The sequence below is a fragment of the Xenopus laevis genome, chromosome 2L, assembly GCF_017654675.1.
Source record: "Xenopus laevis strain J_2021 chromosome 2L, Xenopus_laevis_v10.1, whole genome shotgun sequence".
Classification (NCBI taxonomy): domain Eukaryota; kingdom Metazoa; phylum Chordata; class Amphibia; order Anura; family Pipidae; genus Xenopus; species Xenopus laevis.
This window is the reverse complement of record NC_054373.1, coordinates 157,733,341-157,805,429: the sequence shown is the minus strand read 5'-3', so window position 1 is coordinate 157,805,429 and position 72,089 is coordinate 157,733,341. Positions and strand designations below refer to the sequence as shown.

General features: G+C 39.0%; 3 protein-coding genes across 8 annotated transcripts in view; 1 reads left to right on the top strand and 2 right to left on the bottom strand.

Moving 5' to 3' along the window:
• Positions 1 to 2,491, bottom strand: part of arl11.L (ADP ribosylation factor like GTPase 11 L homeolog) — a 7,231-nt gene extending 4,740 nt beyond the window's left edge. Inside the window, exon 1 of one of the 2 annotated variants that reach the window (XM_018247604.2) lies at positions 2,352 to 2,491. The gene's annotated coding sequence lies outside the window, so the exon portion shown is untranslated. Of the gene's footprint in view, positions 1 to 2,335 lie in introns of both variants that reach the window. The other variant, XM_018247602.2, reaches the window with a different exon arrangement.
• Positions 2,492 to 17,184: 14,693 nt separating this feature from the next.
• Positions 17,185 to 33,769, top strand: rcbtb1.L (regulator of chromosome condensation (RCC1) and BTB (POZ) domain containing protein 1 L homeolog). 2 transcript variants are annotated; one of them, NM_001088969.1, is given in 12 exon segments: positions 17,185 to 17,411; positions 20,900 to 21,067; positions 21,720 to 21,870; positions 22,134 to 22,300; positions 23,917 to 24,075; positions 25,517 to 25,624; positions 25,956 to 26,095; positions 27,846 to 28,036; positions 29,804 to 29,930; positions 30,495 to 30,646; positions 32,065 to 32,195; positions 32,637 to 33,769. In NM_001088969.1, coding segments are annotated over 12 exon segments (1,803 nt in total). In that variant the 5' UTR covers positions 17,185 to 17,243; the 3' UTR covers positions 32,778 to 33,769.
• Positions 33,770 to 36,589: 2,820 nt separating this feature from the next.
• LOC108707562 lies at positions 36,590 to 71,801 on the bottom strand. Of its 4 annotated transcripts, XM_041582609.1 has the most exons (23): positions 71,316 to 71,800; positions 70,024 to 70,119; positions 68,236 to 68,369; positions 67,023 to 67,048; positions 64,922 to 65,037; positions 61,830 to 61,861; positions 60,934 to 60,968; positions 60,241 to 60,338; positions 59,329 to 59,360; positions 58,660 to 58,724; positions 55,989 to 56,074; positions 55,452 to 55,480; positions 53,560 to 53,627; positions 52,831 to 52,883; positions 47,436 to 47,493; positions 46,669 to 46,715; positions 45,179 to 45,533; positions 44,198 to 44,962; positions 42,017 to 42,060; positions 40,778 to 40,841; positions 38,779 to 38,904; positions 37,927 to 37,998; positions 36,590 to 37,513 (listed from the first exon to the last, which is right to left on the bottom strand). In XM_041582609.1, exons 1-23 carry the CDS (start codon positions 71,433 to 71,435, stop codon positions 37,419 to 37,421), a joined length of 2,616 nt encoding a protein of 871 aa, XP_041438543.1. In that variant the 5' UTR covers positions 71,436 to 71,800; the 3' UTR covers positions 36,590 to 37,418. The 4 variants fall into 4 exon arrangements, with proteins under 4 accessions (XP_041438543.1, XP_041438542.1, XP_018101047.1 ...); XM_041582608.1 differs by having other exon boundaries at positions 44,198 to 45,533; positions 71,316 to 71,801; XM_018245558.2 differs by having other exon boundaries at positions 44,198 to 45,533; positions 55,989 to 56,071; positions 71,316 to 71,801.
• Between the last annotated feature and the right edge of the window lie 288 nt (positions 71,802 to 72,089).

Here is a 72,089-nt window from a genome sequence, read left to right as displayed (position 1 = left end):
TATAGCCACCCACGCCCTAACTGTAGTAAAATGACAACATCCAGCATTCTTGTCACATGAGCTGGTGTGTGTATATATATATATCTATGAGAGTGGGTGTGGGTATGGTCTACGTTCTGCACAAGCTGGACTATAAATTTTTCTGTTGGCAGTTTTATTCCTAAGCCAGGGATCCATTTGCACTGATCATTTACTTTTGCTGTATTTGTTTGCCTGGGTTTCTATAAGTAACATGAAAAGCTTGGAGCATTAGTGCACTAATCATACAGCTAGTGCTACTGCTCAAAGGAGCCCTGTAACCAAGGACAGCTTAAAGGCACAAAACTGTTCCTACAGGGTTCCTGGGTCCCAACTCACTCATGGTTATTATAAGTCACAGCGCAAAGGTATTGGATGCCCCTTATCTACCATTAAACTTCCACTAACAACTGTGTACTTAGCAGAAATGTTCTCTCTAAACTGTATGCACAGGCCCCACAACTAAGGGTTAGTCTACACGAGGAGATTTGGGGAGATTTTGTCGCCTGGCGACTAATCGCGACTATAGAAAACGCATCGCCGCATGTGCATTAGCGCAGGCGACTTTTCATTGTAGCCTATGGGAAAACACGCTGAGGCAATTTGGGAAGATTGTCGCTCAGAAGACGAGGCGATTAATCGCCAGGCGACAAAATCTCCCCGAATCTCCTTGTGTGGACTAACCCTAATGAGATGTGCACATACAAACAACTGTAGTGCATATAATTGTAATGCACACAATAATTGAGGATTTGATTGGACCTGGACTTACTTCTTGCTCTGTGCCCAGGATTTTTAATGGATGCTTATAAAACACATATTTATATGCGTGAATCACAGAAATACAAGGAACGTTGCTTAACAGTTGCTTCAGCACAGCTATAAAATGACAGATATACATGCACAATATTGAAAAAAATGTATTAATTGAGCAGGTCAATTTTCCTATCTTAAAAAGGTTCTTTGGTTGGCTTTTGTAATGAAGTTCTGTATATTAAATGCTGTCTAGCTACAGTAAGTGATGTACATGCAAGTTAACATGCAGAGGTCAATAATCCTGTAAGGTTAAAAAAAAACTCAGTTACTCAACAAACCGTGGTGATGTTGCAAACCAAATGTTTTTGGAGAAGTTATTATGAAATGATAGAGTGCTGTTCATAGTAACTATTCGCACAGGAAGTGGCAAGACTTGTAAATTTAGTATTTTAATAAAGCATCGTTAATCATGCTAGTCAATGTACAGGTATGGGATCTGTTATCCAGAATGCTTAGAACCTGGGGTCTTTCAGATATGGGATCTTTCCGTAATTTGGATCTCTATACCTTGTCTTCTAAAAATTATTTAAATGTTAATTAAACCCCAATAGGATTGTTTTGCCTCCAAAAAGTATTAATTATATCTTAGTTGGGATCAAGTACAATATACTGTCGTACTGGCCCACCGGGAGACCAGGAAAACTCCCGGTGGGCCAAGGTGTCAGTGGGCCCTCATGCTGCTAAACATTTGGCCTATTTCATGGACATTCCCTATTTCTATGAGAGCAAAGAGGCCAAATAGATGGAATAATTGATTATAGTATGTAAAAAAAAGAGACTAGGAGAATAGAGGTTGAGTGAGGAGATGAAGAATAATAGTACTGAGAGTGGGCCCCTGGTCTAATGTTTTTGGGTGGGCCCCTGATCTAAGGTTTGTTGGTGGGCCCCTGGTGTCCCACTCCGACATGGATACTGTTTCATTGTTACAGAGAAAAAGGAAATCATTTTTTAAAAAATTATTTAATTATAATGGAGTCTGTGGGAGATGGTGGTTTCGTAATTCTGAGCTTTCTGAATAAGGGGTTTCTGGATAAAAATTCCTATACCTGTATTTTGAAGAACAGCTATGAGATGCATAATCCAGAAACTTGTTATCCAGAAAGCTCCGAATTACGGAAAGGCAGTCTCCCATAGTCTTAATTTTGTACAAATAATCCACATTTTTAAAAAGAATTTCTTTTTTTCTCTGTAATAATAAAACAGTAGCTTGTACTTGATCCAAACTAAGATATAATTCATCCTTATTGGAAGCAAAACAAGCCTGTTGGTTTTTTTTTAATGTTTACATGATTTCCTAGTAGACTTAAGGTATGAAGATCCAAAGACCCATTATTCAGAAAACCCCAAGTTCCAAGCTTCTGGATAATAGGTCTTACACCTGTAATAATTATAATAATATCACAAAATCTGTGTATGTAATATGGAAAAATGCTGTCATCAGGACTGCTTCATATGGATGAAGCATGATATTTCTACATTCTAACACTAAAACCTCACTTACCTTTATTTCTACAGACCTTCAAATCTGACTGTGACAGGAGTATTCCTAATTTCAGCTGCTCTTCATTCCGCCCGTAAAACAGCTCAGTGCGGTTGCATTCTGGCACAAAGCAGAAGTAACTACAGGATCAGCCGTGTCACCTCCTTCGGAAAGTGCTTGGCCTTCCTCATCCAATGAATGTATCCCTCGCACTTCCATATTTGCATATTGTAGCAATGCAACATTTTTGAACACTGGTGTCAGACTATTCCAAACAGGTTTTTCACATAGAACAATGACTAGGAAAGTCAAACAATACCTGGGATATGGGTGAGACTTGTGTTTGGTTTGTTAGTTTGTAGCTAAGCAGGTAGGACTGTGATACAGTATGTTTGACCCACTGGATATTTCAGCTGGGTTGCCAACAAAACTTATTGGCATTCATTTCAGACATGCTATTCCATTATTGTAGCTCTGTATCCTAAACAGTACAAGTTTTTCAGCATTGGCTGTCCAGTCTCTAAAGCTGGCCATAAACGCAACGATCCTATCGTTCGAATCGTGGATTCGTATGATTGTCGGACCGTGTGTGGAGAGTCCCGACATTTTTCTTCCGACGGAGATCGGTCGTTTGGTCGATCGGACAGGTTAGAAAATTTCTGTCGGCTACCGATAATATCTCTGCGTGTATTGCCGATCGTACGGTCCCTAGTCTATCGTACGATTGCTGTCAGGGGCAGAACATTGGCTGATCTGTTCTTTAACTACTTAATTTGGTTGGAATGGTAAGACTTTGATCTGAATGGTTAGTGTCGGGTCGGGAGATGGAAAAGTCTGATCGTATGTTAATTCGTACTATCGGATCTTTGCATCTATGGCCAGCTTAACACCTGATATAATAGAGGGGGGCAGGATACAATGCAGGTACTTAGCTATGTTTCAGGAAAAATCTGTACCAAAAACTTAAAATCTATAAGGGCAATTGTAGACAAAGAAATTAGTTGCAGGCGACAAATCTCCTCTTCTGCCGGGAACAAATCTTCTCCAAATGCTTTTCCGCCTCAGATAAAATGAATTGCTGGTGGTCAAACATATGTGATCCTTTGTTTCGGGGAAACTTCAGAAAGCCAAATTGTTGAATCCACATCCACTGCCACCTCTCATCTCAAACCCTTCTATCTTGCTGCTCCTTACCTCTGGAATTCCATCCCTGAATTCCTCCGTAAGGAATCCTCTCTCAATCTCTTCAAGAAAAAAAACCTACCTTTTGGCGCACTAGAACATTAGCGTAGTCTTGTGCCAACTGACTATGCCTTACCTTGGGCACTTTTGATCTCCAATTGGGCCTGTATGTTAGCCTCTGATCCACTTAGATTGTAAGCTCTATGGGGCAGGGACCTCCTTCCCACTATGGGGCAAATTTACTTACCTTCAAAGTTGCCGCAAAGTTTCACCAGGGCACCGCTAATTCACTAAAATCCAAAGTTGCGCCCAGGGCATACGGTGCCAAGTTAAAGTACAATGGACGTATATGTAGCAGCAAATACATTACACTACATAAGCCTGGGAAAGCTTCATAAAATAAAATAGAGTTTTCTCTATGTGCCCACTGTATAGTTTAGGTGCCATATGTTAGGAAATGTAGGAAGGAAAGAGGGTGCCCCCAAAAAAATGTACAATCTTTTTCAGCCTATCACCCTTAAAAATAAAAGATGCCAGCGTTTTTTTGGGACTTAGAAAAAATGTAAACTTTTTTTAAGCAAGCCCTATCTACTCTATTGCCCTTCGCCTGGTCTGAGGTGGCGACGGCAAGTCTGGCGCAAGAGGTAACGTTCAGTAACATCCGCAAGTTCACAAATTAGCGTAGTTACGTCCCTTCGCCTGCCGTAAGGGTGCGAAGTAGAGCTAGAGTAGGTCCACTTCACTAGTGAATTTACGCCAGCACCCGTTAGTAAATCGACGAAGTAACGAAATGACGTCACGCTGGCGAATTTTCACTAGCATTAGCCACCTCACCCTTTAGTAAATTTACCCCCATGTCTCTTACAACATAGCACTTAAACTCTTTGTTCTGATATGAGCTCTGTATATATTCATTGTGTGATTTGTCTTTCCCGTGTGTACGTTTATATATATTGTACTTTTATGCATTGTACAGGGCTGCGGATCCTTACCAGCGCTTTACAAGTAAAGTTATAAATACATACTGTATGTTTTACCACCAGTGATTCACTTTATCGCTCGTAGGAAAACGTTTGGAGGAAATTAGTCACCTGGAGAAGAAAAGGTAACTCGCCAAATGAGAAACATGGTCCAGGTGCACAAGCCACAGACCCTCAGCAAGAGGAGTGGAAAACTGTATACATTAAATAATTGGTAGGCACTCAAGAAAACGATATAGGTCACCAAAAGTATCTTAAAAACAAAACTTATATAGAATACATGAAATCCAAATTCTTTTTTTTTATTGAAGCGTTCATAGCTGTAAATATAGGCTGCTCCTCCTCTAAGCCTCAGGCATAGAGGTGGGGCAAGCAATTACTTTCACTTTCCATTCAGCGCTTCCTAGATGTCACTGCTCTCCACACATTCCCCGTTCTCTTCAACGTTTTATTGTGTAGCCAGGGCATGGGGATGGACATCAGGTCCAACATTCTGGTGCACAAACAAGATTCTGAGATGATACAAGGCTTGTCTTAATAACAGTGTCCACAATATGGCTCCCAGACTGATGGAAACAAGATTCAAATAATTTATACAATGTAATTAAAGTTAATTTTGCTTGACTAACATAATAAAATAGGATTTGGAATTTTTTTTTTTGGGTGACGGGTCCCCTCTTTAAGTAATAGAATGATGCCTAAATATGAAGAAATATGGGGCAACTGGTTTTATTGTTTCCCCTCTGGATGATAGGACCAGCAATTGCCTAAGAAACAAAATATGGTTTAACCTAAACCTTGATTAGATTTTGATCTGTATTTTTATGTTCCTATGTTCTTTTTCTTTTCATTTAATTTTCTTATGTTAACTATTAAGCTCAGCAGTAATGCTTTATGACAGCTGTTTGCAACAAGAAATGTGTAAATAGGCTGTTGAATACTACAGTTTCATCTATACTAATTGTAATAAAAAAATCTATGAAAACTTGAAAAAATAAAGTTTATAAAAAAACAAAACAAAACTCATTATTACTAACACAACTCAACTGATTTCTGCCTTTAATGCTTCAAGAGCACTGGCCTATGAAATACGAAAATCCAGAACACTGGAGCACGAAATTATATGTTGTATTAAGATAATAATAAAGATGTAACTTTTTTTTGTCCTGTATGGTTTTCTTCGGTGCCTACCCCTTTTTTCTTAATGTGGGTCAGTGATGATAGGAGATAATTAAATGGGTAATCATGTAAGTCAGTTTTTCAAACCAAATAAACTATGTATTTATGTAAAACATATTGATTAGCAGCTGGGAAGTGGCAAATCCTTAACCCTATAGGTTGGGAGAATGCAGCCATGCTTGAAGCCTATCACCAGCCTTACCACCTTCTTGCTCTTGTGTTTGGCTGACACTATAGACTGGCAATATTAGTGCTTTCCTAGCAATGAACATTCTTAACGACGCCTGTGCTAACACTTGTTTGTATGGTTTCTCTTTTCAGGAAATGTTTGACTAGATGATGTAACACCCTGTGAATGCTGGTCTAGTACTAGTATTTCTAAAGCATTGCAACTGTCAGGCTTACCAGCGGTTCCAGCGAGGCCCGGACTGGCAATTGTGGGGGCTGGTAAATGCCAGAGGGGCTGCCATAAGATGCCATTGAAAGTCACTATTTAGTGGGCTGGTGGGGAGCTGATTGGGTCTCTCTATTTTTGGAATGCCAGGGCCTATTTTGACTCCCAGTCCAGACCTGCGAAGACTGACCTTGTAGAACTGAGAAATGACCCAAAAGCGGCTCACACAACACAAATCCCACTTTAGGGTTGAACAGGGGGACTGTGAGTGGAGAGAAGCCAGCGAGGCTAATAAGTGAGGTACTGAGGAGTACTTGGTCGATAATTCCTGGTAAGAGGCAGGCAGCGTAGCTTCACAGTTGGTTAACAGGCATAAGGTCAGGATTGACAGCAAAGGTTAGTGAAGAAACCTGTAAGAAACAGACAGGGTCAGCAAAGGCAAAAATCTGTCAGGAGAAACATAGACTAGGCTCCAGGAATACCAAATTCACACTGTGGACATGCACTTTACAGAACTTCTGGATGCGTATCCAGGAGGCATGTGAAGTGAGCATCCACAGTGTGATTTTGGTGGACTTTCTCCCCACTACGGGTTCAGGGCACAGCAACCGGACCACCATTGGAGAGTGGTAAATGACTTTGAAACTTTGAAACTGTATCATACTTCCCAACATTTGGAAAATAGAAAGAGAAAAAAAGATTTGCAGCGTGGAGCGTGGTGCATTTTTTGGCCATGCCCATTTTATGGTCACGCCCTCTAAATACCACATCCATTTTGCAAAATTTGGCAAGCTATGGAAAGTTTGAACACATTTCTGGGGGTTTTAGGGTCAAGTTTTATGTGTTATTACAGTTTTGCTAATGAAGGTGAAATGAACTTTAAGATGCAAGTCACAGTTCCCCCAAGAGACCTGCTAATCTTAAATACATCAATACATTATCATTTATATTTGTATATCCAGCCACACCTGATGACCTTGCTCAGAAGTTTTTTTTGGTAATGAAACTTTATTAGCAAATATGTGTAATCCTACTCACTCCTACATGTATTTCCACTCACTCATATGTTAAATGACATAGGGACCACTGGTCAATGGTTGTTATTTTAGTTCCTTCCTGGTTAGAAGAGTATTTTCAGTCTGGTAGTTGCAATGGCAAATGGTAGTGGTGGTGTGCTGCAATTTTATAATGGAGAAACTGCCCTGTGTGACAAACTTATTGAATAACAAGCATTACAAACTCTAGTCTGCCTGTGATGTTTTAACTTGCAAAATATAAAATTTATATGCAAAAAAAAAGTTTTATAAAAGGTTTTGTTTTCTTACATTCCCCTACAAAATATTTGCTTTGAAATATGAGTTGAAAGGTTGAACTTAATGGACGTGTGTTGTACTATGTTACATAACTAGATATAGGTATGGGATCTGTTATCTGGAAACTCCATAAAACTCCATAAAAGGCCGTCTCCCATAGACTCCATTACAATCAAATAATTTACATTTTTCAAAATGATTTCCTTTTTCTCTGTAATAATTATTTTGTATTGATACAAACGAAGAAATAATTAATCCTTATTGGAAGCAAAACCAGCATATTGGGTTTATTTAATGTTTACATGATTTTTTAGTAGACTTAAGGTATGAAGATCCAAATTATGGAAAGATCCATTATCCGAAAAACCCCAGGTCCTGAGCATTCTGGATAACAGGTCCCATACCTGTATTTCATAATTAAAATGTGTTTATGTATTATGGTTGAAACACCAGAGATTCCTATTACACTTAACTTAAAACAGGCTTTGCTAAGGATCTGTACATATTCCATGTTAGAAAAAGGTGTTATTACTAACAGGTTAAATTTCTGGGTGGAGTTGTAACAAGCCATATTTCCAAACACGCCCTCTGATACATTCAAGTGCAAACTGCTTGCAAATGGCCCTGAGCACACAGTAGAACCAGAAGAGCTGGACAAATCTGTTTTAAAGAATGTGTGCATATTTCTTTGTCAAATATTTGTGATCACTGGAAACGTGATCTGGATTATTATTCAAAATATATAATATGGGATCTGTTATCCGAAAATCCATTTTCCAGTAAACCCAATTACGGAAAGACTGTCTCATATAGACATAGTTCCATGACCTGTATAAAAGCATGAGGCCTTTGATCATGGAACTCTTCATGCATAATCCCACTCACTCCCACTCACTCATGCATAATCCCACTCACTCCCACTCACTCATGCATAATCCCACTCACTCATTCATAATCCCACTCACTCATGCATAATACCACTCACTCATGCATAATCCTGCTCACTCACACTCACTCATGCATAATCTTGCATAATCCCGCTCACTCATGCATAATGCCACTCACTCATGCATTATCCTTCTCACTCATGCATAATCCCACTCACTCTTGCATAATCCTGCTCACTCATTCATAATCACACTCACTCATGCATACTCATACACACTCATCTATAATCCCGCTCATTTATGCATAATCCCACTCTCTCATGCATAATCCCGCTGACTCGTGCATAATCCCGCTCACTCGTCACTAATCCTTCTCATTCATGCATAATCCCGTTCACTCATGCATAATCCTGCTCATTCGTGCATAATCCTGCTCACTCATGCATAATCCCACTCACTCATGCATAATCCTTCTCACTCATGCATAATCCCACTCACTCATGCATAATCCCACTCACTCATGCATAATCCCGATCACTCATATGCATAATCCTGCTCACTCGTGCATAATCCTGCTCACTCGTGACTAATCTTTCTCACTCATGCATAATCCCACTCACTCATGCATAATCCCGCTCACTTATGCATAATCCCACTCTCTCATGTATAATCAATCATAATACAGCTCACTCATGCATAATCCCACTCACTCATGCATAATCCCGATCACTAATATGCATAATCCCGCTCACTCGTGCATAATCCTGCTCACTCGTGACTAATCTTTCTCATTCATACATAATACCACTCACTCATGCATAATACCACTCACTCATGCATAACCCCACTCACTCCCACTCACTCATTCACAATCCCACTCACTCTTGCATAATCCTGCTCACTCATGCATAATCCCACTCACTCATGCATAATCCTGTTCACTCATGCATAATCCCACTCACTCTTGCATAATCCTGCTCACTCATATGCATAATCCCATACTTGTAATCCCACTCATGTGTACATGTAATCCCACTCACTCATATGCATAATCCCACTCATACTCATAAGTATGCATAATCATGCATTAAATACCTAATGAACAATATTACATTACGACATGCATTTTTTTTATTCCTATTTGTGCGCAAATTTGTTCTCTTTGTGAATTTTATTACATTTCCCCGTAAAAATCAATATTAGTATATATGAGGGCAGGAGACCGTAATAAACAACACTCACCCTGGTGGTCCAGTAGTGCAATGGGGACGCCCGCCACGCCGCTCCTCTTCGGCCGCCATATTGGATACTTAGGGCGCGCACGCGTCTCGTTCCTTATATTGATGCGGACGTGCTGGCGTAATGACACCGGCGCGCAATGGCACGAAAATCAAGCGCTATATAAGGCGCTATAAAAACAATATATAGCTTACAGATGTAGCCAATTAAAAAATGTCAGTCTCTTAGATTATTTCTTGCCGACCCCTTCACAGTCTCTCAACTGTATATAAGTCCAAAATCAAGCATATATATACTCCCAAAGGGGGTATGTATAGGAAGAGATCAGCGCCTGTGGCAACAGAAATTAAAAACAAGCATAGCGTAATACGTTCATCGCAATATGTGAAAAGAAAGAAAATCCAGGATTATGTGCGCCAAAGAGGAAGTGAGCGCGTTGGAACGCATCAAGTGGAACGCACAAACCGGAAATGAAGGCGGAAGTCGACCGGACGCATCGAAAAGAGCTTTAAAAAGAAGGACAGAAACCAGTATGGAAACTACGCCTCTGAGGAAGCTGATAACACACAGCGAAACGCGTTAGGCACAGTTTGGGGGACACAACAGCCCAGAAGCAAGGCACCACAAGGGAGTCTGGAGTGAGCTGACAGGACCATCCCTGTGAACCCCATACAAACTTTTTATTGGACTCAATGCGCAAAACCCGCCAGGGTAAATGTGAGTGTAAATTTTTTAATTGATTTTAATTATTTTTTAATAATAAATGGTATTACACTATTACTGGTTTTATTACTGATTTGGGACCTGGAAGGAGCGGCGAACCTTGAAGGAGGGACCAGAAAGGGCGCCTTGTTATATGCATAATACCACAGTAGTGGTCTGTAAGTAGGCATTTTGTATAGAAGGTGGAGGTGCTTCACCGCTGGAATATATTTTATTTTACAAGAAAGGCACCATCCTTCCTTTACCTCTATCGCTAATCTATACCCCTATCACTAGCCACTTGAAGGAAAAGGAGAATACACCTATTCAACATCTAGTGTATGCACGGGGTGATTTTTTACACTATGAACGTATTACGCTATGCTTGTTTTTAATTTCTGTTGCCACAGGCGCTGATCTCTTCCTATACATACCCCCTTTGGGAGTATATATACGCTTGATTTTGGGCTATATAAGGCGCGTTCGGGCTTTCAGACCTTGCCCGTTATAGGTTTATCCTGGTGGTGTTTAAGCTTTGAGCTATTTGATTCTGATCTGATTCCTGTTTTGACCCCTGCCTGGCTTTTGACGATTCTACCTTCTGTATCCTGACCCTTGCCTGATAACCGACTACCTCTTCTGCCTAATCCTTCTGATTGACTTCCTGTTTTGACCCTTGCCTGACTTTGTTTGTACTCTGCCTGCCCCGACCCGGCCTGATCTGACTACGATTCTGTTTTAACACATTGTACTTCGACCTTCTGCCCAAAGACTTTGCTTTATAGTTGTGCCCCTCTGCTTGTCCAGAACTCCTCACCTTGCACCTCTTGTTTTAAGACCTGGCGGCATCTGAGTAGCTAAGGGCTCCTCCCGAGGCCAAAGGCGGCTGCTACAGGCAGAAGTACGAGCCGAAACCAGGGTGCTTGGCATCGGTTCTAGATTTAGGGTGCCAACGGTTACAGAGACATTTACTGCAAGTTACAGAAGAAACTAAAAACACTGGGCAAATGTAAACCTGGGCAATAACTCATAGTTGTCAATCAGTTATTATCTTTTATTTCAGCTTTATTTGATTGGTTGCCATGGGTTACCGTCCAGATAAAAGATGTACCCAGTGTTGGGGTAACATCTTCCAAAATACTGGTTATATCTGATACATTTTGTACACATGGGGGAATGTAATAAAATTCGGTAACGGAAAAACTATTCGCAATGCTAAAAATAATGCCTTTGCGCAAACAGATTTTGCTTTGTGCGAATTTAATATAGCTTTTGTGAACCCAGAAACTGTTCCGCTTCCGACAGTGGAAGAACATTTGCGAATTTTATAGTTTGCACCAATGCACAGTAAATGTAAAAAAAAGTCGTTAAATCCAAAAGATTACGACACCTTTAAGCACTTCTTAAGAGTGCGCAATTAAAATTCGCATTGCAATAACAGTTTAAGGAACAATATTACATTGCAAGATGTGGATTTTTATTCTTATTGTTGCTTGTTTTTCTCTTTGCGACTTTAATTACATTCCCCCAATAGTACTTAATCAGAGGCAATGATGGTGCATAACAACCACATGAAATTTATAGGTACACTCTAAATATACCTGATTCAAAAGACAAAGTTTGGTGGTTAAAAAAAAATTATATTAATATTCTATATAAACTAATAACCAAAGTTTGAATTATTAATTCAATATTTTGGGTGTTAGGAATTACCTGGAATCAAACTCTGAACTATATACTAAAAAGCTCCTGCATTACCTCACTTAGCCACTTGAGACCTTTGGGATTTGATTGTACGCAAATGATTATAGACTCTGTGGTTTCCTTATGTGTTTGCTCACCTCCACCTCCTTCATCAAACACAGGTGTGTGTATAGATTTCCAATTAAGGGGCTTACTAAGCCTGTTGCAAACCATTCCCAAGTGCTTGATCATTAAGCATCACAGCCAGATCTAGCTCCTGTTTGTACAGACCTGAGATTACCTTGCCTGGTTCCCTATTCCTGCCTTTGTTCCTGAGTCCCTGTCTGGTTCCCTGTTCCTGCTCAATGCCTGTGATCTCTGCTCCAGTTCCCATTACCTGCTCGCTGTTGGATCTCCTGGTAATTGACCTTGGCTTGTTTACTGGACTATACTCTGCCATCAGTCTGCCTCCGACCTCGGCCTGCCATACAGACTTGTTATTGTCTTCGGCCTGTCCCTGACCTCGGCCTGGTGTAAGAACTTATATTATTTTTTATCTTTTGTTCATCTTTTATATTGCCATCATTTCATTATTAAAATATTCTTCTGCATAACAAATACCCACTGTACCCGTGTTATACAGCACCAAGGCTCCTACCTGCTAGCAACTCACCTGTGGTCAGTCCTGATAGAAGGATCAAGCCACATAAAATGGAGCCTGCTGGTAACAACCCTGCAGTTCATGGTAATGTTGAACTACAATACTCTGAAAAATGTCTTTCTTCCATAAAAAGGTATTAAGGTGAAAAAGATTCATTCAATGATTAACTGGACTTGTGTAAAAAGTTCATCACTGTTCCATTTGTCAAAGAAACACCTGACAATATGAAAAGCAGGCTAATTATACTGTTCCTTTTGGGAGGTAAGGCCTCAGAGTCTCTATGAGAACCAGCAATGCTATCTCTTCATTGGCTGCTAAACGGGAGGTTGTGTTTAGTAATCTGAGTTGTAAAGAACTGAGCATGTGCAACAGCCAATGGCCAAAGCAAATTCCTGAGGGAGGGGTCGAGTGGCTGCTGTGAGAGTAATTTACACCTTGTTATCCAGCTTTTCCTTTGGCTGTAAAGCTGTAAAAAGAAAGCTGCAGCTGTAAAAGAAAAGATTGGATAGTATTACTGCCACGTTTTTGCAGGCTTTGACGCATGTGCACAATGATAATTTTGGGCCAGTGAACAGAAAACCCTCTGCCTTGACATCAGTGCTAGGCTTGCATGCGCATAACATGGATGTCTGTGGATATGATGATGTCGGCCAAACCAATGTCCACCTCAGTCATGAAGGAATAACAGATTTTTATCAGGACCACCTCTATAAAAAGCTTCTATAAAAAGATTCGGCACCTGCAGACCAAGCCAGCAGCTTATCTATGCCGTAGCTAGCCAAAATTTGCCACAAATCCTATCTGTAAAAACATCACCAATTTACTAACAGGCGTGGAGGACAATTTGCTAGCAAAATGGACTGTCGCTAGCGTAGTTTCGTGGCCTATCACCAGACAAATTTTAGCTCAGATGAACCATCGTTCCTTCACAAATTCACTAAATTTTCTTACCTCTTTCACCAGAGTTTCCTTCACCACCTTAGACCTGGTGAACTGATAAGATGAAGCTACGTCTTCCTCAATCTAATGTCAGTGACATCATATCCTGTATGCAGAAAAGTCATAAAAGTTCTGAAGTTTTCCTATTTTAAAGAGGGATTGTCTTAAAAAGGCCTAACTATTAAAGATTTTTGTGCTAACATTTCTTTCACAACCATTTGAGTGGCATGCCACATTTGTTTTAGGGTGGGCTCATGTCTAGGGCATTAGAGGATCTCTTTTGCCTTTACTTTGCTTCCTTAGACATTATTAATAAAAAGTGGCTACGTCAAGCATTTGCATCAACATCTCTGATAAAGAAGTCTATACAACATATATGTACCCTCTCTATTCAAATTGACCTAATCGTAAGAGTACTAACGAAGTTTTGAATTAACGCTAGTGAAGCTACACCAGCATTCGGCTGCAGAGATGTAACTTTGCATTTTAGTAAATTAGCGTAGTGGTAATGAATTTATGCCTGTCGAAGCGGCGTAAAATGTGGCGGAGACTTCGCTCTCGAAAATTCGCCTTTAGTGAATTTTCCTCTATGCCTTTGTCATATCCCATACAGACTCCCGAACTCACTGTCTAAACTGACCCCACCAATAACAGGACATCAATCATTTTCCCACAATAAACCGAACTACGAGCAGTGTAATTTACTTGTAGTAGTTACATTGTTACTGAACGTAAGGGAATTATTTGGGAGATTTGTTGCCTGTGGTATTGATTTTTTAAAGTGGGCAACAAATCTCCCCATTTGTCATTGCCCATACTCTATCAAGCACTGTGGGAGATGATGGAGTTATATAAATAAATAAATAATAATAATACACACTCACACTATCCAGTGTGGACGTGGCCTTTAGGGACCTCTAGTGGATGAAAACTGGACTATAAAAGTATTTTTATGGCATAGATGTGAAAATTATTTTGCAATGTTTCATCACATGCTCTGATGTGGGTTTTAGAATTGACTTGGGTTTAGGAAGTATTACTGTATTTTATTTAGTCATTTATATGTGTAGAAACTATGTAGGACTATTATCCAAGACCCCACTTGATGTATTTCATAGAATGAGCAATACCCTACCAATGTGCTCCCCATTTGACTTAATTGTAGATATGACTGCGTAAATAGATAGAACCATGTAACCCGGAGAAGAGTTAAATGAGGAACCATACTGTATGTTTGATTGTTTTGATTATTATGTTTTTATTCTTAATTGTTCATCTTCAAACTTTGATTTCTGTTCCCTCTGGGTTCATAGTTTTGAATGATCCCAGGGTTTGGTTACTGGAAGCAACCATGGCTGTCCCCCCCCCCCCAATTACATTATCCTGACCTCCCTCTTAATAATGAGAATTTAATGTTGCTTACATGCATAACTGACAACACTATGTTACCTACTTTTGCTATGTAACCTATTATATTAATAAAAATGTTTAAAAGGTGAACCAGGATGCAGCCTGATAAATTAATAAAAAGTGGCTACATCAAGCATATATTATACCAAGTGCATTCAGAATTTGCATAAGAAAGGAGTGGTCAACCATAACAAATACATTCTGGATAATAGATCCTATACTTGTACTCTGATACATGTAGCATTGCCTCCTAGGAGTTCTGGAGTATTTCATACATGCAGTATTTTTTCTAGTTTTGAATCATGTTTTTGATTACTTTCAGGCAGAAAATGAAGGGCATACCCATTTTTTTACCTTACAAAAGTGATTAATTCAGTCCGAATCCATTTCTCTAAAAACATTCACATTTATTCTTCCAATTTAAAAGCAGCAGAAATCCGAACATCTTGGGAACTTCATCAGAGGTGAAATACCCCCTCTTAAACAAACTTATATACTCATATTGTCAATTGATACAGCCCATCTTAAAGTGACACAGTCCATATTATTGTATATGTAACCTATTTTTGGCCACCCCCCTGGTGCCAAGGTGGTACATCACAATATTTCCTAATTACAGGTCCTGAGTCACCTTTGCAAAGTGAAAGGGTACTGGGAATTCTCTTCTCTGGCAGTGCCTCCACCTAATGGGATCCGGGAATAGACCTGCGGGTGGCCCCATTAGGAATAACATGCAACACACACTTTTGCTTTTATAAAAACAACTTTATATAAAAAAGTGTAATTTAAAGGGTAAGTAAAAACACATTTACATCAATCAAATATAACACACTCCCATGGGAACCTGTGGCAGTCCATTTCCTGGGCCTCCATGCCAGGCAAAGTCCCGCACTACTCATTTGCAGATTAAAGTCTCAGTCCCTTATCCCAAATGAGCACAAAAGGTCCCAAGTAGCACTAGCAGCCCAAAATACCTTTCCCTCCGGTTAGGTACTGGCTCCCTCGTGGCAGGCATAAACAAAGCCTTTGTCACAAATGGAAATATGCTGGATTCTCTCTTTTTCCACATTCCCCTGGCATCACTCACCCTGGGGATTCACTCAGACGGCAGGCTCACCTAGAGCTGGAGCAGGAATCCACAGCGATGAATCCATTCCATGAACATATGCAGCTTGTGTTATCCTTCATACATAGCTCCCAGCAATGTCTATAGCGCGAGCACTATGTGGCTGAATCCATAGCTGAACTGTAGCTCCCAGCACTGTATATAGTGTGAGCATTTCACATTCAGTTGGGAAAATCTTGATCAAGCTCCTAGGCATGGGGTAGCCACCCCAGCCGCGGAGGCCTTCCTGCCTCTACATTGTGGCAGCTGAACTCACTACTCCTTAGTGAAGTACAATCAGCAGAAACCCTCCAGCAGTAATGGCTGCGAGCACATGGCAATTAGTGATGTGCGGGCCGACCCGATACCCGTGGGTTGGGCGGGTTTGGGTTGACCTCGCAGTGCTCCTCGCGGGTGGTGATGTCACCGACGGGGCGGGTCTATAAAAGCACCCCCGGATTAGCATGGCGGGTTAGGGTCGGGTGCTGGTCAGGGAAACCCTGACCCGCACATCACTAATGGCAATCTCTTTTTATAGAGCACAGCAGAGACACGTTGTGGTTGCTTTTGGGATCAGCCATGATGCACCCATCACAAGGGCTCTGCCTCTGAGGCAACTCTGTATCCACCATGAGGCTCCGAATGAAATTAACCCTGTGGGGTCCCTACATATAGATCACATATAATCATAAATAACAACTCTTGAGTATTAACCATGTGTAATTTGTAGCATAGGTGCGTGTGTATATAAAAACAAGATCATCCTTTCTTTATAGTACACCAGGGGTGGAATTTAGAGTTCATGAAAGTTTAATTGCTGTATATTGCAAAGCTGCTTGAAATTATGATTACTTTTCCAAAAGCTCAAGTTATGTTTTGTGTGGAGTTCCCCTTTAAGCATTTTCAAATACACGTTCCGTCGGGAATCACACAAGACACACTTCACCCTCCCTGTGACTGAAACCGCGCGATAAATCATATTTTATGCTTTCCATTTTATCACACACTTCCCAGAACACTGTTTGCCTCACATCTACTGGGCACAGCTTGTCCGCCCCCTACTTATACGAGCGCGTCGTTAATACGTCATCTTCAGAAGACCAATCAGCTGAACGCTTTCAATAGTTACCGCCTATCTTTAATATTTAAGCCACACCCTTCATTCTCTCATTTTCCAGCGGTGCAAAAACAGAAAAGAAAAAAAAAAAAGAGGCGTTTCCAACCAAGCCTGGCTTCAACCTACTGATCACGTGACATGGCCTTTGCCCGCCCGGCTCATTCGTTCAGACAGAGAGCAGCTGGTAGTTTTCTGCGCAGTCACAGATCTGCTCCCCGGCGCACTAACAGAGAATGCCGCTGTCCCAGCGCGGAAGCGTCCATTGAGTGTGAAGAGGCGTCTGACTGTAATGTGCAGCGTCAGCGGGTAATGGACCATTCACGTTAAAACCGAGGGGCGCTGGAGAGGACGGGTACCGAGTGTGTTCGTATATTACACTGATCAGTGATGCATGTTCGCTCGGACTTTATATCCAGGAAGTGCATGTGGGCAATAATAGGCTTTCTGTGCTTCCCCTTGCGATAAAGAGTGCGTACTGGGGTCAGGCGCATTTGCGCGTTATTATGTCTAATGTTTGCGTTAAACCGGTGTGTTTAGACTAATATTCTGCTATGTAGTGGCAATGAAATGCTAGGGGGGGACAAGGTATTGGTAGTTTCTTATAACATTCAGTGTCTCCTATGTGTGTGGCCTCTCCACATGTTACACTACAACTCCCACAATGCTGTGCGTGCGGTCTGCCTATAATCTCTTCATACCCAGGGTGAACAAAACAAAGCTTCAGACCATTTTGTCTTTAATGTTCACTCCTCTCACCTCAGTGGCCCCTGTCAGTGCCTCCTAAGCATCTCTCCATAAATAGCTTCAGTGGAGCAGGGGGGTTAGCTGTGCTCAAACCCTGTCATTAACCCTTCAAGTGTCCCCTTTTCTGAATGTTTCATATCTTGGAAATCAAAAGTGAAAGTGTCCATCGCCTATTCTGTCTGCAGTGCTCACAGCCGCTCCGCTTGGGCCTCCTATTGTGCTTTTTGGACCAGGTTATGGTATGTATAAGAGGGAGACAGCTCTAAATTCTAAAAGCTGCAACGGAGGCCTTAAAGGAGAACCAAACCCAAAAATTAAAAAAACCCTATCCCCCCCCTACCCTACATAGAACCCCCTCCTCCCCCCAGCCTAAGCGTTGGCCCGGGCAGGTCTGGACTGAGAATCAAAATAGGCCCTGGCATTTCAGTAACCCAGAGTCCCAACAGGTCACATAGAGCCCCAAACAGCCCCCCATCAGCCCACTAAATAGTGAGTGTCTATGACATCTTACAGCAGCTCCTCTGGCATTTGCCAGAACCCACAGATTGCCATTTCGGGGCCTGACCACAGGCAAACGCCCCTAACTTTTTACTTATCCCTCTGTGCAAATTCAGGCATTGGAGTTCACGGGCGCCATCTTCATCCGCTTTCGGTAATCTTCGAAATAAGTCGATTTGGCAATTTTCGTGCATTTTGGCGAATGTGCAGTTTCATTCCAAAAGATTACCGAAGCAGCTGAAGATGGAGCCTGTGAACTCCGCTGAACAGAATCTGAACAGAGGGTTAAGTAAAGACTTGGCGTCATTTGCCGGGGTAACGCTTTTGGGTTTGCTTCTCCTTTAGTGCTTTCAGAGGAAAAGTAAAAGAAACAATGTTTGGTTCTGCTCTCATTGCCTATAGTTAAGCATGTACTGGTCACCTATTTTAAGGAGCTCTAAACCCTAAAAACGAATGTCTAAAAATGGTCTGTTATATAGTGAAATTATGAAAGTTCAGCATCTTATGGAGTTCAGTATTGTGGTGGACTGGTCAGTCTATTCTGTTTACTATCATTTAAAAAGTCTATTTTACTGTTATACTGTGTGTGTCTTCTATATTTCCTTGCTCAGCTATTTGCAAAAACCATATATCGATGCAAGCTAGGATGAAACCAAGAGAAACCTCTTCACAGAAACAGACTCGTGCTAAGAAGGTCACGACGGTTGTGGTTAGGCCCCTCTGCACCTGTTTCCTGAAGATGACTGCTAAATTAAACCGCATAAAAGTACCTTGTAGTTGTACTTTTCCATTTGAAGCTATACAGCAAAGTTGTACTTTTCCATTTGAAGCTATACAGCAAAACCGCAAGCTTACGGGGGTGTCATAACCCCCACTTAGTCTATATAACCTTTGTGTGCCTTAGAATAAAGCAGAGAAGCATTTTGTATACTGAACTGTCTGTGTCAGTGTCATTCCTTCTTATCAGCTAGCTGAACTTATTCACCACAATTTGGAAGGGACAGATACTCTCAGGACATATTTCTGTCCATAACAGTATCTCTATAGTAGTAATGATCCAGGCCTTAGACCAGGGGTCCCCAACCTTTTTCACCTGTGAGCTACATTCAGATGTAAAGAGTTGGGGAGCAACACAAGCACGAAAAATGATCCTGGGGGTGTCAAATAAGGCTTGTGATTGGCTATTGGTAGCCCCTATGTGTACTGACCGCCTACAAGAAACTGTTTGGCAGTACATCTGTTTTTTTTTTTTTTTTTATACAACCAAAACTTGCCTACAAGGCCAGAATTTAAAAATACGCACCTGCTTTGAAGCGATTGGGAGAAACATCCAAGGAGTTGGAGAGCAACATGTTACTCACAAGCTTCTGGTTGGGGATCACTGCACTAGATGTTGTTACAGGAGTTACGCATCTTGGAATTTGTTAGTAGTGTCTGCGACTCTGCACATGCTTGGTTTGCTTTGAGTGGCTGTTGAGAAACTCTCTGCTTAGGGATCAGCTCTAATTATCAAGAAGAAAATGAGGTTGGTTTGTTGGTTTGTCTTTCACAGAAGCTGATGCCACAGGACTTATTGTTAAATTCTGGTGCTAATTGTGCTGGTTTCTAATCTCCCATATACCATTTTGACCCTACTTCTTTTGAGTTTTAGTTCTTTAAATGATAAGTAAACCCCCAAAATATTTTTTTGGCTAATAAAAGAAAACGCAATTCTAAGCCACTTTCCCATATACATTAATTAAAAATTTTCTGTGGTTTTTAAGTTATTTGTATATGTATTGCTATTGAAAGCAGCATCTGCCCCTGCCTATTCTCTACCCAATGTAAGACAAGGCAGCTGCTTAAAGGAGAAATCAACCTGTGGGGGGGAAAAACACCTACCCCCCCAGGAAAAGACCTGTCTTTGCTGGGGAACCAAGACTTTTGCAACATATCATTGTCAAAAGCTGTTACTGCATCTGGGTGAAATACGTGCCTTTTATTACATATGGGGTTTTATATTTTAACTGTGGGTAAGAGCCCAAAAGCATCCCCACAGAAGGCAGCTTCAAGTGCATTTTTTTTTTCTTCAATGGGCTTGCACACTAAAAAAGTACAAAAACAAATCTATAAAGATCATAAGTTATACAGAAATTACAATTGATGCACATCAAACCGATTCAGTAATTATTTGAATAGATATTCCCAAACTGCAATTCAAACCAGCAAGAAATGCAAGGAAGTGCATTCACTTGCCAGAAAATGAGAATAACACTTTGGCGTAAAAACTTTCTCAAGAGGGAAGATGATCTAACCTTTCCAGAAAAAATTACTGCTGGCCACTATTCTAATTGCATGTGCAGGAAAATTCACCCGTCTGTAGCCTTTCTCCTTAAGGTGCACTCATTCCCAGGACATTGCATTTTTGTCCTTGGTCTGTAGCAGTTTCGCTTCTTGAGTATATTCACTCACATTTTGGGATTAGGTACCCCCTTTTAAGCATAGTCGAGAAAGTATTTAGAAATGCTTGTTCTTATAATGTATTAACTTTTGTCTAATTTTGTTCCCTTAAGATATGTAAACCAGTAATAGCCTGCACAAAACGCAGCACAGACATGGTAGATTTCGGAAAATGGCCCTTGTTTGCCCTGCTTTCATCTCAAGACTTGTCCTGCATCCGGCAAGCATGTGTCTTTGGCTGTTCTGCAAATGAGGCCATATATACCACCCAAAATAATGAGGTAGGTGTATGCTGCACACAAAATTATTAAATATGTATGTTTAAAATAACATTGCACATATAAACTAGGAAAGACTAATTCACAGGGGAGGGTCTAAATTAGGCACCTCCCAGTGAACTAATTTACTATGTTTTTTCCCCTCGAGGACATTGATTCTTCTTGGCTGTCAGTTTACTTACCTTTTCCCAAGTGTTCCCAATTTGGTCTTACACAGTAAATTTCGCTAGTTTTACATTATTGAGTATGTGAGTGTAATTTATCACTAGGGACACCTGCAAAGATAAAAAGGTGGCACTGTGTGACTAGAGGAACATTCTATATGAAGTGCAGTTCTTAATAATAATAATCTCTGCAACGTAAATGCTGTCAAGGAGTTGCTAAGAAGACAAAAATGATGTGTCTGGTGGCTTGCATTGCTATTGTGTGTAGCTGTTCTATGTATCACATTCTCTGTTACACTCCATACCAGACAGTGGTAATGAAAATGATGATTTTTAGGGAGTACTTCACATGAGACTGGGCTAAATGTAGATTTGTCTGTTAGATGAAGCGTTCTGTTTTGGTGTTATCCAGTGTCTGTTGGAAATCGAATGTACGTCCCTCAAGACATGACATGGTCATGTATGACAATTTTTTATCTGTTTTCCTCCAGGTATTTGTTTTTGGAATGAACATCAGCAGTTGCCTCGGAACTGGAGACAATCAAAGCACTATAATGCCCAGAAGACTTGATGTACTTTGTGGCAAGAAGATTGTTGATCTAAGTTATGGCAGTGGTCCTCATATTCTGTTGTGTAATGAAGGTATCATAGTGTTATGGCTATTTTGTTGTCATTTCTGTAGAAGTCTACAAATGCCTTCTAAATAATAATCTGGCCCTAAGTGTTCCACTTCAGAGATCCTCCACCAGACCTAAAGCATTATTTCAGATTAATATATATTGAGTTAAAAGGTTGACATGCATATCTGAATCTTTTATAAACACTTATGATTTTGTGCCAGTGTATATTTAAATAGCTGGGAATGTATATTAACATCCTCCATGATGTATCTGTGTTCTATGCAGATGGAGAAGTTTATTCTTGGGGACACAATGGTTATAGCCAACTAGGAAATGGTAATACAATCCAAGGAACGACTCCAGTCCAGGTTTGCATGGAACTGTTGTCAAAAAAAGTCATACAGGTAGCTTGTGGCTCTCACCATTCAATGGCTTTGACATCAGATGGAGAGGTAAGTAGACTGCATACCCATCATATTGCTTAATACAAGTACTTTCCCACTTGAAGAGAAAAAATCCTTCACACATCAATTTGGCTTCTGTAAAGGTGCATAAACACTTATCTGAACTGCCAAATGTTTGTGTTTTTTTTAACTGTACACAAGTCCACATATTTAAAGAGAACCATGATTAAACCTACAAGTCAGACTATCTTGGTTTCCTATCTGGCTCACAGGAAAAGTCATGACTTCTTTCAGTCTGTAGGGAAATTGTTTCCCCTTTAAGTACAAAACAACCATGGTGGATGCAGGAACTTGGAACTGGGTATAAAATTTGGATTGTACAAATTTTAAAGTTCTTCGACTACTTGTAGCCCTGTTAATGTATGCATACTATGGCTAAAGATTTTTTTTTTTTAGGCTTACCCACTTAGGGGATTTTACTTGAGCATGACTAATGTAATTGACTCTTGTATTCTCAAACTCTTCATTAAGGGGCCGATTCACAAAGGGTCAAATATCGAGGGTTAATTAACCCTCGATATTTGACTAGGAATTAAAATCCTTCGACTTCGAATATCGAAATCGAAGGATTTTAGCGCAAATAGTGCGATCGAAGGATTATTCCTTCGATCGAACTATAAAATCCTTCGAATCGAACGATTTAAATCTAACGATCGAAGGAATATCCTTCGATCAAAAAAAGTTAGCCAAGCCTATGGGGACCTTCCCCATAGGCTAACATTGAGTTTGGTAGCTTTTAGATGGCGAACTAGGGGGTCGAAGTTTTTTCTTAAAGAGACAGTACTTCGACTATCGAATGGTCAAACGATTTATAGTTCGATTCGTAGTCGAAGGTCGTAGTAGCCCATTCGATGTTCGAAGTAGCCCAAAAAATACTTCGAAATTCAAAGTTTTTTTACTTCGAATCCTTCACTCGAAGTTAGTGAATCGGCCCCATACAAACAAGACATTCACAGTCCATATTACAGTTCAGCATAGGCCTTACAAAAATATCTTCTGACAGAGCAATATATTGCTGATTTTAAACTGATACAGCTACTGGTGTAACCAACATAACTAGCAACACAAGCACAGGAAATGATAAAAAAAAAGTATATCCGAATTCCCATGTCTTCCTATTTATTAAAGTGGTTTCCTGTGCAGTGTGTACATCTGAAATGTCTAGTTCCTTTCCTTAATATGGTCATAAATTAAACCCATGACCCCTAACAAGGAACCTAGTATTGGTGCGTCCTGTTGCTACGTTTCAGTTCTGACTTAGATTTATTCTTCTGTAGCACTGAGAAAGCTGCTGCAATTGTTGCTTGCTAAGGACTGGTTGCCAGGGAAAAATGTTCCCTAGTGGGTTTTGGTTTAACAGCCCTGCAGATCTGCACTTTACAAGCCTTCTTGCACAAACATACTAAAACAAGTACATGTGTTAACACAAGTGTGTGTGACATTTCACATCTAGCCTCTATGTTGTGGCAGACTTTCTGGAAGTGCTGAGACTATTTTATATTTGACTTACGGGCTTTATGCAAGCTAGTTTTAAGCCTATAACCAGTATTATTAAAGTAATTGGCAAGCTGAACTAGAAATCTAATTCTTTCTCTTCATTTTAGGTTTTTTCTTGGGGCTACAATAACTGTGGACAAGTTGGCTCTGGGACCACTGCGAACCAGTCTGTTCCACGCAAAGTGGCCAGTTCCCTTCAGAGTAAAGTAGTTGTATCAATTTCAGCTGGGCAGACTAGCTCTATGGCTTTAACAGACAATGGACATGTATGTTAATCTGCTTTATTTAATTGTTTTGTGTAGCTAGCAAAGACTGCTAGCAGTCTTTTTTTTGGATCAAACTTGCCATTTTTGTTAATAGGTAGAGAGGTGACCTTACTTGCATTATACTTAATCATATAGGTCTAGTAGAAGAGAGCGGATTCTATCCTGGCCTAAAAAGATCTATCATCTTAAGTCTTTGAGCATGTTGACTTTGTTAGTTATATGTATATCTATTCTGACCCTCTTGGAAGGTTAAAGGTGACAAGAACTAGGTGGTTGATCTAGCCTGTTCATTTAAGTATAAATAGTTTTGTTCTTGGAACCAGAAGGACCTTCTTTATCAGCCAAGTCTATTTCATTGACCGCACTGCTGTTGCACACTGCAATTATGCAGGTAAATATAAATACATGAAAACAAGGCCTTGAACAAAATTCACACTGGTTCCATTTTGTGCTCTGTATGTTTGTAGTAATTCGGAGCATAATACATACAAAATAGATGTAATAGGCCCCCTCTTCTAGACTGTGTTGTAAAGAACGTAAGAAATTGCGCAAGAACATTCTGCATGCGTTGAATATGTATACAAATTATATCCTTCCTGACCCAAAATCGGACCGGTCCCTGGATCAACTTGTACTATGAGCCATCTTCCATAACCCTGTATTCCCTCATTTGCTAAACACCATCCAACCCCTTCTTAAAGCTATCTAATGTATCAGCCTGTACCACTGATTCAGGGAGAGAATTCCTATTTTCACAGCTCTCACTGTAAAAAATAAAATAAAAAACCCTTCCGAATATTTAGCAGGAACCACCTTTCTGGAATGGGTGACCTTGTGTCAGCTGGAAGTGCCTACTGGTAAATAAAGCATTAGAGAGATTTATATGATCCCCTTATATATTTATACATCATTATTAGATCGCCTTATATTATAGCGCCTTTTCTCCAGCATGAACAACCCGAATTTGGCCAGTCTTTCCTCATAGCCAAGATTTTCCCTACCTTGGACCAGCTTAGTTGCCATTCTCTGTACCCTCTCCAATTTAATAATGTCCTGTTTGAGCACTGGAGACCAAAACTGTACTGTATTCTATCTAGATGGGGCATTACAGCACTCTGTACAGTGAAAGAATAACCCCCTCCTCCCGTGACTCTATGCCCCTTTTAATACAGCTCAAGACCTTATTTACCCTTGATGCTGCTGACTGCCATTGCTTGCTACAGCCAAGTTTATCTACAAGGACTCCAAGGTCCTTTTCCATAATGGATTTGCCTAGTGCAGTCCCATTAAGGGTATAAGTGGCTTGGATATTTTTACATCCCAGGTGCATGACTTTACATTTATCAACATTGAATCTCATTTGCCACCCCGATTGCCAGTTTGTCCAGATCCTGCTGCAATACCATCCACTCACACTTAAGTCTTTTTTCTTGATTTTCAGGTATATGGTTGGGGTTATAATGGCACTGGTCAGCTGGGATTGGGAAATACTGGAAATCAGCTTATGCCTTGCCGACTTGTCTTTGCACAGCCAATTTGTATTATACAGGTAAGACTTTGAGTCTGAATGTGTATATAATTTATATAGATTCAATTCATTGTAGTTTTACTATAATTCTATAATAGTGATCATTTTTTTTTTTTTTTATCCAAATGATAAAAATGACATGTAATGTCCTCGTTGAGAGTTTCAGGAACTTTTGTAGAAAGTGATTTCTGCCAAGTGTCTTAGAATCCCATAAATGTAGGTTGCAAATGTCTGTATGTATATGCTTTGTGAACAGCAAGAACAACCATTTATTAGAATTGTATGTTTGTGGCCTTATAAAGTAGCCACACACAATTTGTTTTTCACTTGTAACCACTTGTTTTATTGACAGGTAGTTCTTGGCTATGCCCACACCTTGGCACTAAGTGATCAAGGTGTTCTTTATGCTTGGGGTGCAAACAGTCATGGACAGTTGGGAATTGGCAATAAAAGCAATCAAACGGTGCCTGTGAAAGTTGGTACAAATGAGAGGTAAGAGCACAAAATGTATAGATCTAAGTCTATAAACACGACGGTTTGTAGCAAACAAGCTGGTTATTGCTTCACATGTCTCCCCTCTTATAATCTGATTTTTTTTAAACTTTATTAAAAGCCTTGAAGCTGCATCACTGCTTAATGTCTATAACCAGGAGTTTTTTTTTTTAAAACTATGGGTAGAAGCTGCCATGCAGGGTCATTTTTCATATACTTGAAAATGTATTTTTCTTTTTGCTTTAAAAGGAGAACTTGTAGAAGAATGGGAGTGAGCTTTGCAGCTGCTACATTACCCCCTACCTTACCCACAGCAACCAATCAAATGTTTGCTTTTAGTTTTAATAGCATGTGTTACCTGCATAATGGTTGCTATGTAGCACTAGAACTGTTACAAAACTTTAGATTATTTTACATAATCTGTTACATGTAGGAACACACAACTGCCATTTAAAAGAGAACTTAACCTAGAAATAAGATGTTGTCCAAATTAAATTCTAGCTGTGAATTAAACCCAGTTTAGCTACACTGGTTGCTGGTTCCTAACAAATTGTCCTACATACTTTTTACTAGCAATTCAATTAATTCCATGAGTTGCATTGCTCTTATTCCCCTATATGTAATGAAAGGCACTAAGTTTGCTCAGGAGCAATAACCCATTGCAACCAACAGGATGCTTGTTTTTAAACTGGTGACCAGTAAGTGCTACATAATGATTAGTTGCTATAGGTGATTAGATCAGTAGCAAACTTTGCACCTTTTATAACATTTCTTCTAGAATCTTTTAATAAAGGCTTTGTTCCGAAGTCATGAAATCTGATGTACTGTGCAAAAAATTAAGCACATGTAAAAGCACAAATGAGTTTTGAAAAAGGGCATTCGTGAGATTATTTCAAAGCATTTCATTTCCACTTGAAAACCTAAAGCATTATTTCTACAAGTGTCTAAATGATTTTAGTCATAAAAGCACCTCCAGAAACTGCACACTTTGCCTGTCTTATGTGCTTTTCTTTTTTTGATGTTAATATCCAGACTCCATGGAGTGTCTTCCATCAAAACTATATTTTCTTGCGTTGATGTTCTTTAATTTCGGTTGTGTGGCTGCGGATCATTGTGCTGCAGAACTACAGGACCAGTCAAGTGCCTCACTGAAATTGATTTTATTTTTCAGAATTTTGACCAAATCCCATTTTGCAGAGGTTGAACCCCAAACCCACAGGGAACTACAATGCTTTGCTGTTGCTTTTAGGCATTCGTCCATGTACCTGATTTGTTTGTTCTTCCGCAGAAGAACTTGGACAGCACATCTATAAACACATATCTTGTGTAGTTCTTGTGTAGTTGTTGCTTTAGTGAAACCTTGCTGATGTAGAATAACCACTGTGTCGCGTTGCTATTGTGTAAAAATTCATTGTTCATCTACAACATTCAAGGGAACACTCCAATCTATTACATTTTTTTTTTTTTTTTTTGCAACTTTCGTTTGTGCATTTACTCTCTTCCCACTAACACAAATGCAGAATGCGTAACATTACATAGTGCCCGAGACTTTTGCACAGTACATCATGGGGAGTGGCTCCACTTTAACATGTCTTCAAATTTCAGCCTATAAACAGTGTTGATAAGTTAATATTGAGACAAATGTGTACTTATGCTGTGAAATAATTGTAGAATCTGTAATTCTTCTGAGTGACTTAAGGCTCCAAGTTTGATTTAAGGAAAGATTCACAATAAAACACTTTTTTAACAGGATGGTGGAAGTCACAGCCTGCCACTCTACCAACATATCTGCTGCTAAATCTCAGAGTGGGCAAGTTTACATGTGGGGCTTATGTCGAGGACAGTGTCTTCTCTCTCCACATCTCACGCACTTCACCTGCACCGATGATGTATTTGCATGTTTCTCCAATCCACCTGTAATGTGGCGATTCCTCTCAGTAGGTAATTGTCGTCTTTTGCATGTACAGCTAAGCAGGCTTGCATTGGCAGCCAAACTATGGTTATATGATTAGCAGTTGTACAAACTATAGAATAAATATCTGTGTATCATGTAACAGACTTAAAATTGGCAAATTGCAGGTGTCTGGTGACAAGTATAGCTCACCTTCAACTGTTCGCAGAGTTTAGATCTTCATTTGCATTAAATGCCATCTAAACTTGGAACATTTTTGTGATGTTCACTTAAGGGCATTTCTTATGTATTTTTGTTTTTAGTTTGCCTTGGAAATATTGTCAGGACCCAGTAGACAGATCATTAGATTTTACAGGAGTTGCTCATCTTAAAATTAACTTTTATTATGGTGTAGAGTGATATTCTAAGAAATATTTTGTATTGTTGCGTTTTTTGTTATTCAACTTTTTATTCAGCAGCTCTCCAGTTTGCAATTTCAGCAATCTAGTTGTTAGGGTCCAAATTACCCTAGCAACCATGCATTGATTTCAATAAGTGACTGGAATATGAATAGGAGTGGCCCTGAATAGAAAGGAGCAATAACAATACATTTGTTGCCTTTCAGAACATTTGTTTTTTTTAGAGGGGGTCGGTGACCCCCATTTGAAACCTGGACAGAGTCAGAAGAAGGCAAATTATTTAAAAAATATAATAAAGAAATGAAAACCAAATCATATGAAAATTCAAATCATATGATTTTCGCATTTTTGCCCAAAAAACAGCACAGATGAGGATATCTTAGGGACTTCTCCCATTGAATTCTATACAACCTAGGCACGTTTGAGATGCCAAATTCTAACTTTTTCTATCCTTGGAGTATAATGAATCACAAAAAATAGGGTTTTTTCACTAAAAAAATTGGGTTTTTTCACTAAAAACTCAGATTTTATTGTAAAAAAAAAAAAAAGACCCTCAAACTTTTCAAGTTTTTGGCATTCAGACTTTAAAGGAAAACTATGCACACAAAATGAATGGTTTAGCAACAGTTTATATCAAATTAAGTGGCCTTTTAAAGAATCTTACCAAACTGGAATATATATATTCTATATATATATATATATATATATATATATATATATATATATATATATATATATATATATATATATATATATATATATATATATATATATATATATATATATATATATATATATATATATATATATATATATATATTGCCCTTTTACATCTTTTGCCTTCAACCACCATTTCGTGATGGTCTGTGTGCTGCCTCAGATCACCTGACCAGAAATAACACAGCTCTAACTGTAACAGGAAGAAGTGTGGAAGCAAAAGAAAGAACTCTGCCTGTTAATTGGCTCATATTACCTAACAAGTATGGTTTGTTTGTTATGTTTGTGTGCACCGTGAATCATATGATCCCAGGGGGTGGCCCTTGTTTTTTAAAATGGCAATTTTCTATTTATGATTACCCAATGGCACATACTACTAGAAAAGTATATTATTATGAATATGGTTTTACTTATGAGTGGTTTTATGCAATATATTTTTATAGAAACCTACATTGTTTGAGGGGCATAGTTTTCCTTTGATAAATAACCCCCTAAAATTTAACTTAAAGGTGAACCACCCCTTTTAAAAGCAAGAACATAATGTGTAAAATCTGAAACTGAGCTTCAGCTTGTTTTTGCTGAAAGGGGGTGAGGGGTTATAAGTTGTGAATAGGAGGAGGTAACAGAAATAGAACTGTTGAAGGCTATAAATCAACTTGTGCTTTTTTATTCTTTGCCTAGAACATGACGACTTTCTCACAGTTGCAGAGTCTCTCAAAAAGGAATTTGACAGCAAGGAAACTTCAGATTTGAAATTCAGAGTTGATGGGAAAGATATACATGTGCATAAAGCAGTCTTGAAAATAAGGTAATTTGAGTGTGTCTGTATTCTCCGAGCCAGGTTTCTACCAATCATTTTACACTATGTAATTGGCTTGACTTTTAGCTGAACAAACCTGTTTGTATTTCATGGATGCAGGCTTGGGTATTAGAAATAAACATTTATCCACACAGATCTCTCTCACCTTTGAATCTGAAAAATTGTCACCAAGGCAGCAGAGAATTTTGTATTCAGCACTAGAAATTCTGAGCATAATTCGCTAGGTATTTACCCACTTGTTTTAAGCTATTTTAAAAGGGATACTCAGATTTTCATAATGGATCTGACTCCCTAACTCTATGTTCTCTAAACCTGTTAATCACCTGGCACTGTTTCAGGAGTCAGATCTAGGAATGCAGAAAAACATGCTGCTTTGAAAAGAAATGTTAAAAATTCATTTCTTCATATTTGGAGAGTTGCTTAGAATACACATATTGTTTCATTTTTACACACTAAATATGTTAAAAGCTAATGTTAATTTGTAATATAACTTGCTGTCGGTCATCTAAACAGAGTTGTCACTTAAACTGTTTTCAAATCAAATGTTTTCAGGTGCGAGCATTTTCGGACAATGTTTCAGTCCCACTGGAATGAGAATAGTAAGGACGTGATTGGAATTGACCAGTTTTCATATCCAGTGTACCGTGCCTTTCTAGAATATCTGTATACAGACAACGTGGACTTGGCACCAGAAGATGCTATAGGTAAGCTTGACACTGCTTGGCTCTTAAAGGAGAACTAAACCCCCCTTTATGCAAAAGTCCCCACTGCCCCCCTCCCTGCCTCCCCCTGCACAGTGCTATAGCAGATTATGTGTCCCCTCTAGGAATACTGACCCGCACCTCCAGAAGAGCGGAGCTGACGGGCGCCATCTTTCGGCGCTTCCGGTAATCTTCGGGTGTTCTTCCTTACCTTTGCCAATTTCCATCTCTTTCATCGCATGCACAGTTGTAATGAGCTGGACAAGTGCTCCGACTGTGCATGCGCGGATCGCGTCACGAAGAATACCAAAGCGATGAAGATGGCACCCTTGAGCTCTGCTGCGCTGACTCAGTATGTGCGGGTCAGTATTCCTAGAGGGGACACTTATTCTGCTGTAGCACTGTGCAGGGAGAGGGGCCAGTGGGGACTTTTGCCTAAAGGGGGGTTGGTTTTCCTTTAAGGCCTCATTATAATGGCTTCAAGCGGTGTCTCACTATGAATGCAGGGCTGCCTGTGTTATGTAGAGCTACATCCACAGGACCCTATTTTTCAGAGATCCCATGATCTTGACAGATGTGTACTCTGCAGTGGATTAAAGTCTAACAAAATTGCAAAGTGCAGCACACAGAACATTTCCCATGTATAAGTGCTCCTGGCCCTAAGTAACAGTCACCCAGAGCAGCAGTGATAAATGAGGCCCTTAATTCAATTCTACAATTTAAAAAGAAAAACATTGCTAAAGAGGATTTAAACCAAAAAAAATGAAATTATGTAATCCTACTCCAGATGCTTCCCTGTACATTTCCAATCCACATTTATTCTCTAGGAGCTCGAATTGCATTTTTTAGATCAACAGACATTTAAACTGAAGGATTAAATGACCACAGGAAGTGCGGTGGAGCTAATAACTCTTGTTCGCTGTATTAAACTGCTAATATCTCAAACCAATGAAAAAATGAACACAAACTGCAAAAGTGCTCATGACTGGTACATTTGTCTGTATTTTCCTGCTTAGTGGGCTGCTTCTGGACCATGGGATCGTCCTGTCCCCCACTTCTCTGAGCTAACAGCTTCCTGAGCAATCATTTATGGGGGCCACCAGGACAGATCTGCCACCCCCTTTACTCTTAAGTCTGCCCATGGGTTTCAGATTCATTTGTAGGATATTAATTTTTTTTTTGGTCTGTAAGCATGTATCATATAAATAGCCTGCAATATGGAAAGCTAGTTGGCACTTTTAAACCATAGTTCCATAGATGAATGAAGGGTCTCTCACAAAAATCTTTAAGAGGTGGAGTGGGCCCTCCCCCTTTTTTTTGGAGGAGGGGGGTCCTGTGAAGACATTTACTGCTGTCTATGCTGCATTTGCTTTGTTTCCAGGAGCTGTACTACCTCACTTTGGGGTTTTATTTCCTTCCAGGGCTGTTGGATCTGGCTACATCCTACTGTGAAGACAGACTAAAGAAGCTGTGTCAAGACATTATCAAGAGAGGAATAAGTGTGGATAATGCATTCCTCCTGCTTTCTGCTGCTGTCAGATATGAGGCTGAGGTAAGAAGTAGTACAGGTATTGGACATGTTATCCAGATGCTCAGGACGTGGGGTTTTCCAGATAATTGTTTTTCATACCTACTACTAGAAAATAATAACCCCTGGTTTTGATACCAATAAGGATTAATTATATCTTAGTTTGGCTTAAGTACAAGGTAATGTTTTATTATTACAAAGAAAAGGGAAATCATTTTTAAGAATTTGGATTATTTGAATAAACTGTAGTCTATGGGAGACGGCCTTTCCATAATGTAAACCTTTATGGATAATGGATCCCATTAGGTATTCCTCTGCTTGTTACTTCACTGTAGTGCAGAGAGCACTTCAATACTTAAGTGCCATAATCTACATAATCTAATCTATTGCTCACAACCTTGGTTAATGCGCAATTGCAGTAAATCTGTTGCATACAATAATGGTAAATTATCTTCTCCAACCCAGGATTTGGAGGAATTTTGTTTCCGGTTTTGTGTCAATCATCTGACTGACGTCACCCAGACTGATGCATTCTGGCAAATGGATGGCATGCTGCTGAAAGACTTCATTGTGAAGGCTGGCAGGACTGGAGGATTCAAGAACTGACAAGTCTTTTGTTAAGTGGGAAGTTTACCTTTTAATTGAGACCATTTTTGTATTTATTTACCCCTTTCGTTGAAAATTAACTTGTATTAATGGGCCCACAGTGAGTCACAGGACACTGCCAAAAAGTTTATGTCTTTATATGAAGGTTTTATGTCTTGGGCGTTGCTGCTCTTCATGCAAAGTATAGTGTGTATAGTGCCTTGCTAAGCATGTAGTGTAACTGATAGAGGAGCCCACTGTACTGCTGAACACAACTCATGTAATTGCATTTCAGATGTTCACCATAAGACAATTTCTCCCCCTCCATATTTTAAGCAAATACTGCCCGTATTTCACCTAGAACTTGTGTGAGTTCATCATATCAACACCTATTCACTTCTTACTGCAAAGAGGAGTTAATATTAGACTTTCCCGCATGCCTCTTTATTTGCTCACTTGTGTTCAACACAACAGCAGATCATTTTAATCCTTCCTTTACTGTTCCACTTGTTCTTTTATGTGTGGCTAAAATCTCTGATCTCAGACTTCTTGAAAAATGGCACTAAAGCATAAAACTGCCAAAGGGCAATTTATTTCAATGGATGTCTGACCCCTTGTTTTTTCTTTATTGCAATATCCCATTCATCCAGTGACATAAGCAGAAAATATGTACATACAGATTAAGCCAAAATCTTTATTGTTCTAGAGTCTCTCCACAACGACCTTCCTTTTACTAGACCGAAGGTTTCTGTATTCTACATCTACATTGTGTTCTGAATGTTTTCCTCCATTGCCTCTAGTTCTTGAATGTCTCTTGTAATGTACTCTAGGATTTATTGGTCAGTAGCCACAGTACATGGCTAGCCTCTGTAACTGCTGTCTGTAATACTTCAAAGTGCACTTAATGTTTCATTTCTAGAACTTTATTTGAATGAATTTTGTTTTTTTTGTATTTAATGGCACATGTAAAAATGTGTTTTTAATAACTAAAAATAAATATTGACTATTTTTTATTGCGTTTCTACAAGAAATCCTTGAAATGGCCTGAGTTACTGCAAATCCTGGTCTAACTCCATGGGATACATCTAGTACAGGTATAGGATCGATTAGCTGGAATGTTTGGGACTTAGGGGTTTTCTGGAAAAGGGGTCCTCATTTGGATCACCACACCTAGATAAGCCTGCAAAGTAGTTACCTGAATTGAAATCGTACTATCGATGCAGTTACTTATACAGGACTACAGAACTAGAGCAATCTGTGAAGAGCCTTATTGCTTAAATTTTCCAATTCCCACTGCTGGGTGAGGTTGGTGCGAGTGGAAAGTATAGTTATATCTGCTATTTATTGGCACTACACCAGGTGCCTGCCAAGTTATACCATACCCAAAGGAGTGTGTTGCAGATGTTCAGTGGGACCCCGATATTTCCACACCTTGGGTAATTACTCTTGTTTCTGCAGTCTCTTGCACACATCGTTTATCTACAAAGTGCTTCCCAGTACCCCATTACCTCAGGTGCCTACCAGATACCTCTAGTGGAGATTTAAGCCACAAAGTAGTAGGGTCCTTACTCCAGCCCCTAGTTATGTAGAAGTAGCTGCCTGGGTGGTACAATTTGTTAAAGATCAACATTAACACAAGTATCTGGGATTTGGGAGGACTTGGTCTGCATGCTGATTGGGTCAGAGATGTTAGGTGAGCTCTCTCTAAGGGCCTCCAATAATGGCTCTACTATTCTCTGTGGGAAAGCTTTGGACCTGATTGGTAGAAACAGGCAGGTTACTAGACTTTCCGCTGCGATAAGTGTCTCTAAGTTGGTGGGCCGGCTGCTCCTAAATGCGCTTGCCCCATGGGTCAACTGAAGTCCCAGAGAAGCCTGGGGAAGTGGCAGCCAAAAACTGGAAAGATTTGCCTAACGTCCCTCATCTATGGTGCAGTTACAAGGGATGTCTCTCCCTTCTGAGACTGAACTGCAAGGGAAACCCCTCACCTCCTGCCACCACAGAACAGATACCACCAACTGTGGATCCAACACTAGGTGAAGCGCTGATTATATTTACCAGTAGCCATTCTGCTTTGGTTACTGAAGTTGATGAAAGCCGCACATGATTTGTTATACTGAGAGAGAGAGGACGGAGGAGGAGGCAGGCAGGATTGGACACCTTGTTAATATCTCCCTAGGCCAGGCCCCTGCTCATATCTGGTTTTGTATAGTGGCCTAAGTCCAGACAATATTGGTAACCACATCTGGACTCTCACCCTGCTTTTGACTTTGGCAATGGTACACTTTCTGTCTTTACTTTTTTACAAAGATACAAGCCACACATTGTGGTACTTCTGGAGACTCACTTGGGGGGTAAACAATTAGAATTGCCCTGGATTAGTAACTTTTCACTCCACATACTCTAGGGGGTGTTAATACTGGTTACAGAACATGCTCTTTCATTACTATGTCAATGATTACAGATAAATGTGTATGTTAGAGCCCATAGATCCCACATTGTCAAACCCTTTCAATTGCATGGCTTAACCTGTTCTGATCCATTTAATTACCTCAGGATCCACACAGATCTTAAGAAATACAGTACATTGAATGGAACCTTACTCCTGTTCTCCGGTATATAGAATCCAAAGTTATTCTTTACCCCTGTCTCTCTATGGTTAAAATCAATCTTTTTAAAACGGTCCTTCTCCCAAAGCGGACATCCCCATTCACAGATTTAGAAATGACTTGGATATGGAATAAATCCCCACAGTAATTGCTTTGGCTACCCTCCAACTCCCTGTGAGACTGGCCGGTTGTCAATGCGTGGCACTAGGCCTCCCCCTAACCACAGAATGCCTCCACGATTCTTAAGGCACACGTGAGTGGTTCCTTTTAGGAGCTCAAAAACTTGTTCTACGGAGGCACCAAATACTCCACCAACGATGGGTGAGAGCATTGTTAGTGCTCTCTCTGCTTTTTTTCCCCCAGACCTGCCCCGGACTCTTGAGTACAGTAGTTGGATTATTCTGCCTGGGAACTCCCCAATATCTAAAGTATTTGCTAAATGTCAAACAGGTACTTCAAGATGTTAAATAGCCCCTTACTGTGGTCTTTGTTTTATCATGCTGTGTAAAAAGTGGAATAAAGCATTCCCGGTGTTGTTTCCCAGAGAAACCGATCAGCAATTAGATTTGAACAGTTGGAAAAAATAAAAAAAGCAAATATCTGGTCAGATCTCATACTCAAAGCAATGCCTCTGTATAAACTAACTTATATGAGAAGAAACTGCCTTGACAAGTTCTATAAAGTGTGGGGATTGGCTAGAAATGAATCGAATAGAAACAAAGGCACACTCCACACGATGCTTCTGCAAAAAACTGAAAGCTTCTTTTATTCAGGTGCTACTTACAAAATGTTTATCAAGGGGCAAAAGTGAAAGTTCAAACTTTGATAAATACGCCTTTAAAAATCCCATAGAAATGAATGGAAGAGAGGCAGTATTTCACTCTAACGGACTGTGGTGATTTCTAACTTCACATTTTGATAAATATACCCCTTACTGTAGCCAGCTTTATTTCCTACATAAGCTCAGACACCCTTCAGAGGGACCCACACCCCGCCAGCTCAGTATAAAGTAACCTTCTCAAACAAAATATTCTCCAGAATGTACTAATAGTTAAAGGGCATGAAAAGTGTAAAATAGAATAAGGCTAGAAATGCTGTATTTTGTATACTAAATATAAACATGAACTTACTGCACCACAAGCCTAATCAAACAAATAATTTATGCTTTCAAAGTTGGCTACAGGGGGTCACCATCTTGTAACTTTGTTAAACATCTTTGCAAGACTAAGACTGTGCACATGCTCAGTGTGGTCTGGGCTGCTTAGGGATCATCATAAACAAAGCTGCTTGAGTTCTGCATGGCTGGGAAGTAAGGCGGGGGCTGCCCCTGCTGTTCATAAGTATGATCGGCAAAGAGCATGCCTCTTTATTTGCTCACTTGTGTTCAACACAACATCATTTTAATCCTTCCTTCCTTACTGTTATGATTGTTTCCCTGCAGAGCAGTTAGGGACCGTCTGACAATTCCTATCCACAGCAGTAAATGAAGAGAAAATTTCACTGCATACAGTCAGATGTCTTATAAAAACGGTACATATTTTCTAATTAAAGTATATTGGAGATTTGTTAGATATAAAAAAAATATGTGGGGTTAGTTTCATGCTTGCACACGTTATTTACATTCACTATAAAAAATCTGTACCTGACGTGACCCTGCAACCAGTTAGCAGTTTGAATTTATGAATGGACAAAGGTACAAATTCAAACTGCTTAACAGAATATAAACAGCAGGAGGTGAAAACCCCTTCAAACATGTTAAGGTCCATGCCTGAGAGAGGATAGGGCAATATTTACATTCAGACTGACTAGAATAGAGTAAAGCTGTCCAATAACAAGGCCAATAAAGGCTATTGGCCTTTGTACAGAGCCCTCCCAATGGTCGGCCTGACTAATATATCTGTCATCCTTGGTCCCCATTATGTTGTTGGCCTGGGGCCAGTACAATTGAGCTCACTGTTGTTGGTAGCTAAATCCGTTAAAAAAACAATTTGCTTGACTACCTCACCAAACGAGCGGATGGATGTGCCTGGCGATGGGTTAAGTCTCTTCCATATCACTTTCCTTTTCCCAGTAAGTCTGTCAAAGCCTTGTCATTTTTTTGCAGTCTCTCTTTAGTTTCCTCAAGAGACTGGAGCTTCCTTTGGATTTCTACCAATGGGAGAATATATATATTAGAGATAAAAGTGAAAATATTTTACTTTTATGGGCAGATTTATCAAAGGTCGAATTTTGAATTTATGTGTATTTTTTTTTTTTACTCACAACATGAATGGGGGATTATTTAAGAAACAATTTGAACATGTAATATTCGATCAAATAGTCTCGACCCCAAAATTTTAATCAAATTCGAATCAAGTTTTCCCTCTGAAAAAAACTCGAATGTCAGGAAGGCAATTAACATATTCAAATGGTTCAACCGACCTCTGCCATTGACTTGTAAATGAACTCGGCAGGTTTTAGGTGTTTTCTTGGTCGATGTGTGATAAAACTTACATTCGAATTGGGGGATTGAAAAAAGATTTAGGCTGGATGATGCGAATCTAAAATGAAGGAATATTTACCTTGCTTTTCTTGTATAATAACGCTTTCAAGGCATCCGCTTCCCCACAGATATCTCAATGCTGTCTCATAATCTGTAAAAAGATCAGCTTTACATTTGACTTTCTAAAAACAAATGTCTGTCTAAACTAGAATCCATGATTGGACCTTATTTATTATTAAAAAATCATGATTTAATTGGATCGGGGGAAACCTCCATAAAATATAGCGAATTATATATTTTTTCTGGCTTTTCCCGAAAAGCCGCAATTTTTCAGATTTTTGCCCGAAACAGTTAGATTTTCGGGCTAATTCCAGCCCAGACCAGAGAAGCTTCCAAATAGTATAGGGACCTCTCCCATTGACTTATGTAAAACCTTGGTAGGTCTGAGATGCCGGATTTTCGGATTCTGACTTTTTCCATCCTTAGTATAATAAATAACCCCCTTAGTGTCTGGATTGTAATTAAATCCTATATGTATGACTTTTAGAACAACAACTTTCAAATACAGAAATAAAAGTCATTCCTGCTCTTTAACCAAGAGCTCCCCCTTCTAGTCAACCACAAATGAGACTAAAAATGCTGCCAAGGGCACAGTAAGGATTTTTACATTCACAATATTGTGGGTCAGGAGGGTTTCACCACCCAAATTAAGCCATGGCTTCCATAGAGAATTTCTGCAGGCATCCTCTAGCTATATAGGTTAATTGATACAGAGCATAGCCAGAGTTAGAATTGCAGGGGGTTTTGCATCGTATCAGTAAGGATTTTCAATCAGAGAACAGAGTGCTAAGGAATTGCTGAGTTAGCCCCATATGTATATTCACTAGGTTATTCATTATTAAGTTTGCTATATATTATATAAAATACACACCTTGATCTTCAGCCTCTCCACTGAGGATTTTCTGACTTACTGACTTTACAGACTTCTCAATGTTCTCCAGCAAGAATTGTCTGCAGTGGTGGGATTGGCATTTAGTCCAGAAGTCTTTGGCATCTCCTTAAAAATATATAGAGCTAAAATAAAAAATGCTACATATAGGGGCAGATTAATCAAGGGTCGAAGTGAATTCGAGGGAATTTTCGAAGGAAAAAAATTCGAATTTCAAAGTAATTTTTTGGATACTTCGACCATCGAATAGGATACTTCGACTTCGAATTAGTTTAGAAGTAAAATAGTTCGAATATTCGACCATTCGATAATCGAAGTACTGTCTCTTTAAAAAAACTTCGATTTCAATACTTCGCCAAATTAAACCTGCCGAAGTGCTATGTTAGCCTGTGGGGACCTTATAGAGCATTTTTCGAAGTTTTTTTGAAGTTGAAGAACAACCGTTCGATCAATGGATGAAATCCTTTGAATCGTTCGTTCAAACGATTTTACTTCGACCGCAAATGGCCAAATTTTATGTAAAAAAACGATGACTTCGATATTTTAAGTATTCCAATTTCGATGGTCTAGGCAACCACTGTATCTGAAATTTTCGGGACTTTCGGCACATGCGCAGTGGTTTGGGACCGGAAATTTACTCCAACTGCGCATTCAACGAAACTTCCGAAAAAGACCGTAGAAAGAAGATGGCTGCCGTGAACTCTGGAGCCAGAATATACACGGAGGGGTGAGTAAAAAATTAGGGGTGAGTAAAAAATTCGCCGGGGGGGGGGGCAGGTAGGCTGGGGGGTCTACCCAGGGTAGGGATGGAGGATTTTTTTATTCTCCTTTGAATAAAGTATTTTTTTTTAAAAACTGGGTGCACTCGTAAACGCAAGACCCTTCCCCCCAATGTGTTCAGGGGAATATTTATGATAAGGAAATAATTGTTTACCAAAGGGAAAATTCAAACCTTGTACAGGTATGGGACCTCTTATCCAGAATGCTCGGGATCTGAGGTTTTGCAGATAAGGGATCTTTCTGTATTTTAGATCTTCATACCTTAAAGACTACTAAAAAATCATTTAAACATTACATAAACCTAATAGGATTGTTTTGCCTCCAGCAAGGATTAATTATATCTTAGTTGGGATAACATGGTACTGGTTTATTATTACAGAGAAAAAGGAAATCATTTTTAAAAGTTTTAATCAATTGGATAAAATGGAGTCTATGGGAGATGGCCTTCCCCTAATTCGGAGCTTCCTGGATAATGGGTTTCCGGATAAAGGATCCCATACCTGTATCGGGGTTTTTTTCTGAGCATATTTATCAAGGGTCAAAGTGTGAAATATCCTTTAATAAACAAGCCGCTGTACAAGTGAATACAGAAGTAACATTTCTCTCTGTTGTTGTTTTTAACCCTTTGGTACCTCGACAAGGTTATAAGAGTGAATACGAGTATTTTGTATTCTTTCTATATATGAAAAAAACTTTCAGACTGGAAAATCTCAATTGCTAGCTTATTTATGAAAGAAATCTCAAAAACTTGTAAAATTGTGAAATTGTGCCAGGGAACTCAATAACACCAGCATCACTTTCTACTCTTCATTTTCAGTTAATGCAAAATCTTTACATTTGTTCAAACTTGAATTGTAAAATATCTTGCATTCCCAAGGTACACCTCCCACTGACTTTTAAAGCTTTTTATTGCTGGATTTTCTTTTTTGAGTTTTCTTTTTTATAACGTTCAAACATTGGAAAATAATAATCATGATACTTTTTTTTTTTTTTTTGAATTCAGAAACTCTATCTTAAATTTTGATATATCTGTCCCTATTCAGTGTTCAGTAGAAAACACAAACAACACATTGGTTAACTGAATTTAATCCTTCCAAAATGCTTTTTTATTAATTTTGACATTAGACATTTGTCATAACAAGAATTAGTACATAACCTCCTAATTAAATGCTTTTTTTTAACAAAGAAAATGTTCACCCACCTTCTCCCAGGTCTCCTTTTGTCATCTCATGTTTAATACATGTGTATTCACTGAATAATGCAACCTGGAAAATTAAAATAATCATTCCTAGCCTCTCAAAACAGCAACAATAATTTTATATCCTAGTTAATACCCTTGTAGTAAGGGGTTGTTTACCTTTAAATTAACTTTAAGTATCACGTAGACTGTAATATTCTGAAGCAATTTGCCTTCATTTTTGTGTTTTTTTTTTTATTTATTTAGCTTTTTGTGCAGCAACTCTCTGCTTACAATTTTAGCTTCTACAGTATCTGATTGCTATGGTGCAATGTACCCTAGCAACATGGTGTGAATAAGTGATTGGTATATGAATAGGAGAGGCCTGAATAGAAAGATAAGCAATAAGAAGTAACAATAACAGTAAAATATTGTAGCCTCACAGAGCAATCGATTTTTAGCTGCAGGGTTAGAGACCCCTGTTTTAAAGCTGCAAAAAAGCAGAAGAGGAACACAGATAAATAAAGAACGAAATTTTAAAAAATAGAATGAAGACCAACTGAAAAGTTGCTAAGATTAGGACATTCTATGACATAGCAAAGTTAATGAAATGTGTTGCGCTCCGCCAATGAAGCGAGTTGAGCAACTCGCTTCAGGCGGCAGCGCCAGGTAGGTTTCCAGGGGCGGCGAAAAGCCGCTAGTGGTACCTTTAAGAGCCGAATTTCCGGTTCCTGCCAGCGGGGGGGCGGCATTTGAGGAGCCGCCTTAGGCGGCTTCCTCATAAGGATCGGCGCTGCCTAGTTTGAATAATCAAATGTGATTATATGATTAACCATTTGATGGGCAAATACAGTGTCGGACTGGCCCACAGGGATACCAGGAAAACTCCCGGTGGTTCCAGGTGTCAGTGGTCCCTCATGCTGCTAAACATTTGGCCTATTTTATGGCCATTCTCTATTTCTATGAGAACAATGAAGCTAAATAGATGGAATAATAGATTTTAGTATGTAAAGAAAAGAGACTAGGAGAATAGAGGTTGAATGAGGAGATGAAGAATAATAGTACTGAGAGTGGGCCCCTGGTCTAAGGTTTTTGGATGGGCCCCTGGTGTCCCAGTCTGACATTGGGTAAATAACAAGGTATTTGTTGGTCAGCACAGGCCGGGGTGATTAATGAGAAAAGTAAAGGGTAAAAGATGGATTCTTTAAGTACCTTGATCAGAGAAGAGCAACACAATGATACATGAATCTAAAAAATGCCTACCTTATGGGCAATCGGCCAATCTTGGTTTTCAGTATCACATAAAACTGGAGAAGACAATTTAGAGATATTTAAGTTCAGTAAGGTAAATGCATATTTTCAATATCTTAAATTAAAAACAAAACAATGATACCAGAATAGCCTGTTGATATACAAAGTGACACCTTACAATAGTCCTACTTATACAGATGTGTGTATGGTTATTTAGTCCATTGCCAGAATAGGCAATGGAATATCTAGCTATTTCTAGAGAAAACCTCTCTTCTAGAGATGTCCAGGAATCCAAGAATTTGGTGGAATCTCAGCAGATTTTGCAAGATTTGGATCAGGGCCGCCATCGGGGGGGGACAAGTGTCTCGGGCCCGGGCATGAAGGGGGGCCCAGCAGGGCTGCAGTTTAGAAAGAGCCGGGACCCCCTTGCCAGCGCCCAAGATCTGCGGGCAGCCAAACAGCCAAAAAATGCAGAAGTGCCGAAAAATCGAACTCCTGAATCGGCGAAAATACCCGAAGTCATGAAAATAGCCGAATCGCCGAAAAAACCCGAAGTCACGAAAATAGCCTAAGTCCTGAAGCGCAGAAAAGACCCAAAGTCACGAAAACAGCCGAAATTGAAGTCCTGAAGCAGCGAAAAGACCAGAAGTCACGAAAGGAGACGAAGTTGAAGTTCTGAAGCCACAGGTTCAATTCTACTGAACACCAATTTGTGTTTTTGTTTTTTTTTTCAATCCCCTGGCCACCAATGTATTATTTTAATATTCTATAGGCCCCTGCCACCAATGTTTTTTTAAAAAAATATATATTATTATATTATATAATATACATTTTTATTATTATTATATAATATAAATTTTTTGGGGCCCCAATTTTTTTTACTTGTAAGGGGGGCTCCGGCACCAATGCTTTTTAAAAAAAACTTTTATGGGCAGCCCTGGCGCCAATGTTTTTTTTTTTAAACTTATAAGGGGGCCCTGACCAACAATAGCTTTTTATAACTTGTGTGTGGGGGTTACTTTTTAGCTGTGTGGTCTTTTAACTGTGATGTGAATTGGGTGGGGGCGGGGCTTGGGCACCCCGAAAATTTTGTTGTACGGGGCCCCGTTATTTCTAATGGCGGCCCTGATTTTGGATATAGAATTCTTCCTATAGTATATCAGAGTTCATTTTTGCTGTTACATCACTGCTTGGTCCTCTTCCTGCAGTCTCTCTGACCAGGCATTTTCTCTTTGAATAGCGGAACCACTTGGAAAATGTATTTGTAGGGGAAATGTGCACTTCCTAGCAGAGCTGGGTCAAGCTGGCTAGGCCCCCCCATGCAATCTGGCCAACCCCCTGCTCTTCAACTGGAAAGCAGACGGAAAAGGTACGTGCCCAGCATGCCCCTCACCAAATGCCTCTTCTGCCTACCCCTTTTTCTGGCCCTATGACTGAAACATCACAGAACCAATATGTTAAAGAAGGAAAGTTCTGCAGAGTAAATATAGCGTTATGGCTTGCCCCAGTGTGGCTAATCTTTTGGGGAAGTAAAATGCATCATTAACTTTCTGTCATCTTTAACGGAGAATTCAACCTGTTCTGAAAAGAAAAAAGTACTAGAAATATGGATCTATTTTAAAGGGGTTGGTCACCTTTATATTAACTCTTAGTATAATGTAGAATGTGATATTCTAAAACATTTTGCAATTGCTTTTAATTTTTTTATTATTTGGTTTGGTTTTTGAGTTATTTACCTTTTTATTCAGCAGAACTCCAGGTCTGAAATTTCAGCAATCTGGTTGCTAGGTTTTACCCTAGCAACCATTAATTGGTTTGAATAAGGAGTGGAATATGAATAGGAGAGGACTGAATAGAAATATGATTAATAAAAAGTAGCAATAACTATAAATTTGTAGCCTTACAGAGCATTTGTTTTTTTAGATGGAGTCAGTGACCCCCATTTGAAAGCTTGAGAAGAAGCAGGCAAATAATTCAAAACTATATAAACTGAATGATGAAGTCCGGTTATAAAGTTGCTTAAAAATAACCATACTAAAACTTGACTTAAAGGTGAACCACCCTTTTAAGGAGTGTCACGTCCCAAACAGGACTGTCTGCAACTTTATGTTAATAACATGTAGGAACGGAGATATAAAAGTTGAACATATCAATAGAGAATGGTAGTATATCAAACAAATACAAGTTACTCACCTGATTCAGAAGTAGCAAGAGCACTACTTGTACTTGGGCCACTAGGAGAACTTGGACATTCTGCCGCTAAAGGGCCATGGACATGGGGAGAGTTTTTACACTGTGCCACAGGTGTGTCTTTTGTCCTGGGAGAACTTGTACTCTGTGCCACAGCTGTATTACTGCACTGTGTCACTGGAGGGAAAATATCTGCAGTTTGGGGTACTTTTATGCTTTTTAAAACCAGACAGTACAGAGCATCCTCCGCCGATGTGTTGTTCACTTTGGGGAGACATTTAGATTGTTCTTCAGACCTTTTATTTGTTCCAAAAAAGCTTATGGAATGCTCCTTTGATTTGACATTTACTATAGTAGTCTTCATAACAAGTTTTACTGATGAACTGTCTTCTCCAGCAATTAACACTGGTTGCTCATCTGAACTGCTGTTCATTCCCAGTATGTTCAAGCTTGGCTCTGCTGATTGAGTATTTACACCAGAAATAGATTGCTCCAGTGCCACTGCAGGTAAATCTTTTAGACAGGATTTTACAGCAAGCTGTGAAGCACCTTCATTCTGCTCCGCTGATTTGACATTTAGTATAGGAGTCTTCATAATAAGTTTTATTGATAAATTTTGTTTTCCTTGTTGCTCAGCTGAACTGCTGTTCTTTCCCAGTATGTTGAAGCTTGGCTCTGCTGATTGAGTATTTACTCCAGGAATAGATTGCTCCAGTGCCACTGCAGGTAAATCTTTCAGACAGGATTGTACCACAAGCTGTGATGCACCTTCATTCTGCTCCACTGATTTGAGATTTACTATAGGAGTCTTCATAACAAGTTTTATTGATGAATTGTGCTTTCCAGCAATAAACACTGGTTGCTCAGCTGAACTGCTGTTCATTCCCAGTATATTCAAGCTTGGCTCTGTTCTTGGAATAGATTGCTCCAGTGCCACTGCAGGTAAATCTTTCAGACAGGATTGTACCACAAGCTGTGATGCACCTTCATTCTGGGAGCTCACAATACACTGCTTGTTTGATTGTTCATCTCCATTAGAGGAGCTCATAGGTTGTACCAATCTGGTGTGTTTCTCATCAGCAGAATGATGTGCTCCTGATGTGCTTTTTACAGTGGGTGAGTTTGTATGATATGGATTTGCTAAAGATTCTGGATTTGAGTGATTTTCACTCTGTGATATTGATGTTTTTTCTGCATTAGTAGAGCAAACGGGAACCTCAGCTAAACTGTTACCCACTGGCTTGTATAGTTTCTCAGAATCTTTTGCAAAGGTACTATTTGTACTGACAGGAATATCAATATGCTCAGTTGGTATGTCTCCTACATTCAAACTATTAATCTGTAAATACAAAAAATATGTATTAATATCTATATATTATATCAACCTGTCTAAATATTTATTCCAGTACAGGTATGGGATCCGTTATCCGGAAACCGCTACAGGAAGGCCGTCTCCCGTAGACTCCATTTTATCCAAATATTTTAGATTTTTAAAAATGATTTCCCTTTTCTCTGTAATAAAACAACAGTAGCTTGTACTTGATCCAAACTAAGATATAATTAATCCTTATTGAAAGCAAAACCAGAATATTGGGTTTATTTAAATATTTTTGTAGTCCAAAATTTGGACAAGATATGAAGAACCAAATTATGGAAAGATCTGTTATCCAGAAAACCTCAGGTCCCAAGCATTCTGAATAACAGATCCCATACCTGTATTAATTAATTTGTTAATTATGATAACATCTTTAAAAAAAAGGAAATATTCACTTGGGAGGGCACCAATATGTTTAATTCAGAAGCTAATTGTTTTTGTCCCTAAGATTGGTGCTACTTTTAGGAAAAATAAGTCCAGGGGAAAAAAAGGCAGCACCACTCCATGTTTCTTATCTTTTCCAGGTATTTCACAGCATAGTTATACTTTTTCATACACAGTAGAGTAACATTTTTGGATTGCTAGGGATGCCTGGGAAAGGTAAGAAACATAGCAGTGAATTGATGCATTGCGTTTCATCTTGGCCTGGTGCAAATAGTACCAGCCTGGGATTTAATTCAATTGTGGGGTATCTAACATATTGGCACCCCAGTTAATTGTGGTTTCCTTGATCTTTTGTCTAATTTTTAAGTTCTGTCATCAACTCTTTAGATGGCAAACAAAATCCTATTTATTATATGCAGTTAGATATATAATCACTCCATGGACCTGGTGGATTAGATGCTCCAATCACACGACTGCATGAGGAAAGTGTCCCATAAAAAAAAATACACTTGCTGGTTCAGGAATGAAATTTTATATTGTAGAGTGAATTATTTGCAGTGTAAACAGTGTCATTTAGAAATAAAAACGACATCATGACAGAATCCCTTTAAAATCTTTTCTATTTGTTTTAATGTTACAAATTATATCAGTCAATAAATAAAATAAAAATATTTCTCAGATTAAACACTTAATTTTCTGGAATATGTTTACATACATGTTGACTGGCAACGTTTAAGCTGGAATCTTGACTGGAGAATGACCCTGAAACACATTAAATATATAATCCGATGTTTAACATGTAGGGGGTTATTTACTAAACTCCAAATACCCGAAATCCCAAAAATTTTAGATTTTTTTTTTATAAAATCGGACTTTTAAAAAAATCACGACTTTTTCGGAATTTATTAAACCCGAGGGCTAAAAAGCCCGAATATAAAACAACAGCATCTCAAACCTGTTGCATAAAAGTCAATGGGAACAGTCCTATTGATTTTTGGTTGTGTCGGGGGTTTCGGGCAATTTCACGTTGTTTTCGGAGCTTTAGGAGGAAAACCTCGAAAAATTCACAGAAAAATCGTGAAATTCTGAGCTTTTCCCGCAACGGTAATTTTCGGGAAAATGTAATAATAAATTAGCGTGGAAAACCTGAGCGGGTTAGATCGGAGTTTGTAGCAGCCGATATTGAGATAAATTCGGACCTTGATAAATAACCCCCTAAGAGATGTTGTACAAGATGACATTGTAAAGGGGCACAAGAATAGGAAGGGACAAACACAGAATATAGATTTTATGAATATGACCTGAGAAACAACAGTAGGGTGCATAGAATTAGTGTTTAATATGAATTTATCTTGTAATTTTTTTTTACCATATATACATGTACAAAGGACTAAAAGTAATTTATGAGTCTGGGGTTTGTGTATGTTTTTTAAGCCAAACAGAGTAAATTATAGTTTCAAATGCAGAATACTTCAGACTTACCTCCATGCAATATATACATCTGAGATAATATCCTCTGCTCTTCTGAGTTAATATCTTCCTGTTTGTGAAAACAAATATCACAAATCAAATTTTATCATGCATACAGCTGAATCTATTCTTGCTCTTCACACAATATAACACAAAAAGGCAAATGACTTTCAATACTTATTGGCTGGGTCTTCTTCAGACACTTTGCCAGAATGGCACAGAACAAAGTGAACTGAAGCCAGTGAGATGACTTAAACTGCAAACTCTACAGGACAGGGACCTCCTTCCTCTTGTCACGTAAAAACTTAAAGAAGACATTTGGCATAACTAAAAACGACTCCAATCTTGTAGGCAATAATACATAATATATGGTGCTGGTCTAACCAGCGCCGGGCCAAGTCGGCCGGGCGCCCCAGGCAACCCAGCCGACTTCGTCGCCTCCCCACTGTTCTCGACAAGGATGCGCGACTGCACATGCGCAAAAGAGCCAAGGACCCGTGAGTGCGCATGCGTCGAAGAACGGGATCGAGCATGAGCACACTCTCTATTCAGTACCGCTGCACATTAAGGACACAGAAATGCTGCAGGTTAAGGGAACAAAGGTCCGAGCAGGGGATGGCATGCATGGCGCCCCTCTGCCTTTGCGCCCTAAGCACGTGCCTCTTCTGTCTACCCCTAGTTCCGGCCCTGGGTCTAACTTTGGGTTAAAAATTAATATTATTTTTAAAATGGCCCCTTTATTGCAGATCCCCATAGATCTGCTGTGGTCCCTGTTCATATTTCAAATGAGGGGTGGGCTTGTCCTTACAGTCCCTGCCAGAAGTCATTCACAGCCTGCAGTCACACAAGCAAAGACAGGCTTCAGTTTCCTATCAGGTCTGCCTAGCTGCTGATTGGTTCCTATCCTACAGTTCAGCATGCTGAGTCCCGCTGCCTCCCCTGAACAGCCTGAGAAAAGGAGACAACAGGAAGTAGAACAGGTGGGTAGTATTAGTAGGATTTGTTGAAGGAATTTTCAATAAATTACCTTAAAATCTACTTTTTTTAAGCACATTCCTTCTATATTTATTATTATTATTATTATTATTAGCATGTGTTAGAGCGCCGACATATTGCACATCGCTGTAAAGTAAATGTGTTTATACAACTAAATCACATAAATTACATACATAGAACATAAGGAGTTACATGTATCACGTCCAATACGGTACAAAAGGTGACGAACTGTGCACTGTGCAAAAGATCTTACAATCTAAAGGGAAGGGAATAAGGCACAAGGTGTGGGAGTGGGCAAGATCAGAATTAAGTGGGTGTAGTATGTGGTATTGCATTTGGTTAATAAATTTAGTTAAGCAGAGTGAGGGTAGGCTTTTCTAAATAAGTGCATTTTAAAGGAGAAATAACCCCCCTTTCTAATAAAAACCCCTACCCCCTCCCTGCTCCCCCCCTGCACAGGAGTTACCACAAGTAAATACCCCATGTTGCAGAGTCAGCACAGCTGAGCTCATGGGGGCCTTCTGCAGCCGCTTCGGTAATCCCAGTAAGGAAGTTCCATATTGGCGCATGTGCAGTTGGAGCATTTTCCCGGTTCGCTACAACTGCGCATGTACCGAAAGTGACGAATATTACAGAAGATGCCGTCCGTGAGCTCCACTGCTCTGATTCTGCAATTACGGCTTAGGGGTATTAACTAGTCATTTACGCCCTCAAATGTGGTAAAATGTATGTAGGGTTAACTAGCTGTGCAGTAAGGATAATGATTGGGGAACACAAAAGGTCCATATTCCTTGACCTTTACAGATGGACTTACGTGAATGAATTTACGTGTACTCTATACGGACAATAATGAATACAACCATATGGTAGGATAAAAATGCTAAATATTATGTAACTTGAATATACTGCAGAATGAATATTGTAAGCACTTATCTGGAAGCTATTATCCGTAGTGTTTATTAATGAGAAACTGTATTTTCATACCTGGCCACAAGGTGGAGCTGGAATGTCTGATTACCGTACCAGGTGGGGGTTGGGGAGAAGGGTTTTGTTAAGCTTGTTAAACAGTTGTTTTGTGTATTGCACCAAAAGAAGGATCCATGTGATCTGAAACTTGTAGTGCTTTCTACATCTACAAATAAATGTAAAACCTAATTGCATTGACTTAACTCTTCTTTGATGTATTTACTTGTGGTAACTCCTGTGCAGGGGGAGCAGGGAGGGGGACTATTGAGGGTAGGGGTAAGAGTTTTTATTAAAAAGGGAGTTTACTTCTCCTTTAAGAGATCTTTAAGCAGAAAGGTTGGGAGAACGTTGGACAGACCTTGGGAGAGAATTCCAGAGGAGGGGTGCAGCCCTGCAAAGTCTTGAATGCGAGGAGGTAATGAGAGAAGAGTTGAGTAGCAGGTCGGTAGAGGAGTAGTAAGTAGTTGGGTGAGTATACAGAGATGAGATCAGAGATGTAGGGTGGGCAGAGTTATGAAGTGCTTTGAATGTTAGGGTCATTCATTTGAATTTAATTCTAAAGAGTAGTGGAAGCCAGTGCAGGGATTGGCAGAATGGCGAGGCAGAGGAGGAGCGGTTGCTGAGGTTTATGAGCCTCGCGGCGGTGTTCATTATGGACTGGAGAGGTGACAGTGTCTGGCAGGGAAGGCCAATTAAAAGAGAATTACAGTAGTCTCATGAATTTGACGAGAGAGTGAGTAAGAATTTTAGCGGGATCTTGGGTCATAAATGATCGTATTTTGGATATGTTCCTTAGGTTTAAAAGGGTATAATGAAGATTCTTTGTTTTCACAAAAAAAACACGATTACATTGCAATAGTTAAAGTAAATACTATAACCAGCTTACCCTTACACACCGTATGGCTCCCCCCTACGGAGAAGGAGATTACCAACCCCAACTCTTTAAATTGCTTTTTATGTTCAGCAACAAAAAACAACCCCAAGCAAGTAATAGTGGTGACCGGGCTCAAACACTGCCGCCAGGTCAGGGATTTTTCTATAGCACCACTGCACTGTCATCTAACCCACCTTCCCCAGGGATCCCTTGCATAGACTTACACTGGAAAATGTTATTATATTGCCAATGCACCATGCACAGGCCAACATGGAGTATTGCCAGATTCATTTTTCAAACCTGGCCAATCCATAGTACATAACTTCTTTCTATACATAAACTTCAATTTACACAATTTGATTGTTACATATATGGCCAGCTTTAGAATCCTAGAGAAGACCAGACCAAGAGGTAAAAAGGAGAAAGTGAGAAACCCAAGACTGAAAAGAGTTACCAATATAATAAATGGCTTTTCAGTGCAGAGAATAGAGCCATGATTGAAAGGCAAAGGTCAATTTTAGTGGTATTAGAGCTTTTTGAATGTCACAAATGGCAGATAATTTATAAAAGAATATAAAAAGTATAACAGAAAAAAGTTCTGAACGATCCAAAAAAAAATATATATACAAATATCTCTAAAACCTCTCAAAATTAAAAGTTTTTCGGACTATTACTAGCATAAAAAAATCTGATCAAATTTCGATTTTTTCCATGAATGTCTAAAAATGTGTGGTTTTGCCATTTTTTAAAAAAAATCTCTAAAAACGTGAGATTTATTAAGTCTAAAAATGACAAAAAGATGCTGAGGTCCTATAGAAGTCAATGGGAGATTTGTTGATCCTTTTGGACTGTTTTAAATCAATTCAGACTTTGAGGTTTTTAGGTTATTTTTTTTCCCTAGGAATTTTCCGAAAAACGTAGAGGTTTTTAGAGGTTTTAGAGGTATTTGAATTTTTTAATGCATTATTTTTTGTTTGTACCTTTTTTTTCGGATCCTTAAATAAATCTCATGACATTCCTTGAGTTTGTGAATTTACTTGTGGTTTCAAAAACCTCTAAAACCACTAAAATCCGACCTTTGATAAATAGACCTCATAAGTTTGAATTTAAGTGGTAATAGAGCTTTTGGAAACCCACGATTAAACTCTCTCTCTAAATAGTATGAGTGGAAAAAAATGCAGAATGATCTGCAAAAATTAGAATATCTCTAATACTTCTACAAATTACAGTTTTTCGGACAATTACAAAAAATATCTAAAAACCTCTAAAAGTCTGAATGGTTAAAAAAATGTCCAATAGGATCAGTGCTGCTCCCATTTCTATGGGACTGCTATGGAACCGCAACTACTTTTACTTAGCTCAGTTTTTGTGGTTTTTACACTTAGGGGGTTATTTACTAAACTCTGAATGCAAAAATCACGAAAAATTTGTGATTTTTTTTTAATAAAACCGGACTGATTTTTCGGAATTTATTAAACCCAGAGGATGGAAAAGTCAGAATCTGAAAATCCGGCGACTCAGACCTGTCAAGGTTGCATATAAGTCAATGGGAGACATCACAATGATTTTTTGATGTGGCTGGGTTTCGTGCAATACCCCTCGGAGTTTTCGAGCAAAAAGCATGAGTTTTTGGGTAAACAATCTAAAAAATCTGAAAAAATCTGATAAAATCGTGAAAATCAGATTTTTTCCCGCAAATTTTCAGGAAAATGTGATAATAAATGAGAGTAAAAAAACCCAAGCAAATTTGAGTTTGTAGCAGAAAATATTAAGATAAAATCGGACTTTTAATTTATTAAAACCCCGAGGATGGAAAAATCCTAATCTGAAAATCTGGCATCTCAAACCTCTTGCGGTTGCATATAAGTCAATGATAGAAGTCCCAATAATTCTTTGATGTGCGTTTCACCCATTGTGAAAATCTTGAAAATCGGATGAAAAAATCATAAAGAATCGTGAAAATCTGATTTTTTTTCCCGCAAAGCAAATTTTCAGGAAAATGTAATAATAAATCAGCGTAAAAAACCCAAGCGGATTTGATCGGAGTTTGTAGCAGAAAATATTGAGATAAATTCAGACTTTGATAAATAATCCCCTTGATATAACAAAACACACATTTTTAGAGAACAATAAGATTTGTGAAATAAAATAGTAAATTTGACCCTTAGAGGTATAAAAAAAAACAACAAATTTTTTGAGAAAAAATATGATTCATAAAAATAAAGAAATCCGAATGTTAGTAAATAGACCCCATAGTGTAGGTGGTGTAATGAGGTCTACAAAACAGCCAGATGAGAGGAAACTATATTAATTTGGGTAAATGGCTGCATTTCAGGACACATTTCATAATCTTTGCAGTAATGTCCCACAGCAGTGGTTGCCAGCAATGCTTGCAGTTTACTCTAATTATTATAATTAACATGTATTTATAGAGCGCCAACATATTGCGTATCACAAATGTCAACCACTCCTGTGCAGTCCAAACCCACAAATGTTTTATCTCCAATCAATTAAGGAGGTGTGTGTTTTGCACAACAAAAGCAACACATGGATGTTATTTCATGTAATTACCTCTAAGTTTACTTCCAAAGCTTGCATCTCAGTTGTCTTTTTCTTCCTTTCAACTTGAGAGAAGAAACAAATACTTATGAGAAATAAATATAAAGAAATAGAAAAGATTTTGGATATCCTATGCCATCGGAACTGCTGAGATTCTAGCAAGTAAAAGTACTGGAAGGTCCAGAAGTGTTCTTTCTCTTCCCATTCCCACTATATTACATGTGCACTGAGACAGGCCCTTCAGCTCTGGCCATTGTGTGTGATTGAAGCCCCGGCATCTGCTTGATGTGCTCTCTCTGGATATGAGACCATGACCTGACTTGTCTACTATTCTGGCTCCATATTCCTGGCTTAACTGAGTACCTCCTCTGGCTTCTGATCGTTTTCTTCATCAACTTTTCTTTTCCCTACCCTTTCCAGCACTGTCCTCTCTTTTTATTCTTCTTTCCCATTATAAACCTTATCTTGCAAACCACTACGCTCCTTTCCAACATTCTCCTCTAATCTCTGCCTCTCCCTCCCAGTTTCCAGTTAAGATCACCACTCCCTCCTTGTTTGTTGTCCAGTTCCCAGTTCTTTCTGTGCCTACACCTCACTAGCTACAACCAGGGCCATATTTACCATACAGGCACTCCAGGGCCCGTGCCTATTACAATGCATCGTGTTTCCATACCAAATAAAAATTATTTTATCTGAGGCCTTTGGAGATCACAGAAATGGTGCAGCACATATAATACTTACATAAAGATACTGAACGAATAATTTTTGGACTCAATAAGGATTCGCTTGATTCGCTATTACTTGCTGATCTGCAGACACAAAATGAAAACGTAAGTAAATGTTAGAAGTGAATGAATTCAGGGGCGCTGCTGTCATGAGGCAAATTGAGAAACTCACGTCAGACGGCAGCAGCCTTGAAGTTACAAGGGTTGGCAAAAAGGGGTGCTTTACCTGTAAATTAACTTTTAGTATGATGTAGAGGGGGATATTTGTAGACAATTTGAGATTGGTTATCATGTTTTATCATGTGTGGTTTTTGAGTAATTCAGCACCTCTCCAGATTGTAGTCTGGTGGCTAGGGTCCAAATTACCCTAGCAACCATGCATTGATTTGAATAAGAGATTGCAATATGAATAGGAGAGGCCTGAATAGAAAGATGAGTAATAAAAAGTAGCAATAACTTTAGGGCTAGATTTGATGAAGAGGCGCCCAAGGCCGCATGGTCCCTGTGCCGCCACTTCCTCTCACGTCGTCCCTGCCCCCCCCCCCGTGGGAGCAGGGTCCTAGCGCCGACTGTGTCGCTCTCCAGCACAGAAGCACTGTAGAGCGTTAAGTCCCCAATGATCCTAAGGATGCAGCTGGGCAGCATGCCGCCCCTAAAATATCGCCGCCCTAGGCCACAAATTTTGCCACAAATCCGGGCCTATTTGTATCCGTATAGAGCATTTGATTTTAGATGGGGTCAGTGACCCCCCCATTTGAAAGCTGAAAAGAGTGAGAAGAGGAAAGCAAATAATTCAAAAACAAAAGAAGGCAGGGCATGGCCTGATGTCGAGCTGAGCAGGACGCACAAAACCCGAGCTCCGGTTGTATCAACGACCAACAGCATAGTAATCCTAACTTAAAACTCAGCAAATGGGGAAAACATATAAAACAATCCCCTATGGAGCGACCCAGGGCAAAGAGATCCAAAGACATAGATAAATTCTTTGAGAAGCAACCTGGAGATCTCTAGGCCGGGGAAACTCCCAAAATGGCCGACGAGGATATTCAGCAACAGATCTCATCCAGAGACGCAATAGAGGGTCCAGCGGAACAAGCGTTTCTACAGACCTTACTTACTGAACTGCCTAATAAAGCCGATCTAGCCCAAATATTGACAGAAATTAAGACAACTCTCAAACAAGAAGTTGCCACACTGCAGTCGGAGCTTACGACACTTACCCAGAAAATAACCACAGTTGAGGCATCACAGGCTGCGACACAAGCGGCAACGGCGCAGCTAGCAGCAAGGGTGGATAGCCACAACAGGCAATTGTTCCTGCTCAAAAGAGCTATGGAAGATGCTAAAGTTGCAACATTAGGATACGGGGAATCCTTGAAGACGTTGGGTTCCCCGAACTAATGGACAACTTATTTCGCCAACTGCTAAACATGTATTGAGCATGCATTGAGCGATTTTATCAAGTGGCTGTCTCTAGATCTGGAAAGCCCCATGATGTTCTATGCTGCCTCCATCAATATACCCAAAAGGAAGAAATCCTACGGAGGGCTCGTGAAGCAAGCAATCTGAATATAGAAGAGGACAAGATTGAATTGTTTCAGGGCCTGGCTTATTCTACTATACTGCAGCTCCGCTTCAGAGTAACACCTCTCTGTAACACCTGCCTGCCATTGATTGGCTCTACTTTGTTTAAAATATGTTGTAGGAAGTATCTAGTGTTGTATGTTGTAGGAGTACCTAGCCTATGATTAAGTATCAGTGTGATGTGAAACGCATAAGGCTGAAACCTTGTATACTGGAATAAAGTTACCCATTATATGACAAGTCTGCCTGGAGGAGTGATCTTTGGAAGTGCCTGCTCATTTTGTTTGCGATTCTTATTAAGAAGAAACAAATAAATTATCTCACCGATCAAGTGACATATCATGAGAGGCTTCCTAATTTAAAAAGAAAAAAATTAATTATGTCTTTGTTTTCTGATGTAAAATACATTTATATTATACAATTATATACATTTATATAATACAATTATTTAAAAGCAGAATACAATTCCCACTCATATGCAATATAGGCTTTAATCAAACAATACAATATTATAATTTTTTTAAATTCAGGACAAAACACATACTTTTACAAGGCAATTCAAGTAATCGTTGTAACTTCAAAAAAGTCACAATAAGTCATTCTTGGAACACAGAACACTTGTGTATTGAACTTTACTAAGAGGACAAATTGTATTCTGAGACCTTAAATTCCTAACTAGTATATTGCAAATATTTACACTTTATAAAATAGTATAACTTAGCTAGACAAAGGAATAAACCTTACAGTTTTATGGAAACTGGGTACATTTTTTACCAGAAAACGACCAGCACTAATTATATGTGGAAAAAAAGCAGTATTAATTAAAAAGAGAAATCTGGGGATGACAGTATCCTTCCGTACCTGCATAGGTTGTAGTCCTTCTGATGAATGGCTTGTGATGCAGACTTCGTTGGCATTCTGGTTTTCATTAATGGGTGCCACGTCTACTAGTTATGTTAAAGGGAAAAAAATTTACTTAAAGGAGTGGTTCACATTTAAGTCAACTTTTAGTATGTTGTAGCAAGGCCAATTCTAAGCAACTTTTCAATTGGCCTTCATTATTTATTTGAATAAATATTTGACTTTTTCCAGCTTTCAAATGAGGGGGTCACAGACCCCATCTAAAAAAAACAATGCTCTGTAAGGCTACAATTGTATTGTTATTGCTCTCTTATGAGCAATAACAATCTTGTGTGTGGACCGTGACCTGTGACTAGTGGGAATCAGTGACACAGCTGCTCACTGGTATAAACCCGGGCCGGTGCAGTATTCTGCTGATAGGAGCACCGGCCCGCAGTTTCATGTAAGTCAATACAATAACTTGGGGGTGCCTAACATTTGGCACTCCCAAGTGCAAACAGACTTTCCCTCTCCTATAAGTTAACTTTTAGTATGTTATATGTTTTATATATGTTTATATAATATGTATGTTATATATTTTGAATTATTTGCCATCTTCTTTTGACTCTTTCCAGCTTTCAAATAGGGGTCACTGACACCATCTAACAAATATATTCTCTGTAACGCTACAAATTTATTGTTGTTGCTAAATATTCTCATCTTTCTATTCAGAACCTCTCCTATTCATATTCCAGTCTCTTTTTTAAATCAATGCATGTAAGGCTAATTAGGACCCTAGTAACCATATTGCAGAATTGCAAACTGGAAAGTAGCTAAATAAAAAAAGCTAAATAACTCAAAAAAAACACAAATAATAAAAAATTAAAACCAATTGCAACTGTCTCAGAATATCACTTTCTGCATCATACTAAAACTTGTTTAATTGTTTTACAGAAACATACAATTTATGTGTTTTATATTAGCAAAACTGCTAGAATACAACATAGATATTGTGTTGTCTGATTGGTATAACTTAATCATAAAAAGAAAAAAAATACATTTCAAAGGAAAAGACAGCTATATCAAGTATAATTTCAAGCAGGAATCTACCTTTGTTTTATTCACACCAGGGTTTTTCCACAAGACATATCACTTTCTTATTCCACACAGCATATGCAACGAAACAAATTAAAGTTTCACCTCCCTTCCATCTGGATACCTCATAGTTACATAGTTACAAAGTTACATAGTTAAAGTCCATCAAGTTCAACCCCTCCAAATGAAAACCCAGCATCCATACACACACCCCTCCCTACTTTCACATAAATTATATATACCCATACCTATACTAACTATAGAGCTTAGTATCACAATAGCCTTTGATATTCTGTTTGTCCAAAAAATCATCCAAGCCATTCTTAAAGGCATTAACTGAATCAGCCATCACAACATCACCCGGCAGTGCATTCCACAACCTCACTGTCCTGACTGTGAAGAACCCCCTACGTTGCTTCAAATGAAAGTTCTTTTCTTCTAGTCTAAAGGGGTGGCCTCTGGTACGGTGATCCACTTTATGGGTAAAAAGGTCCCCTGATATCTGTCTATAATGTCCTCTAATGTACTTGTAAAGTGTAATCATGTCCCCTCGCAAGCACCTTTTTTCCAGAGAAAACAACCCCAACCTTGACAGTCTCCCCTCATAATTTAAGTCTTCCATCTCTCTAACCAGTTTAGTTGCACTTAGTCTCTGCACTCTCTCCAGCTCATTTATATCCCTCTTAAGGATTGGAGTCCAAAACTGCACTGCATACTCCAGATGAGGCCTTACCAGGGACCTATAAAGAGGCATAATTATGTTTTCATCCCTTGAGTTAATGCCCTTTTTTATGCAAGACAGAACGTTATTTGCTTTAGTAGCCACAGAATGACACTGCCCAGAATTAGACAACTTGTTATCTACAAAAACCCCTAGATCCTTCTCATTTAAGGAAACTCCCAACACACTGCCATTTAGTGTATATTATTTTTGCCAAAGTGCATAACCTTGCATTTATCAACATTGAACCTCATTTTCCAGTTTTCTGCCCAGTTTCCCAACTTAGACAAATCACTCTGCAAAGTGGCAGAATCCTGCATGGGACCTATAGTTCTGCACAATTTATTATCATCTGCAAAAATAGAAACAGTACTTTCAATGCCCACCTACAGGTCATTAATAAACAAGTTGAAAAGCAAGGGACCTAGTACAGAGCCCTGCGGTACTCCACTAACAACACTGGTCCAATTAGAAAATGTTCCATTTACCACCACTCTTTATAGTCTATCTTTTAGCCAGTTCTCTATCCAGGTACAAATACTATGTTCCAGGCCAACATTCCTTAATTTAACCAGTAACCTTTTGTGTGACACTGTATCAAATGCTTTAGCAAAGTCTAAGTAAATCACATCCACTGCCATCCCAGAATCAAGGATTAAGGATTAAGTTAGTCTGGCAAGATCTGTTACGCATAAAACCATGCTGGCACACACTCATAGTATTATAATTTGCTATAAAGTCCAGTATCTTATCCTTTATTACCCTTCGGAAAGCTTTGCTACCACTGACATCAGACTAACTGGTCTATAGTTTGAGGCTGAGAACGGGATCCTTTGTTGCCACAGGTGAAGAAAAATAATAAATTGGTGATATTACCTAATGAATTTAGAGCATTTGAAATCTTTATTAAGTTTGATATCTTCTTTGCTGTTGTTTTCTTCCTGAAACAAAGAATGCAGTGTCATATTAGTGACCGTGGGGAGAGAAAAAACATAATCCCATTTGTGCAAAATTTTAGTGTATCAAAAATTTAGATATATAACTGTTGATAACCCCTGGGTCACTATAAGAGGACATTTGGCCTAGTACAGGAGATCCACCACCAACCTTTTCAAACAGAATGACATTTTAATGATACATCTCTAATGATGAGGTAACCTAAGGCGCCTGGGTTTCCCTGCAAAACACCTGGAACCTCTACGTTCCTGGCTGGGCTCCCTGCAACTTGCATCTCCCAGAAAGGGCAGGTACATTAGTATAATGAGATAAAAACAATGTATTATTCCATGAAGAACTCTTTGCTGCATTGCACTGTGAGTTACAAGTGAAATGAAAAAAAATGTACATTATCCTTAAAGGTTTGAAGAATGGAAAAGGAATGTTCTTCATCTTCTCTAGACATCTGGCCTACTACGGCCCTAGTGCATTATTTTTGAAGGGTTTTAAAATATTGTAAATACAACTTGATTTATCACAATTCCAAAAACCCCTTTAAAATGTTTAACAACACAGAATAAATTACTTTTTTATAGAGTATTTCTTTACCTTGGAGTGGTTTCCTCTAGGTCCTTTTGCTTCTAGTAAAAGAGAAAAACCGTCAAAACAAACTACTGTATTTAGTAGCTAATGATTAAAGCACATTTACAAATGTAAATCTGTTCGAAACCCTAGCTACTTATTTGTCTCATTGACCTCAATATAAATTTCATTTTGCACAGTTAAAACTTTTCTCTGTCTCAAATTTCTTAAAAAATAATTCAAATATGTTTACTATTGAAAGAAAGCTATGGTTTGAGCGAGTCATAACAGGAGGTACAAAAGCTCTATGACTATGGTTGCCACCAGTCCAGTTTTTGTAAGGGCTGTCCGGGTAAAAAATGCTTGTCCGGATTTCCATATTAGGAAACCCAGACAGGACATTGAAGTTAATGGCATGGCATTCAGCAATTGGCTGATCAGCCCTGTTCCCAACATTACCTGACCTGCCCCAGACAGCACCCATCCTGCCCACACTTGGGCAAAGGAAAAGGTGGCAACCCTACCTATGACAATGAATACTTCTGTACTTTTCAATTCCCCTCTCTTTTTTGGAACATGTTCTCCTTTTCACCTTGTTGCCTCCTTACCTACACACATGCAGTCCTTTCAATTAATTTACTCTCAAGCCTCTTGGTATCATATTAAACTTCCTTGAAATAAAATACTGACAGTAGGAATGGAGTTTGATAACTTTATCCTGCAACTTAATCCTGTGCATACTAACCAGCACAGAGGAAAGAAATCAAGTAGATACACAGGCTGTATTGGGTGGGTTGGCTCAGGGGAACAGTTTGCATTCATGCACATGCAGTAGGGTAATTCTAATATAGATACACATATCTTCTCTTTCATATATAGTTTTAAGTTTATAACTGGATAAAATATTATCCAATGATTATAATGAACTGTCTCTCTCACCTGCTTTTTCAGTCTTTGTTCTATGTTTGATGTGTCAGAATACCTTGAAGATGGGCCAGGCTCAGAGCTCTCTGCACTGTCTTCCCCCTGTCTGCCTTCTGTAACCATAAGGTACCATGATGAAGAATAGGGAAAGGAAATTATAAACAACCTTGCATCTTCTGATTAAAGAGGTACTTGGTCAAAGCTAATATTACTAAGTTGAAAGATAAGCTGAAGACATGGCAGTTATCAATTTGAACACATAAGGTGATGGCTATGGTTCACTCATACACTGAATCTTGAAATTCCCCAGTAGTAAACACAGTTCTACAGAAACATTTTAGGGTTTTGTGGCATAGAATATGGCATATGACGCCAAAGGCTCTCACTACAGTTACAATATGATTTGTGTTACTGGCTTCATGCAGACCAGTAAAGTTCTTCCATTCCCATCACATCAAACCAATTCTGAAAGGACCTCACAGGAAAAGGCCTTCTCCAGATTGGGATACTGTCATGGCAAAACATGTTTTTTCAAAACACATCGGGTAGAGAGGGTATCTTGTCAGCCTGTTTATGGCCACCTTAAACCTACCAAAACAATGGCTTTATTAAATGGACTGAATAAACTTTGGGTGCATAGTACATATGGCATCCACCATCCCCAGGTGTCACTAACAACCACGCCAAATGTTCAGTGTGATATCTCACCATTAAGGTCTATCCTTTTTGCTTTTCTTTTTTTTCTGTAACAGAAAATGCATTTGAGATTAGTTAAGTCTGAGTAAGGCAAAAATAATAATTCTTGTCTGTTCTACATTAATTATTTGCCAGCTAATGGCTAAGGGCATAATTTTACATAAATTCAATCGACCTGTCTGTTTGTCTATAACTAATAATTATAACACTGGCACAAATAAAGTTTTCTTAAATATTAAGAAATGTTCTATTACTCCACAGTAGTGACATTCTGATAGATCATTTTTTCAAAAAATGTACAATTTAATATATTAGTGTTTACATGAAACACAGACTAGACATTTGCACAGGCCCTAATGGAAACATTATACAGAAATATAGACTTCACATTTCATTAGCTTTGTTGCTAGCGTTATGAATAGAGAGTTTTAAAGATGATATTGGAAAAGGCAGAGGTATAAACCCAAGCTGTGTGCCAAAGATTTAAAAACAAGTCATTAAAGGGGAAGGAAACCTAGTTGGATCTACTGCGCATGTGCCAAAAGTCACAAAGTACTTTTGGCGCATGCTCAGTAGATCGTACCGGCGAAATGCTCCTATTGCGCAGGAAGAAGATCGCGTGGAAGAAGATGTCGTCGGTGAACTCCCTGGACTGGACCTGCGCAGAAGGGTAAGTAACAAGTTAGGGGCATTTGCCCAGCGGGACGGGTAGGCCAGGGGGGAGGAGGGAGGGTGGGAAACACACGGGGGGGGGGAGGGTTTTTGTGCCAACTAGGTTTCCTTCCCCTTTAAAAGCTATGCAGTTATTTTTGTTTATTTAAAGTCATGCAGCTAAAATAAACATCAAACACATGCATCTGAATTAACTATATGCAACTGAAGATTCTTTACAGAGCAAATGTCTTTACCTTGGTGTAACACCCTCACTTTGCTTCTGGTTCTAAATTAAAAAAACAATGTTATACTGAATTATGTTGAGGATAAATTAAAGAAATCAAGAGGGTAAAGGTTTGGCCAACCTTTATATCAGGTAGTGTCACAAAAAAAGGTGTTTCATTTGGTATACAATGTGGGGCACAAAGGGTTAAATCATTAACCAAAGTTAGAGAAAAATGTGACAGGAGCTGCAGAGCTGGATAGAAAAAGGGCACTGCAAGAACAGTTTGATGAAAGAGATTGGAAACAGCCAAAGGAAGTAAATAAGGTGGAGCATTTTGTTACCCACTGCTCCATGTGCTTCAGCCTTAGTGCATCTCATTTGATATTATCAGAATAGGCAGTCAAAACCATGGGTGTCTCCAGAAAATTTTCCAGGGGGGGGGCAAAGTCATCAAGCAAAAACAACTTATTCTAGACTAAGCCTGTATATAAAAACTAGGTGCCACGTTTGTAGGAAATCAGTTTATTGGCAAATCCCATAAGGTTGTGTAGGGACCCATAGGGTTAATGTGCCCCTATGGCTTTAAATCCCTACACTTCCTAATCTCCCTAGTTGCTGGGAAGATGCCCACGTAGCTAGTTGTAATTTGCATATTTGTGCTATTAGCCAAGAGGTGTTGTGATCACATCCTGTCACACTTTGGTATAGTGAGTGAGAAGGGGTGAATCTTCCTCTCTGGCTTCTGGTTGCTGATCCAGCTGGATGTTCCCATTAAGCCTGGGTGTAGCAAGGCCCAATAAAAGCCAGTTTTCCCTAGAGGGACCTGGAGCAGCACAACTTTTTTTTTTCAGTTTTGACAGTAAATTCAAGGGAGGCAATGATATAGACCATAAAATGAATGGAAGACAAGGTCTGTTTTGACAGTTTCTCCAATAGGGCCACAAATGTATGAATACTCAACTTGTATGACTTGTTCAAAACTGTGCAAATACCAGCAGTGGTGGATTAATGACATTTGGGCCCCCTAAGCTGTATATATACAGTTAGGTCCATAAATATTTGGACAGACAACTTTTTTTTTCTAACTTTGGTTCTGTACATTACCACAATGAATTTTAAATGAAACAACTCAGATGCAGTTGAACTGCAGACTTTCAGCTTTAATTCAGTGGGTTGAACAAAAAGATTGCATAAACATGTGAGGAACTAAAGCCTTTTTTTAACACAATCACTTCATTTTAGGGACTCAAAAGTAATTGGACAAATTAAAAAGCTGAAAATAATGTTCATTTCTAATACTTGGTTGAAAACCCTTTGCTGGCAATGACAGCCTGAAGTCTTGAACATCACCAGATTCTGGGTTTCCTCCTTTTTAATGCTCTGCCAGGCCTTTACTGCAGCCACTTTCATTTGCTGTTTGTTTGTGGGCCTTTCTGTCTGAAGTTTAGTCTTCAACAAGTGAAATGCAGCTCAATTGGGATCAGATCAGGTGATTGACTTGGCCAATCAAGAATATTCCACTTCTTTGCTTTAATTCACTCCTGGGTTGCTTTGGCTGTATGTTTTTGGTCATTATGAAAAGCCTCCCAATCAATTTGACTGCATTTAGCTGGATTTGAGCAGACAGTGTCTCTGAACAGCTCAGAATTTATTCGGCTGCTTCTGTCCTGTGTCACATGATGGATAAACACTAGTGTCCCAGTGCCACTGGCAGCCATGCACACCCAAGCCATCATACTCCCTCCGCCATGTTTTATAGATGATGTGCTATGCTTTGGATCATGAGCTGTTCCATGCCTTCTCCATATTTTCTTGCCATCATTCTGGTAGAGGTTGATCTTCATTTCATCTGTCCAAAGAATGTTTTTCCAGAACTCTGCTGGTTTTTTTTAGATGTTTTTTTTAGCAAAGTCCAATCTAGCCTTTCTATTCTTGATGCTTATGAGTGGCTTGCACCTTGCAGCGTACCCTCTGTATTTACTTTCATGCCGTCTTCTCTTTATGGTAGACTTGGATATCGATACGCCTACCTCCTGGAGAGTGTTGTTCACTTGTTTGGCTGTTATAAAGGGGTTTCTCTTCACCATGGAAATGATTCTGTGATCATCCACCACTGTTGTCTTCCGTGGACGTCCAGGTCTTTTTGCGTTGCTAAGTTCACCATTTCTGTCTTTCTTTCTTTCTTTCTCAGGATGTACCAAACTGTAGATTTTGCCACTTTCAGCTTAAGGGTGGGTTGTTTCACCTGCATGGAGAGCTTCTATGACTGCATGTTGTCTGTCCAAATATTTATGGACCTAACTGTGTGTGTGTCTGTGTGTGTCTGTGTGTGTGTGTGTGTGTGTGTGTATATAATATAATATATATAAAAAAAAAAATATATATATATATATATATATATATATATATAATCTTGATAAAGGCTCTGGACACGAGCCGAAACGTTGATTACTGCAAATATGGGTCCCTGATCACATTAGGCTGTGCATTAATCTGCCATTAATCTGCCATCTGCCATCTCCTGCTATTAACAAAATGACAGAATAAATGCTAAATTAAATCTGGAAGTCATATTTTCAACCATTTAAATTTTTAATAATTCTAAAGGTGCTTTCACTGATACAACTTTAGAAAGAGTTTAGCCTAAAGCATTGTGTGCATATAGCATTCTAATCAAACATTAGTAAATGATCCATCGCATTTAAATTTTACCACTGCTGTCTAACTGGCAAAGCAGCAAACTACAGTTATGGAACCTGTTATTCAGAATGCTCGGGACCTGGGGCTTTCCTGATAATGGATCTTTCCGTAATTTGGATCTTCATACCTTCAGTCTACTAGAAAATCAGGTAAACATTAAATATACCCAACAGGCTGGATTTGCTCCCAATAAGGATTCATTATATCTTAGTTTGGATCAAATACAAGATACTGTTTTATTATTACAGAGAAAAAGAAAATCATTTTAAAAAATGTGGATTATTTGGATAAAATAGAGTCAATGGGGGACGGCCTTTCCATAATTCAGAGCTTTCTGTATAATGGGTTTCCAGATAACTGATCCCATACCAGTATAATTTCAATGCAAGATAAATTTATTGTTGCGGTCAGGCACCTTACCCTTTTTTTCCTTTCTTTTGGTTTGTATGATACATCAGAATCCTCTATAGATGAGCTGGTGATCGAATCTAAGCTTGTCACTGAGCTTGAACTATCTCCATCTTTATTCTGCTTGTCTAAACACAATACAGAGTCTTAAATAGTGTAAAAAACAGCTCTGCTTTTATAAATTAAAGAACTAGATCCCTATCATTGGTCCTCTTTTCCTTTCCCAAACTGCCTCAAGCTTGTTCCTCAGATAATATATAACAATATATATTGCATTTAATGCAATATTCTTTTTGACCCTTATTTATTCTTTAAACATATCTGGTAAAACATTTTTTTTAGAAATCTCTATTTGCTTTAACCTGACTTAGTACTGCAACAATAAGCTATCAGTAGGCTATATTTACCCTAGTGACATTAATATGTTAATTCTTGCTTTCAAATATATCAACTATGCAAGGAAACCACAACTTTCTTCCTTCTGTTTATTGTGTTGTGAAATATGTTATTGCTATATAATGATGCCTATGTGGCAAGGTTGATAAATAGTTTGCAAGCTATTTGCCAGTTGAAATCGTGCAATAATTTCTAGCAACTCTCGTGACTATATTTCATGCAAACATTGCACAATTTCAACCAGTTTATAAAGCTTCAGAAAGTTTCCTGCAAAGTCTGAGTGACGTCAAAGTCATGAATTGTTACTGAAATTCCATTATTTCAGATGCATTATCCCGTGGCAGATAATATTTCAACAGGTCTGCCCAATAAAAGGCATTTTAGTGGCACTCATAGCAAAGTCAAAGTTTTAAGTGAGAAAAAAATGTCGAAGTTGTACCATAAAACAACATTTGTTAAAGGAGAAGGAAAGTCGTCTTGCACTTGGGGGTGCCAAATGTTAGGCACCCCCAAGTGATTGTATTTACTTGAAACCCCCAGTAAGCACCATGGAGCGATCCTCTTCCGTCTTCCTCTTTCTTTGCGCGGATGCGAATGTGCAGTAGAGTGAAAAGCCAAACTTTAACTAAAAAGTCGGCAATTTCGTTCTACTGCACATGCGTTTGCACCAGGAAATTTGAAGGAACAAGAAGCCGGAAGAGTATCGTTCCGTAGTGCTCACTGGTATAACCCCGGTTCAGTTTTCTGCTGATAGGAGCACCGGCCCAGGGTTTCAGGTAAGTCAATACAATCAGGGGTGCCTAACATTTGCCACCCCCAAGTGCAAGACGACTTTCCTTCTCCTTGAAGGTAAAATTTATGAATGCATGAAGCTGGAAAGCTGCACAGTTCAAACAATTGTGTTACTTAAATGCAACAATAATTGATACGTAAAGGGATACTGTCATGGGAAAAAACATGTTTTTCAAAATGAATCAGTTAATAGTGCTGCTCCAGCAGAATTCTGCACTGAAATTAATTTCTCAAAAGAGCAAACAGATTTTTTTTATATTCAATTTTGAAATCTGACATGGGGCTAGACATATTGTCAATTTCCCAGCTGCCCCAAGTCATGTGACTTGTGCTCTGATAAACTTCAATCACTCTTTACTGCTGTACTGCAAGTTGGAGTGATATCACCCCCTCCCTCCCCCCCCAGCAGCCAAACAAAAGAACAATGGGAAGGTAACCAGATAGCAGCTCCCTAACACAAGATAACAGCTGCCTGGTAGATCTAAGAACAACACTCAATAGTAAAAACCCATGTCCCACTGAGACACATTCAGTTTGAGAAGGAAAAACAGCAGCCTGCCAGAAAGCATTTCTCTCCTAAAGTGCAGGCACAAGTCACATGACCAGGGGCAGCTGGGAAATTGACAATATGTCTAGCCCCATGTCAGATTTCAAAATTGAATATAAAAAAATCTGTTTGCTCTTTTGAGAAATGGATTTCAGTGCAGTTTCTTTTGAAAAGGTAAACTTACAATTTTTAGTAAATATGGAGATGTGTTGTGAAAATACACCTGGCAAAGTGAATTTAGTGAAGTCGAAAAGAAAGGTGAAGAGAAAATTCACACTTTTGTAAATGTGCCCCATTGATTAGACTGCAGAATAATACATGCAAAATACATTATCATTCAAAACACATTTGAAATTATATTAAGATCACGTTACTTACCATGTTTATGTTTTTTACAGTAAATTCTGTGAAACAAGGAAAAATAAAGAATAAAGATATGCAATCATGTGATACAGGTTGAGTTGATTTGTGCAGACCCAGGAAACTTTATGAAGAACCTTTTGGCTCTCCACTCTGCCAACTTCAATAAAGACATTAAAATATTTATGGGTGGGCTGTCCTCCCCATTGTGTTTCTTCTTTAAAAAGGATTGGCAAGAGAGGAGGTGGGGGGGCCTAGAACAGATACGAGGTGGGGGGCCCAGAACAGATACATTTTATCTCTGAATTAAATTTAACATATCTTTTCATAAAGAACAACATCAATATGAAGGGGAAACCATAAAAACAATTGGAGTTTACACCGTGCCATTTTTTTTACTATTCCTGCCAGACTTTATCATTTATGTCCTCACTTGGAATTCCAGCATTTGTTCAAGTCCCCTTTAGTTCATTAAAAGGTTGCAGTTGTAAATCAGCTTACAGAGGAGCTGGAAGATAGACGCGTGGAACTTTGTTGGAAGAATCTGCGCTGAGGGGTGAATGTATGGAGTATGGGGCATTTCCCCGGGGGGGGGGGTAGTTAGCTTAGGAGGAGGAGGGAAGGAGGTCTACCCGGTGTGGGGGGTACAGGGTTTTTTCCCCACAGGTTGATTTCTTGTTTAAGCTGAGTTTTCTCCATAAATCTCACTCTAAATGACAATCAGGCTCTACCACTGCACCAACAGACTTGACATTGTTGCTGCCTGCCCCTGACCTCTGGCCTAATATAAGGACTTGAGTAATACTAACATTTGCTCTGAATATTTGCATCTTCCTTTTAATTAAGTACTTCTGCCTCTTATCTAGCCCCATGTGTGTGTTACCCGCATTACTCAGCATTTAAGCTTCAGCCTTCCAGTTACTCACTTGTGTTCTGACTTGACACCAATGGCACACCTGTAATTGTGATTGAGGTTGTGTTCTTGGGGAGAACTTTGATATGCTAGACTACCTGTACCAATTTCTGTTTAATGACCTAAAATCTGTGACTCTGTTTACTTACAATTAAGACTCCTGACATAGTTATATTTTATACTTTACTGTGAAACTTCAGACTCCAAACTTTCCAAAAGAAATACATTGTAGGCATGTACGTGAAGGACTATGGTCTTGCTGGGTTACAGCTGTCATTTTTCTACCATTCTGCAAAACAGCGTAAATAATATACTCACAAATATACTTGTTTTTCTTCACTTTCAATAAATTCTGCACCATCCTTTTTCCCACACATATAGTGATAGGTTTTCCTGCACTGTTTTACATTACAACCAATAGTTGCTCCATTTTTTCTACAGACTCTGCATATCTGAAAATCAAAACACAATGACATTTTTTATTTTGAGAGATGAAACCGCAGTATGATTGCTTTGGGGGTGTGGGGTGTGGCTGTATAATGTCAAGTGGCAACTCAACCCACAATATTCCAAGCTATATAATATGAGTGTTATAGAGGGCCAGATTATCCTTATCCGCATTTCCTGAGGCTCTTCAGCGCTTTCCCTGATCTGTCCAACTCCTGAGCATCAGATTTCATGTGGAGGTGTATGTGTGGATTGTAAAAATTTCGAATAGTGTCCTGATCCAATCTGAACTTAGCCTGACCTACTGTCTTTAATTATACCACCTCTCCTCATTAGTGATGTGCGAATTTATTCGCCAGCCATCGATTCGCTGTGAATTATTCTCTGGAACAAAAATGTTGTTGAAACAAAAAAGTTGCTGTGACAAAAAAACGCCCATTGAAAAGAAAAAAACACCCTAATGCATTTGGCGCATAAAAAATTGTTGCATGGAAATTTTTTTTTTGACGCCCATTGAATACAATGCGTTTTTCCAATTTTGCCCGTCATTACTGCTCATCAGTGACATCACTGGAGCGGATTGGGCAAGGCAGGTGTGAAGGTATAAATAATAGCTGGTGGTTTTCTGTAACTATGTTTACACACGGAATAAACTGACAAACATTTGCAGTCCATTAGGTGAAAACCTGGAGACATAGGGGCATGTTTATCAAACAGCAAAATTAGAGCTTGCAACAGAGGTACATTTCACAGCTCTCTGTTCACTTGTATGATTTTTAGAGACATATTTTCAAAGGGTGGACTCTCATTATCACCCTTTGATTAATATACCTGTAAAGATCCCATACATGTGAATGGAGAGCAGCAGAGTTTCTCTCTAATTGACTGTGGCAAGCTGTAGTTTCACACATTAATAAATATACATCATAGAATGGGGTAGAATAGCCAGGAAGGTTGATATAAGTGAAAGGCAAGAAGATGAGAGAATATTGAAAAAAGAGAAAAGGACTAAAGAAGGCTTCAACAGATGTGAGGTGATATTGGAGGTAATATATTTAGTCAGTGATGTATCTCTATGGAAGATTTTGCAGGAACATTTAATAATACAACTCTGGAAAAGTCTAAATATTGCGGGGGTTATTTAGTAAACTCTGAATGCAAAAATCTTGATTTTTTTTTTGGACTTTTAAAAAATCACAAATTTTTTTGAATTTATTAAACCCAGACGATGGAAAATTCCAATTCAGAAAATCAGGCATCTCAGACCTGTCCAGGTTGCATATAGGTCAATGGGAGAAGTCCCAATTATGTTTTGATGTGTGTTGGGTTTCGTGCAAAAAACATAAGAAAAATCCCAAAAAAATCATGAAAATCGGATGAAAAATCGGAAAAATCGTGAAAATCTTTTTCATGATTTTTCCTGCAAAAATTTTTTCAGGAAAGTGTTTTAATAAATAGGCTGAAAAACCCATGCAGATTTGGCTGGAGTTTTTTTCAGAAAACATTGAGATAAATTCGGACTTGTAAACAACTCCCTACATGTCAGACTGGGCGCAATTTAACACGGACATATAAATAGTGGTCTGCTGCTTGTTTTCTTCAATTAAACAAGTTAAGTGTTTGATTTATACCCACAATAATATGTTGTCATAATCTTACCGTCTTTATTCCTCGTTTGATTTCTTTTTTCACAGAAGGAATGTCAAATCCACCAAACTTTTTAGTAGGTGCTGATATCACTTCAGGGGAAAAGATCTAGGGGAAAACACAAGATTCTGTTATACACGTCACATTTTTCAAAGCTTTTTATCAAGAGGAGGAAGGCGTGATGCTCTTGTCCCACTTTGCCTCTATATTATTTAGTTACACTCAGATTATTCATGCAATTCCTAAAATGAAAAGAGAATTAGCTTGTGGTTGGACAAATAGTACTTCAAATTAAATGGCCTCCCCCTCCTTTATCTAATACGATCCAGGGACTAGTCCGTTGCCATCTTGGAGTCAGGAAGGATTTTTTTCCACCTCTGAGGCAAATTGGAGAGGCTTCTAATCGGGTTTTCTGCCTTCCTCTGGATCAACTAGCAGTTAGGCAGGTTATATACAGACTTTACGTTGAACTTGATGGACGTGTCTTTTTTCAACCTAACTTCCTAGGTTCTATGTAATATATCAGATCAGTGGTGTATAAATAACCCAAATGTATAAATTATCTCTTTGATTAATCAGCATTCAGTAATGGATATACTAATTTCAAAGGGAGAAAACTTGCAAAAGGTAAAGATGGATGCAGGTGGCCCACCTTGAGCACGTCACCCATAACCACCTCCAGTCAACTTCACCACCTCTTTCATTCTTGCAACCAGAACCATTGCTTCATGAACCCACACTCACTATTTGCAGAACATTAGAGAGTGCTTCCCAGCGATAAAAGCCAGAGTCTCAACAATTGATGATGTTTCCTTCCCAGGCAAACAGATCAGTGGTGTAACTACAGAGAATGCAAACCCTGCTATTTTTTATAATTTATGCTTTTTTGGTTATTTAGCTTTTTCTGCTGCTCTCCAGTTTGTTATTTCAATAATCTGACTGCTAGGGTCCAAATTACCCTAGCAACCATGAACTGATTTGAAAGAGAGTCTGTCATAGGAATGGGAAGGGTCTGAATAGAAAGATGAGTAATACAAAGTAGCAATAACAATACATATAGATAATTCAAGAACTATAAAAAAGAAAAAATGAAGGTCAATTGAAAAGTTTCTTAGAATTGGTCATTCTATAGCATACTAAAATTTATTTATTGCAAGGATTTGTGCCAAAGGCACTTATTTTGTTAGATTTTGTTTGTACAGGAATCTGCGTGAGCTCTAATATATTTGCTAGGAAAGGGATTCCCTCCTATAAGATATATTTGATCTGTCAATGAATATCTGACACCAGATGCAGTAACTCACCATGCAGTTAAAGTGGGCTGTTATACCATCCTCATTGGTCAGCAAGAGACCGGTGTCAGGATTCTGTTCCAGCTGGTGACAAAAGGCGCAAGGTCCCAGAACTGGTTTAGAGGTCGACATGACAGCACAGTGACAGCAGTGACACAACAGTAAAAGAATGATTGCCCTGAATCAGTTTCATAGTCCTTAAACCTAACATGGAAAGTACTAAAAGTTTCACTTTCACTTCCCCAGTGCAGCAGGTGTGTCCATTCCCCTGCCATAATTTGTATTCATTCCCAGAGGGTAGAAGGGGAGGGAGGTATAAATGAGAAATTCCAGTTATACCACAGCTGAGACCAGTAAAACACATTTCAACCTTCTCAAAAAGCTGGAGGAAAGGTTTTTTTCATGCTTAACTGTAACTGAACATATACAGTATATACTATATGTAGAAAGAATTAGGAGCCAGTGATTCTTAATCAAACAGATTATTAATTTAATGTCATTTCTGGCAGTGGCCAAAAGCTCGCTAGAAAGTTCTGGAGAAGGGGGATTGCCAAACATAGTGTAACGCTAACAACATTTTGGAAATAAAAAGAGGGACAAACAAACCATTTTTGTGGCCACATGTTCATTTTACAAAATTGGGCAGGTTTTGAAAGGTTGAACATATTTTTGTGGTTTTTTTCCAGTTATTACAGTTTTGCTAATGAAGGTGAATAGCCCTTTAAGCTGTGAGTCTAACTTTTCCTAAGGGACCTGTTATCTTATATTGTAACAATTAAAAATTAG

Excerpts from the sequence above, each read along its gene's own strand:
- rcbtb1.L (XM_041580908.1), top strand. Across the intron at positions 24,076-25,516 it reads CTTTAACAGACAATGGACAT|GTATATGGTTGGGGTTATAA; the intron begins GTATGTTAATCT and ends CTTGATTTTCAG. Across the intron at positions 25,625-25,955 it reads AGCCAATTTGTATTATACAG|GTAGTTCTTGGCTATGCCCA; the intron begins GTAAGACTTTGA and ends TTTTATTGACAG.
- LOC108707562 (XM_041582608.1), bottom strand. The coding sequence starts at position 71,435 with ATGTCGACCTCTAAACCAGTTCTGGGACCTTGCGCCTTTTGTCACCAG. Across the intron at positions 58,725-59,328 it reads CTAGAGGAAACCACTCCAAG|GAAGAAAACAACAGCAAAGA; the intron begins GTAAAGAAATAC and ends TCTTTGTTTCAG. Across the intron at positions 40,842-42,016 it reads ATTGGCCGATTGCCCATAAG|GTTGCATTATTCAGTGAATA; the intron begins GTAGGCATTTTT and ends TTAATTTTCCAG.